The sequence below is a fragment of the Pelobates fuscus genome, chromosome 3, assembly GCF_036172605.1.
Source record: "Pelobates fuscus isolate aPelFus1 chromosome 3, aPelFus1.pri, whole genome shotgun sequence".
Classification (NCBI taxonomy): domain Eukaryota; kingdom Metazoa; phylum Chordata; class Amphibia; order Anura; family Pelobatidae; genus Pelobates; species Pelobates fuscus.
In genome coordinates, this window is record NC_086319.1 from 273,805,014 (window position 1) to 273,877,102 (window position 72,089).

The 72,089-nt window shown below is 42.8% G+C and overlaps 2 protein-coding genes across 2 annotated transcripts in view; both read right to left on the reverse strand.

Moving 5' to 3' along the window:
• Positions 1-812: 812 nt before the first annotated feature.
• VAMP5 (vesicle associated membrane protein 5) lies at positions 813-38,835 on the reverse strand. The gene is made up of 3 exons (XM_063445556.1): positions 38,446-38,835; positions 28,158-28,301; positions 813-1,911 (listed from the first exon to the last, which is right to left on the reverse strand). Exons 1-3 carry the CDS (start codon positions 38,446-38,448, stop codon positions 1,720-1,722), a joined length of 339 nt encoding a protein of 112 aa, XP_063301626.1. The 5' UTR covers positions 38,449-38,835; the 3' UTR covers positions 813-1,719.
• Positions 38,836-67,250: 28,415 nt separating this feature from the next.
• The window catches only part of VAMP8 (vesicle associated membrane protein 8), a 12,872-nt gene continuing 8,033 nt past the window's right edge, over positions 67,251-72,089 (reverse strand). The window contains exons 2-3 of the mRNA XM_063445558.1: positions 68,040-68,204; positions 67,251-67,532 (exon numbers count right to left, since the gene is read on the reverse strand). Of these exons, the coding sequence (XP_063301628.1) occupies positions 67,389-67,532; positions 68,040-68,204 (309 nt within the window). The 3' untranslated portion in view covers positions 67,251-67,388. The remainder of the gene's footprint in view (positions 67,533-68,039; positions 68,205-72,089) is intronic.

The following is a 72,089-nucleotide window of genomic DNA, read 5'->3' on the forward strand; positions in this document are numbered from 1 at the left end:
CAGACAGTGACACAGAAAGGACAAATGACGCAGAGTCTGCCAGTGATAATGTTGACAATTTGGAGTCAGGAAGCAACAAAACAGAGAGAAAGCCAACTACTGATACTTGAAGTTAAAGTATTTAAAAATCCCCATTCTGCCCTTTGTGACCTGGAGCGGAAACTTCACAAAACAGGATGTGTAACCATTTTAACGGTCACACCACAATGAAGTGTTGTATTCAGTCTTTATTTACATAATATTCTTATTTATAGTGCCCAGAGGGAACAGTTTACAGTAAGATTCACAGTACCAGGAAAGAGATTTACACCATCTGCTCTATTTAAGGCTGTTTTCATTTAATTTCCTTTTCCCATCACCCTTTTACCCTGACTTACGTTTTAGGTTTCACTTACCTTGCATGTTTTCCGTACACCTACATTTTAAAGGAAAATGCTCTTTCCGACAGAAAAAAAATTAATGTGTGTGTGTGTGTGTCAGAGCAGCTTCCTGGCTCAGGATTAGCGCTTTAAATGCTCTTAAAATAATTGCCTCAAACTTGAATGAACACATTGATTTGATCTCAAGTTAGTGATCTTCTGTCCACAAATAGTTTTTTGTTTTTTTACTGGTAACATGTTACAATATTAGAAAATGTGAAATTACAACTAAAACGCAATGTGAATAACACCAGGTTAAATCTGCTCAGGTTATTTTCCTTTAAGGAGTGAGCCAAAGTTGATCCTAGCAGCAGACATAAATTGTCATTGTTTAAATATAAGTTAGAGTCCGATTAATTATTTTATACCATAAATAATGACACCGCACAGCAATTTGCAACATAGAATGCTTTATATCAATTTATCATTTGAAATAAACTTCCAGTGCATTAAACGGGCCACTGAACTGGCAGTTGTCTTGACATCTGCATAGCTGAAGCAGATTCCTGCAGGATGGATGTGACTTTAAAAAGACATGCATCACTTGACTTTTTTTTTTTTTTTTTTTTAAACCAGCAGACAATTTTAAACAATTATACAAACTAAGATAAAGCAAGAAAAAAATTCACCCCCAGCAGGAGAGAGAAACTCAACACCAGAGCCCGCTATGCATGATCACAATGATCAGACTAACTCTCTTACCCTGTCAAGATTTTGCAAACTGATGGGATCTTCAAACTGTATATGTGTAAATCTGTCCATTATGCCCAGTGCACTTTTTCAGAATTCCTACGGGTAAGACACTGATGTGTCAAGCATAAGAAAAAAGATGCAGGAAAATATAAAAAAAAATAAAAACTGTTATACCTGCTTTTTTCAACCTGCAGAGAGAGGCAGCTGTCTCATTTAAAGCTAAAGCTTTTGAATAAGACAATTGTCTCAAAGTGATGAAAGCCCTTTTTTCCCTGTGTTACACTGCAGAAACTGTACAACTTGAGATTTTGTTTTTAATAGACTCTCTAATACCAAAATAAAAAGCATCTATAAGCTGCCCCTTGAAAATCACAGCCTTTAATGCAAGGTAAAAGAAGCAAAGTGTATACATATGTATAGGGAGAAGGATGAAGAGAAAACAGACTAAGTCCATATAGAAAATGTGGGAGATAATACATTTTCTGTAGTTGTCCAAACAATGACTGTTCAGTTCTCAGTACATCTCACATACTTCCTTGTCACTGGCTTCCCCACTTCTAGCAGAGATGTTGGGATATTTCATCCAATGTCCAATGCTGAGATTTTATCAATTGGCGTCATTTTTCTCTGTTGTCTCTTGTGCAGGTCTGTTCTCCCCACCACTCGTCATAACCAAGATGACAATAATGATTATAACCACAAACACAACAACAATGCCTCCACTGATTAAATACCACCGCCACTTCTGCCATCGTGTGTGGCGTTCCACTGTCTTGGCAGTCTTCTGGAAGTTGGAGGCCTAATAAAAAAATAAAAAAAAACTATTAATACCACTGTGATACAACATAAATATGAATAAATCTCATTTAAACTGTTAATGCTGGACTTGGTTGTGTAAATGTATTATTATTTTTTTTACTATTAGGTGCTATTTATTTCACAAATATGGGGCATGTTAAAAACAAAAGGGAATTGGGGGCACACCTGGAAGATGCCCCTTGCAGGAATGGTGCTGCCGTAGCGACCAAAATGTATACATAATACAGATTATGGAACATCGCATTCATAAAATATATTTTTAAATTGTACAAGGCCCACCACTACTATACAGTACCCCAATATTGGTGAGTCCTACACTAATTCCAACGTGGGAGACAATTAAATAGTGCTAAATAAGCTAAAGTGTAGTTTAATAATCTGTTGTAGAAACATTGTGAATATATAGTGCAAAATTAATGTGATAAAAACACTAAAAAATGCAGTGTCAAAACTAAACAATTAAAGTGATAGTGCTTTGATGTATATACTCACAATGCAAATTATATATCGGCTCTATACCAAATGAAAAGTATAATTAAAATAACATTTCTATTCAAACCTTCACTGACACACATAAAAATACAAACACTGACACAGATGCAGATACATAGACAGACTGATACACACACTGACATACATGCAGATACGCAGATACAGACACACTGATAGACACACTGATAGACACACTGATACACATGCAGTACAGAGACGCACTGATACACACACTGACACACAAATACACTGACACACAAATACACACACTGACACATACAAATGCACACACTGACACGCATACAGATGTAGAGACACACAGATAAAAACAAAAATTGACACACATGCAGATACACAGACACACAGATGCAAACACCATTTGATTTCTCTCCCACGTTGGAATTAGTGTAGGACCCAACAACAGGGCCGGATTAAGAGCCCAGTGGGCCTGGTGCTGATAATTATGATGGGCCTAATTACAAAATCTTATTGACCAAAAACACTAAAACAGTCCTACCTCCTAAGCGTCATGTATCTGATGGAGATGATGCTGTAGGGAAACTCATAGGATGCAACTATGAGAAAACACATACCCTTTGCTAATCTCATGCTTTCATCTTTCAAGTAAACCCATACCCCCTAACAGCAGTGTCCAGTAAAGCAGGAAGTCTATGGATGCGGTAAAAGGGTGGGCTACTGACACAAATCACATAACCAGAACGTCCGAAAGGGCGAACATACACAAAAAGGGGGAATGTCTGTGTCCCTATGTCTCCCAGTCCCTTAGTGTTTGTGTCCTCATGTCTCCCAGTGTCCCCATGTCACTAGGGGACATTGAGAGACATTGGGACACTGGGAGACATGGGGACACAGATACTAGGGAACACTGGGAGACCTGGAAAATCTGAGACTCTTGGGGACACTGGGTGACAGACACGAGGGGACACAGGGAGACATGGGGCACTGAGATACTGTGATATATAGGGGACACTGGAGACTTGATAAAAACCTGGGTACAGGTCAAAATGTTGTGGTGTCCAATAAACCTGCTTAATGCTATCACAGTGAGTGCCTGAGATTTTTTTCTTTTATACTAGGGGACACTGAGACACTACGGGCACAGAGACACTACGGGCACAGAGACACTACGGGCACAGAGACACTATGGGCACTTAGAGACATGGGGCACTGAGACACTGATACATAGGGGACACTGATACATAGGGGACATTGGAGACTTGATAAAGACCTGGGTACAGGTCGAAACGTTGCGGTGTCCAATAAACCTGCCTAAATCTATCACATTGAGTGCCTGAGATTTTTTCTTTTATACTAGGGGACACTGAGACACTAGGAGACATGGGGACACAGAGACATTGGGAGACTAGGGGACTTTGGGAGTCTAGGGAACACTGAGACACTAGGGACACTGGCACACTACAGACACTGAGAGACACCAGGGACACATGGCGATACTGAGATACTAGGGACACTGGCTGGGAGACATGGGAACACTGCCATGTCTCCTATGTCTCAGTCGCCCAGTGTCCCCATGTCTCCCTGTGTCTCCATGCCTCTCAGTGTCCCCATGTCGCCCAGTGTCCCCTAGTGTTTGTATCCCCATGTCTCCCAGTGTCCCTTAGAGTCTGTGTCCTCATGTCTCCATGTGTCCTGATGTCACTAGGACACTAGGGGACACTTAGAGACATGGGGACACTGGGAGACATGGGGACACTGAGACACTGGGGACAGTGGCTGGGAGACATGGGGACACAGACTAGGGGCCACTGGGAGACATGGGGCCACTGTGTCCCTAGTGTCTCAGGGTCATGGGCATCCGAATGGGGGGGTAAAGGGGGTACTTGGCCCCCCCGGATTTTTCAGCTTGTGCTGCTATTTTTCGTTTTAGTGTGAGAATACAGTGCAATACCAGCGCTGGCCAGTAGGTGGCGCTGTGAATGGAGAAAGGCAGGAAGCTACAGCTTATCCCTGCCTCTCTCTCATGACTGAAACCGCAGGGGAGCAGCACAGAGGCAGCCTACAGAGCAGATAAGTGAGGGATGGGGGGTGGGGGAGACCGCATAGAGGAAGGTAAAGTAGAAGGAGCAGAAAGGTTCTGCAAGGGGCAGGAGGGGCCAGCAAGGAATAGAAAGGGGCAGCAAGAAGCAGGAAGGGGTCGAAAGGTTTTCAAGGAGTAGGAGGGTAAAGTAGAAGGAGCAGCAAGGAGCAGGAGGGGTCAGCAAGGAGCAGAAAGGGTCTGCAAGAGGCAGGAGGGGTCAGCAAGGAATAGGAAGGGGCAGCAGGAAGGGGTAGGGACGGTCTACAAGGAGTAGGAAGGGTCTGCAAGGAGCAAGAGGGGTCAGCAAGGAGTAGGAAGAGGCAGCAAGGAGTAGGAAGAGGCAGCAAGGAGCAGGAAGGGGCAGCAAGGAGCAGGAAGGGGCAGCAAGGAGCAGGAAGGGGCAGCAAGGAGCAGGAAGGGGCAGCAAGGAGTAGGAAGAGGCAGCAAGGAGTAGGAAGAGGGAGCAGGGAGGGTCTGCAAGGTGCAGGAAGGGGCAGCAAGGAGCAGGAAGGGGCAGGAAGAATCAGAAGGAACAGAAAGGATCAGCAAGGGGCTGCAAGAAGCTGGAAGGGGCAGAAAGAAGCAGGAAGGGCAGTAAGAAGCAGGAAGGGCCATCAAGAAGCAGGAAGGGCCATCAAGGAGCAGAAAGGGATCAGAAAGAGAGCAGAAGGGCGCAAAATAAGCAGAAAGTAGCAGAAAGGTAAAGGAGCAGAAGGAGCCTCAGAAGGCAAAGAAGACTGTGTCAAATGAAGGAGAAGAAAATGAGATTGGAGCACTTCATTCTGGACACCACATCATTAGGCGTTGGTACCTGGGCCTGGCAGGGAAACTTTGGACCTTCTCATCTCCCCAGGTAAAAACAAACAATATCAGTGTTAATGTGTTCACTTTTATTTACTGAGTGTCAGGAAACACAGAGGGCCGCTGGGTAGGGGTGCCGCTGATTGGCTAGATGGGTCAGCTAGCACTCTAAGCCAATCAGTAGCTCCCCATTCATAAAAACGTAAAACATTTTTATGAATCGGGAACTAGCGATTGGCTTAGAGGGTCAGCTGACCACTCTAGCCAATCTGCAGCACCCATGCCTGACGTCAATCTGCACTTCCTGACACTCTGTTTCAGAAGTTGAATACCACTGAGCGACCTGGAGATCTGGAGCTGAAGGAAGCCTTTGGGGGTAAACCATTTGAGAGCGGTTTAACCCCTTTAAAGAAAGAGCACCCAGGGGCCTCCTTGCATCACATCATTTTCATTTAGATAAAGTTGTTATGGTGACCAGAATGTTCCTGTAATTTGATGAAAGGAACACTATAGTGTAAGGAATACAAACATATATTCCTGACACCATAGTTGTGAAAACGCTATTCACCCTGGCTTTATGTGAAAATGACTATGCTCCTTCCCTTTCATGACACTGTCAAAAAGGGGCCAAGCATGGATGTCATTACAATTATGTCCCCCCTCCCCCCCGGAAAAATTCCTGCGGACGTTCATGCTCAGGGTCCCCATGTTACCCAGTGTCCCAATGTCTCAGCGTCCCCATGTCTCGGAGCTGCTGTCTGGACTCTCTGTGCAGAACTGGTCCCCGCGGATCAGTGAGTAGAGAGAGGCAGGGAGGGAGATGCCGTAACTTCTTATCACTGCCTCTCTCCACACAAACAGCGACCCCTACTGGCCGGCGCTAGTATTGCAGAATAAACTATGTTTACATTTGTATTGCCGGTATTACTGCAATACCGGCACCGGCTAGGCAGCCTCAAATACCTGAGAAATACTTCTGAGAAATACCTGACAACCCTAAGAAATACATGAGAAATACCTGGCAACCCTAAGAGTAGTGTGTAAAAAAAAAAAAATAAAAATTTAAATTTTTTTTTTTTTTTTTTTAAAACCAATGGGCCTATTCCATGGGCCTGGGCCTGGAGCTGCAGCTCCATCAGCCCCTATGTTAATCCGGCCCTGCCCAACAATATTGGGGTACTGTAAAGTGGAACTGAATCCCCATATTTGTTTGCTGAGATAGGCGATTTTAAGTAGCCTTATAGAATTTAGAAATGTATTTTATGAGTGCACTGTTCCTTAATCTGTATTACATGTGGGGCCTATAGCAGCTATTAAAAGCATATGAAATTTGGATTCAGAGTGAGTGCAATCACATCTGTTCTTATTACAAAAATCTGCGCCACAAAAATCTACGAAATATTGTTTATGTAGATCAAAATGTAAATTACAAGCAAAGTGATTAATGTTTGACCCACACCCAGTCTTTATCATATAAGAAGTAGAATTGTGTGTTACATACCTCCTAAGTGTCCCTATTTAAGAGGGACAGTCCCTATTGTTGGCCTAAAACCCTCTGCCCCTCATTCTATCCTAATGTCACTCTTTTCTAGGAGCTCCATATTCTTGATGTGTCTGAGTGTATAACATAGCTACGCAGCAATAATACTTACAGTAATGTGTATTTTAACTACAATAGATGTGTTCAGAAAGCAGTCTGTGTAAATTAGATACACTGTCCTTGTTTTAAATTACATTTTAGTTGTATAACTTGTTATCAATAAGTCACCAAAATCTCCCAAAACAGTCCTACCCCGGATAGCCTTTGAGTTTGACATGCTTGCTCTAAGTCAATGGTGAGTTTAATATTGAACATTTCTGATTTAGTTTGGTTGATTCTTAAAAAAGATAGGGTACCCGAGATAGCAAATTCTTGTAAAATGGCTAGTGCGCGTGGATCTGCTGTAAGACTGTGAATAAGTGAACAATCACAAAGTATACAATGTGTGTTTTCTCTTCCCCACAAAGAAGCCCTCTTATTATATTGCTGTATTATCACATTTAAAAAGACTCAAGGGACAGGGTAACTGCAGTAAGAAAAACTCTAAGTTCATTTCAAGCAGTGTGTTTAATGCTAAAATGTAGGGGGAATTGCATTTTGTGTCCACAGAAGCAAAACAACAGAAATCAAATCCAGGATGGTATAAATTGAAATTATTGAAAAAGCATGTAATTACTTTCCATGTATGGAAGACAGTGTAGATAGTATTTAGAGGACATAACAATGACACACTGTCATATCTGACAATGACAACAGAATATAGAGGGGGAAGAACAAGACTGGGCTTCTCCAAGAATCTGCCTATTCACCTACTTACAGTAAACATATGTCTACATAGCATATGACAGCTACAAAAGGATCTTGAATAAGACACACATTAAAGGTGTATACGCCTCTATAGATTTATTGCATTGAAGTAATATTAGAAACAAGTTTTCAAAAGCATTCTGTTGAGAAGGAATTTTCCATATCATGTCTTCAGTTTATTACTTTTCTTATCTCTAACACACTGAAGAGTGATTAGTATCATATTATACTATTTAAAGGGACACTATAGTCACCAGAACAACAACAGCTTATTAAAATTGTTCTCGTGAGTAGAATCATTACCTTCAGGCTTTTTGCTGTAAACTTCACTGGCCACTCCTCAGATGGCTGCTATAGATCCTTCCTAAATTGCTGCCTAAAATGCATCCAAACATTCAGTGTCTCCACCCTCTGCATGCCGGTGTCCCCCCAGTCTCTCCCAGGTACCACCGTATAATGCCTGCTTAGTTTATTTGTTTTTAACCCCCCACACCCCAACACACAATCCTTCTAACATTTACACACAGCACTCTCACACACATCACACAGCACACTCACACACAGCATACAAAGCACCCTCACACAGCACACTCACACACATCACCCACACACACAGCACTCTCACACAAATCACACGCAGCACCCTCACACACATTACTCACATCACACAGCACCCTCACACACTTCACACACAGCACCCTCAAACACTTCACACACAGCACCCGCACACACAGCACCCAAACACACAGCACAGCACACCTTACACACACAACATCCATCACACACACATACTGCACCCCTCACATACACCACTTACACACAGAACCCCCTCCAACACACTGCACCACACACACACAATATTTCCAAACATGTTTATATAATATATATATATACACACACACACACACACACTGCACCCCTCACACACACACTGCACCCCTCACACACACTGCACCCCTAAACACATTACATTCCAGACACACACTAGATCCCTTATCCAACTCTGTATCATTTACACACATACACACTAGATTCCTATATACACTCTGAATCCGTTATATACGCACAATCACTAGATCTCCTATACACACACACACTGCACCACCTACGCACTCACTACACTTTTAACATACACACTCTGGATCCACTATACACACACACTAGATTCTTTGTAAGCAAACACATACTACACCCCTAAACACACACTCTACTAACACTAAATCACCTATACACACACACACACACACACACACTATAGCCTGTATGCACACACTTGCTACATCCCCTATACACACACATTCTCTACAGCCCCTACCCACATATGCATTACATTACACTACAAACACGACTAAAACCGACCTTATTACACAATACCACAACACAATCAGCTCACTCAACACATGCAATACCACAAGCTCCAAACACATGCACAATACTCTTTCCTGGCCCTTTTGTCTCCTGGTATCCATTTATAGAGACACCAGAGACAAATTGCAAGGAAACACAGTGCAAGCATGCTCTTAAATTTGCTTGCGCTGTTCAGAACAAGTAGAGGGCTTTTTTTCTCATGCTAGAGCTCTTCAGCAGAGCTCTGCGCATGGTCTGCCCTAGAAGAGCATTGAACCAACATGCTCACTTTGAGAGGGGGCGTGTTTGTCATTAGTGATGACAACACACCCTCTCTGCCCCGCCCCCTTCTTAGTGGATTGCTGTGATAACAAAATGCCCGTGCCGATTTTTTTTCCTATTCCGTCCCTGATAACCAAACCCTGCAACTTCCCTTAGATGTAGCAAATGCCTATAACAATTATTTTGTTAGATGCTCCACTACCCTGATTGCCAAGCTAAGAAATGACACACAACCTGAAACCACAAATGTGGATCAGGCCCCACTAAATTTGCAAAGACCCAATAGAGTCAATTTCAATTTTAGACCTGTACCTATTACTGTCATTAAGAAACACCTTAATAATCTAAAAATGAAAAACCAGTCTGGACCTGATCAAATCCCACCAGTGCTGTTGAAGCTCAGTGCGCCGGCAATTGCTAAACCTGTCACAACCCTAATTAACAAATCCTTGGTGTCTGGATACATACCCAAACTTTGGAAGACTGCAAGAGTAGTGCCTATCCATGAACGTGGTGACACTACTTTGGTTTCTAACTATGGCCCAATATCATTGCTCCCAGTATTTTATTTTTTTTTTTTTATTCTTTATTTTTGCGTGCATGAAAATATAACAAGTGGTCTCGTCAAGCCCCAACAGCTTGACCAGCATATAAACACAATATTTAACCATTGGGTAACATGTAGAATGTTCTGCACAATTTTTGTAAAGTAATATTTAGGCAAACGATAGTCAGCTCGTGTACATAGTAAAACAGGTTGATCACAGCTGTTGCTTTAAATCAGTTAACACATACTATAAGGCGTTTTTGTAAAATATAATTTCAACTAAGGCGATTAGTCATTTATAGTAGCATAAAGTGAACGGACAAATAATTAGCTAGGCATACTTTAACAACCCGCTTGGGCTACCACAACAACCTTTACAGGCAAAAGGAAAAACATTTAGGGACGCTTTGTGGCATGCAATGTCAGCTCACTTCACGCTAAAGGTTTCGCTTGGAACCCATTGTACATTTAAGCTATACACTATAGAGGTATCGTAGGTGGGCAACAAGCCTAGAATAAAACATGTGCGCCACATTTTGTATTCAGACATAAATAAAAAGTAATAGGAGGTATGGGGCGGTTGTCCTAACTGCAGATTAAGCAGGTAAGTAGGTAACTGCCGATTAAGCTGGTAATAACTATCCCTAGCTACACAGTATAAAAAATTACTTTAGCTGAGGGTTTGGCGAGGTCAAATACAAAAAATTACAAAATTAAAATGGCAATAACACTGATAAAGGTTATTCACGGAACCTGTGTGTGGGGTTTTATGCGTTAAAGGTTAACGTTAAGAGTGCTACGGGTCGTGGTCTCCTTGTGGCCTACGTGTGTGAGATTGTGTTATGGGGAAACCTGTAAACAAACTACCAGTTGTCAGCATAAAAAGTTAATGCCTAATAATGGGTATCCCACACTTTAGACCATGACTGTAAGCTTTTAGCAGATTGTCCCTTAGTTTACCAGCCAATGGGTCTTACAGTCCCGTTCAATGTTCAGACCGCTGTTCCTGGATCCGGGTTACGGCTGGTGAAAGTCCAGTAAATTGGCAGTCTGGGGGGACCCCACTCGAGGCGTCGGATGTTATGATTATCGTCCCAGGTTTGGCTCCCCTCTTGGAGGTGAGTCTCAGGATACATGAGTGTGTCCGGCGATCTAGGGATCTCCTTGGTAATGGCAATAAAAAGGTTGCTGCTGGTCAGTGCGGTATAGGTCTGTACGACCGACTGGAAAGGTGGGGTTGGTTTGGCCCTACTATGTGTGGGCCGTGCTGGTGCCTGCAGTAGCTGTGCCCTTTCCCTGTGGGATAAACGGGGTGATTCTGGCTGGATCCCATTTGTGTGTCCCCTGGTTCTGTGGTGCTGTCTGCTTTTCCAACTGCGGCAGACCCAGTGTGGTTAGCAGTGCTGACGCGCCCTGGAGGTCTGTGACTAGGTGGGCTGAGTCTCCATGCAGTACCTGTATCTTGCGTTGAGGCCGCCAGCGGTATGGTATTTTGTGCGTCCGGAACAGGCTGGTGAGCGGTTGCATGGACTTGCGCCATTGCATGGTGGCTCCCGACAGGTCGGCATAGAAAGATAAGTCCATATTTTCGAAGTTGTACGTAGTTGTCCCCTTCAGGGCTGCGAGAAGCGCCATTTTGTCTGTGATAGTTTTAAACCTCACCACGAGGTCTCGGGGCGCCTTTTCTGGTGCTCTCTGGGGCTTGGGTATGCGGAATGCCGCCTCTATGTTGATTGTCTTGGCCTGTTTGGGGGGTATCAAGGATCCCACTAGTCTCCTGGCGAAATGTGGGAGTTCCTCTGCAGGGACTCCCTCTGCTACCCCTCGGACCTTTAAATTCTTGTTGCGTCTGGAGTCTTCCAGTGCTGCAAAGTGGTGCTCTGTTTTCGCTTGTTGTAGCTTCAGGGTACATATCTCCTGCTTGAGCTCGGCTATCTCATGGGAGTGTTGGGTGGAGATTTGTTCCGCTGTGTCGATGCGGCCTACCAGGCCCGTTAGGTCAGCTCGCAGTTGTGCTACATCAGCCTGCAGGGCCCTCTGTAGCTCTCCCATCATCGTTTTTAGTAAGGATGCCGTTACCGGTTCCAAGTCGCCCGGATTCCTGCTTAGTTGCGGCGGTTGTGCGGTGGGTAGGCCACTGAAGGCTTCCTCTGGGTAGAAGTCCCCGGAGGAGTCTGAGAGCGCTTCTTGCTTGCTGGAACAAATCGCCTATTGTGGCCCCTGTTTTGGGTCGGTCCGGTTTCAGCTTTTTCGTCTTCCTACCCATTGTTATTGTGGGGGATAGGTCTCAGTTTTAGAGGTTAACGTCCCCTAAAACGGGTTGATTTCGTCGCTTAGTCACGGAGCCTCTCTAGCATGCGACCGCTTCACTCCACCATCAAGCTCCGCCCCCATTGCTCCCAGTATTGTCAAAAATCTTACGCAACTATGTGAGCATTACCAACAATCTAACTATCTGACCCCTGATCAATCGGGTTTTAGCCCGAATCACTCCACTACAACTGCCCTCTTAAAAGTTTGCAATGACATCCAAACTGGCATGGAACAAGGAGACCTAACTGGAGCTATATTTCTTGATTTTGTAAAGGCCTTTGACACAGTAGACCGCGACATTCTACTGCACACACTAAAAAACTCAGGTATTGGTGACTGTCCGCTAACCTGGTTTCAATCATATGTAATGGATCTCTCACAATATGTGTCCATTTCTGACAGCGACTCCCTCCCTCTCCCAGTCACGTGTGGTGTTCCCCAAGGTTCCATTCTCTGCTCCCTACTATTCACATTATTTATAAATGATCTGCCTAATGTCTGCAAATCCTCAAATGTACACATGTACGCAGACCACACAGTAATCTATGCAAGCATATCCAATCTACCGCAGCTTGAAGCTGTGCTCCAAGACCAGTTTACAGAGGTAGAAAAGTGGATCACAAAAAACAAACTCTTCCTAAACACTGACAACACTGTCACAATGATCTTTGGAACAATCTAGGAAGCATTTGAAGTCTTTAATAACCACATAATGACTTCATATTTAACCAATGTCATAAATCCTGAACTAAGCTCTACTGACATCAATGTATTTTCCCTAGATCCCCTAATTAGACAAAACTCTTTTGAAATTAATGAGAGTTTCTTTAGAATACAAAATTTATACAAACAACAAATTAGGGGACATTGGGAAATTATAAGTCTACGCAAGTATGTAGAAGACAATCTAGTCCCTCGAGGATTAAGATCAGATATCCCAAGACCAGACAAGGTGAAAACAGATACACAAATAAAGGAATGGAACAGTATCTTAATAGATAGTTCTATTAGCTTAATGGAATTCCTAATTAAACTTGAGGAATCTCATTTGGAAAGGGTCAATAAGGACCTTAAGGGCAAAATTGAGAATATTAAAACATTCCAAACACATTTAGATTTTAAATCAATGGAAATAAAACTGAATGAAAATCTAGAAAGTTACAAGAAACACATTAGGGAAAAAAAACACCTTAAATTTCAACGTGACCACAGAGATTTCAAGGAAGGTTTAATTTTTAGACAGAGAAATAATACTAGAAAAAGGTGGAATAGTAAACAGAATTCAACATCAGGGGACACTGATTGGTCTGATTCAGACTCTAGCTCTCAGAGACGTGGCAGGAGCATGACAAGAACTTTGAATCTCAGCCAACAGAAAAGAAAAGGGATCTTAAAACCAGTAGAGAAAAATGTTTCATTTCCCAGTGTACAACCACCTCTGACCCCCATCAATCTTATCACTCCATCAGAATCATTCCAACAAGGACCGTCTTCCTCCTCTTTTTTAGAACAGGAGTGGCCTCTGCCCCAGAGAGGCAAACTCAGGGACAGAACAAGATGGGGGTACAAAAACAACAAAGGGAATTACAAGAATCAATAAAGTATAACAAGATTGATGACAATTTAATGATAAACCTTTCAACCTTCAATCTTGAAAATAAACATAGATCGCTACTAAGTAAAGGTTTGTCATTTGTTCCTTCTCCAGCCACTAACAAATTTGAGTGGGTAAAAGACACGAACCTGTTTGGGCGAAAACTTGCCCTCAGTGTCACCCACAAAAGAAAAGAGAATAAACAGGCCAAAGAATTAGGATTAACCATGGATGATTATCAACATATGCAAACCATGGTTTCCCTAATGAACGAACAGGACAATATACAACCTCTCACGGATTGCAAACCTCCTAGCTGGTATACTCCAAGTTTTAGGGAGGTACCCAGCGTGGATTTATTCGTTCAAATGACGACCAAAGCCATTGAATCTCTTGCACCATCAGATAACTCTGAAGACAATCTAACAAGAGATGAACGTAAAGCACTCAGGGACCTTAGAGATAACAATGATATAGTCATAAAACCCTCGGACAAAGGAGGAAACATCGTAATAATGGATCAGGAACTCTACATTGAGATGTGTATGGAACACCTTAAGGACACCTCCCAATATAGCATTCTATCTCAAGATCCAACAACTTTATTCTTGGCCGAACTTAGATCTCTTCTAGTGAAGGCTCTCGAGAATAACATCATCAACAAGGATGAATATCACTTTATGATTCCCAATCAGAACCCCACTATTGCAACCTTTTACTGTTTTCTGAAAGTTCACAAATGCTTGAACAAACCCCCAGGAAGACCGATTATCTCTGGAAACAATTCCTTAAAGGGAAACTCCAGTGCCAGGAAAACGATCTGTTTTCCTGGCACTGGAGGGTCCCTCTCCCTCCCACCCCCCAATCCCCAGTCAGTGGCGGATCCAGAGCCTGATCTCGGGAGGGGCACTTATAGATTATTTTAAAAAAAAATAATCCTGGCACAATAACCACTACAGCTCAGTGTAGTAGTTATGGTGCCAGTAGTGCCAGGATCCCACCCCAGAGTAAGTAGTCATACCGTTTAAGAACAGTTTGACAACTTACCTGGGGTCTGCTGGGATATAGGGCATAGGAGAAGTGGTGTGTGTTAGGGGTGAAGTGTGTGTGAAAGGTGCAGTGTGTGTGAGGGCGTAAGGGCGGCAGTGTGTGTATGGGGGCACTGTATGTCTGTGTGGAGCAGTGTGTGTATGGGGGGCACTGTGTGTATAGGGGGGGTCGTGTGTGTGTGTGGGGCAATGTGTGTATGGGGGGGCAGCAGTGTGTGTAGGGCACTGTATGTGTCTGTGTGTGTGTATGGGTGTGCAGGGCAGTATGTGTATGGGGCAGTGTGTGTAGTGTGTGTATGGGGGCAGTGTTTGTGGGGCAGTGTGTGTATGGGGACAGTGTTTGTGGGACAGTATGTGTATGGGGACAGTGTTTGTGGGGCAGTGTGTGTATGGGGACAGTGTTTGTGGGGCAATGTGTGTATGGGGACAGTGTTTGTGGGACACTGTGTATGGGGGCAGTGTGTGTATGGGGGCAGTGTGTGTATGGGGGCAGTGTGTGTATGGGGGCAGTGTGTGTATGGGGGCAGTGTGTGTATGGGGGCAGTGTGTGTATGGGGGCAGTGTGTGTATGGGGGCAGTGTGTGTATGGGGGCAGTGTGTGTATGGGGGCAGTGTGTGTATGGGGGCAGTGTGTGTATGGGGCAGTGTGTGTATGGGGCAGTGTTTGTGGGGCAGTGTGTGTATGGGGGCAGTGTGTGTATGGGGGCAGTGTGTGTATGGGGGCAGTGTGTGTATGGGGCAGTGTGTGTATGGGGCAGTGTTTGTGGGGCAGTGTGTGTATGGGGACAGTGTTTGTGGGGCAGTGTGTGTATGGGGGCAGTGTGTGTATGGGGGCAGTGTGTGTATGGGGTCAGTGTTTGTGGGGCAGTGTGTGTATGGGGCAGTGTTTGTGGGGCAGTGTGTGTATGGGGGCAGTGTTTGTGGGGCAGTGTGTGTATGGGGGCAGTGTTTGTGGGGCAGTGTGTGTATGGGGACAGTGTTTGTGGGGCAGTGTGTATGGGGACAGTGTGTGTATGGGGACAGTGTTTGTATGGGGACAGTGTTTGTATGGGGACAGTGTTTGTATGGGGACAGTGTTTGTATGGGGACAGTGTGTGTATGGGGACAGTGTGTGTATGGGGGCAGTGTGTGTATGGGGACAGTGTGTGTATGGGGGCAGTGTGTGTATGGGGGCAGTGTGTGTATGGGGGCAGTGTGTGTATGGGGGCAGTGTGTGTATGGGGGCAGTGTGTGTATGGGGCAGTGTGTGTATGGGGGCAGTGTGTGTATGGGGACAGTGTTTGTGAGGCAATGTGTGTATGGTGACAGTGTTTGGGGGACAGTGTGTGTATGTGGGGGCAGTGTGTGTATGGGGACAGTTTGTGGGGCAGTGTTTGTGTATGGGGGCAGTGTTTGTGTATGCGGTCAGTGTGTGTATGGGGTCAGTGTGTGTAAGGGGGAAGTGTGTAGTGTGTGTATGGAGTCAGTGTGTGTAAGGGGGAAGTGTGTGTAGTGTGTGTATGGGGACAGTGTGTGTATGGGGGCAGTGTGTGTATGGGGGCAGTGTGTGTATGGGGGCAGTGTGTGTATGGGGGCAGTGTGTGTATGGGGGCAGTGTGTGTAGTGTGTGTATGGGGTCAGTGTGTGTATGGGGTCATTTTTTAATAAATAAAAAAAAATATTTAATAATATAAATATATTTATGTCCCCCCTCCCTTCTTATCTTTATTGAGGAGGGGGGACATTTCTGGATTCCTGGTGGTCCCAGTGGGGAATCCCCGGTGGTCCAGTGGTTACAGTGAACTCTAGCCCGCGCTCCAGGGCTAGAGTTCACTCTCGCGAGATTTGGAGCGTTGCCATGGTAACCGCGGCAACGCTCCAAATCTCGCGAGAGGAGGACCCGGAGGAGCTGCGGGCTGAGCTCCCGGGTCCTCTCTCCTCCCTCTCCCTCCCCTGCCGGCTGTCAGCACAGTGCCTGCGGACCGGGAGGGAGATCACCGATCACCCTCCCCGGTCCGCAGGCACATTGCAGGGCTGGCGCTTGGGCAATGCCAGCCCTGCACTAGCCGGCAGGGGGGAATCTCGGGGGGGGGGGCAATTGCCCCGTTGCCCCCCCTGGATCCGCCAATGTCCCACGTCGCCGCTTCCTCCTCCCCCGCCGCTCCTCCTTCTGCTTACGTCGGCCGGTGGGCGAGACTGATCCCGCCCACCGGCCGAGGAGACCTAATGCGCATGCGCAGCAATGCCGCGCATGCGCATTAGTGCACCCCATAGGAAAGCATTGAAAATTAATTTCAATGCTTCCCTATGGGGAATAGAGCGACGCTGGAGGTCCTCACACAGCGTGAGGACGTCCAGCGACGCTCTAGCACAGAAAACCTGTGCTATAGAGCAGGAAGTTCCCTCTAGTGGCTGTCTAATAGACAGCCACTAGGGGAGGACTTAACCCTGCAAGGTAATTATTGCAGTTTAAAAAAAAATGCAATAATTACACTTGCAGGGTTAAGGGTAGTGGGAGTTGGCACCCAGACCACTCCAATGAGCAGAAGTGGTCTGGGTGCCTGGAGTGTCCCTTTAACTGAAATGGCCAGCAAATTCTTAGAGAAATTACTTCATCCATTTGTGGAAAATTTAGAGTCTTATGTTCAGGATAGGAAACAAACGTTATCAACGCTTGAAAACCTTGTGGTTCCACCATATACTATGCTTGCAAGCTTAGATGTTGTTTCGTTGTATAACAACATCCCCCATGAAAAGGGGCTTAGTGCCACACTATATTTCCTTAACAAATCCACAAAGTACAACTTGGAAGAAACGGCTCTAATTGTATCTCTACTGGAATTTGTCCTTACTCAGAATTACTTTGTTTTTGATGGTACCTATTACCTTCAGGTACGGGCACAGCAATGGGCACGGCTTGTGCCCCTAGTTATGCCAACCTATATTTAGGTTGGTGGGAGGAAACTATCTTGAAAGAAACAATTTCAAATCAATATCAAAAGTACATCCATAAATGGTTAAGATATATGGACGATATCTTGATCTTTTGGACCAGTTCCAGTACCACCTTTCTGGATATGGTGATCTCAATCTCAATGACAACCAGATAGGACTCAAACTCACACATGTTATTCACGAATCCCAATTGGAATTCTTGGATCTCAGAATCCTTTTAAATATGGATGGTACTGTTGATACTGAATTATTTAGAAAAAGTATGGCATCAAATAGCCTACTACATTGGAACAGCTATCACCCATACCGCCTTAAAGCGGGAATACCATTTGGACAGTACTTAAGGGCAAGGAGGAATTGGTCCAATGAAGAAACTTTCAAGGAAGAGGCAAACAAATTACGAATTAGATTTAAAAACAAAGGGTATCCAAATAGGATCCTAAACAAAGCATATCAGAGAGCCCTAAATCAAGAGAGGGGCAACAGTCTTCGGTCATCCAGACCTACTCCCACCAACCAGATGATCAGATGTATTGGCACATATGACAAACAGTGGCAACCGATCAAAGATATTTTTTCTCAACACTGGCCTATTCTACAATATGACACAGATCTAAATCCCCAATCGATTGCGTATCCAAACATCACAGCACGTAGGTCCAAAAATCTTCGGGATCTTTTAGTGCATAGCCATTTGTAAAGAAAACCACCACCAAAGAGTTGGCTCACTGCACCCATAGGGATACATAGATGTGGACATTGTAAGGCCTGCCCATATATAAAAATCTCCAAAATGGTAAAATCTCCAAAATGATAAAAATCAACCATTTCATCAATTGCAGCACTATCCGAGTAATCTATGTTATTACCTGTACATGTGGCAAGCAGTATATTGGGAAGACGTATCAAGAATTCAGAAGACGCATCCTGCAACATATTAATTCTGTAAAGAACCTTAATCTCTCCACTCCTGTAGCTAACCATGTCCGTAATTTTCATGATGGGAATGCTAAACATTTGTTATTCCAAGCTCTGGAAAGGGTCATTCCCAATTCCATAAAAGGAAATTTCAATTGTATACTGCTACAAAAAGAATCTAGGTGGATCTGTGAATTTAAATCCTTAGCACCTAATGGCCTAAACGAGGAGTTTAATTTTACCCCTTTTATTCATTAACTCAAAGGATAGGAATAAATGTATCAAGATCCCAATGCCTCTCATGTTATTTCTAGCATAATTATTCTAAGGATACATTGTATAAGAATGCTAATGAAAATTTATTAGCATCTTTATAACAAATTTAATTGCTGTTGATGGGCAAGGTACTCACTCTTTATTATTATAAAAGGGAAGCATTTGTTATTTATGCTGTCAAAATAAATTATATTTTCACCTGAGTTATTATATCTCAATAAACAAAGTCTAAATAAACAATATAAGTAGCAACTTAGCCACCACAAACGGCTATTGAAAGTAGAAATTTCATTTTATCTTAATGATAAATGAATTATATTTCTAATTTGACAGTTATAATAATCAAAAACCGTTCAGAATTTATCTCTGAAAAAAGAACGTATTTTCGGAGAACCTGAACTCTATGTAATCAAAACCTTTTGTTCTGTTAACATCAAATTTTTCATTCATATAGGGAAATTCATCTCCCTTTTTATGTTCTCTCTTGCAGCCTTACCTTTTAAAACAATCAAATCTGGGATTACTAACGAAGAAACTGAAGGAACCATACAAACAAATTGGTAATTCCCCAGTTGCAATCGATGTTAGGATATCGGTAACAGAAAGATATATCTCCTCCGATATTTATTGATTTGAATCCATCAGCACTAACACAATAAATAGATTGAACGGATCGCTAGGTATCTGAATGTAATCCGGAATTCAAGCATAATTATATGCTGATGAAATAAACTATAAAAAGAACGTATGCATACATATTCGCCCTTTAGTGGACCAATTTATTATCTCTCGGAAGGATGTAGCCAACGGCTAATGCTTATTCTTTAGTCCATTTTTATGGAGACATATTTATCTATCCAAGACCTTAACCTCCCTGGCGGTATGATTATGTCAGGAATTTTGTACCAAAAGCGGTACCATTTTTTTGCATGGAAATTTGGTGTTATGTATTGTAGGCCAGTAATTACTTTCTTAAACCTGACCAGAAGTACTCTCAGATGTGATAAAGTTCGAAACATAAAATCATGAATTATAATCTAATAAATAATATACCGGTTCCCATTTTCTGTTCCTGGAAAACTTGCTATGCAGAGTAGCTGATTGCTGCTCGTTGTAGCGATTTGTCTCCGTGACAATCTTTTCAATGACGTCATCTGTGAGAAATAATTTTAGGTATGCCAAAGGATCATTGTGCTCAACGTCTACCTTCATCCCAGGTGATCCAGTAAACGGAAATCTTGGCGGCGGTACCTCATCCATACCGCAATCAATAAGGCACCAAGTGTGCACATCACTGAGCTCGGGTGCAGAATCGTCGCTGTCGACACTTCTCTGGTCACTGTCAGTCGGATGACGAATCTTGCCACGAATCGCTATCGCAGTCGCTCAATTCTGCGAGGGGCTCTGTGTCGCTGCCGCTGTCACTCATCTGATCCAAACCCGCTTTGGAGATGCTAAAGTGATGCTTTGATGCCATGGTAAAAAATTTATTTTATGGGCAGAAATTACAGCAAAAAGGGCAGGCAGGGCAGTGTAGGATGATCAAATTTCAAATCTGAGGTGATACTGTGTCAAATCTGAGGTGATACAATGTAATCTGACAGGATTTCACTGTATCACCTAACTTTATGTGTGTGTGTCACTTTTATGCTTGAAACATTTGAATTACCCGCCCAGTTCCGCCCCCATGAGCCTCTGCGGCTCACAGAGACGGAACCAGGAAGTCAGATGGAGGCATCCGCCGGGGCTCTCACCGGCAATCACAGCGCGGGGACATCGCTGGATCGCAAGGAGAAGGTAAGGAGACTCCGCTGCCAGCTCTGTTATCTACCCCGAGCGTGACTCGGGGTTACCGCTTCTGGCAGCGAAAATTAACCCCGAGTCACGCTCGGGAATACCGCTAGCCTGGTTAAATTAAAAATACTTAAATTCACCTTTGAAAATTAATTAATTTTTAATTTCTAACTTCTCAGTCTGTAAAGGATTAATAGTTCCTTTCAAAGATTTTGACACGGGCTAATTGTTCTGATAGACTCGGTCCATGAAGGGTTAAAACTCCCCATAAGGATTCAAACTATTTCAACGTCACCATCTGAGTGAATTCCTATTGGCACTCAGAGTGGTGACGATTTTTGAAATTTACCAATCAGAATGGTTATCCTCCCTTTAAAATCCCGGTCTTTTCCCACACATCAGTTCCCCTCTGATGAGTTGTGGGCGAAACGCGCGTCAGGGGCACTCAGGGACAAGAAATTTACTAAACATGAATCATCTGTACTTTTGGAACCATGCCTAGCTTCTGCCCTGAGTTATATCTTTTGCAACCGTCATTGCCATTTAAACGATGAGGGCTTTTTTCTTTATATATTTCTAGTTATCTTGCTAGTCTCATTACTTATTAAAATAGAAAGCACTTTTTCGTTCCCACAGCAATCACGGTTTTCTCTCCAAGGTGGTATTATTGAAAATCTCTGTACTTTGAAACATTGTATTTGATATACCCTTATTTGTAACCACACGTAGGGATATCAATTTTCACCTAGTAAGTTCAGAATGGTTACATTGTATCGGTTTTGCCAACGGGCAACGATTTAACTTTGTTAACTATTCTTGCACGATCTATTCAGTAACCACACTTATTCTGACCACAGTGGATTGCAAAACTTTCGTTTTGCATATGTATTAGGGGAAAGGTTCTGAAAACTTTAGAACAGAACCTCCCCATTTGATGCACATTTATTTACTGTTTAAGCTGTTTTGAAAAGGATTCTGAATAATTCTCTGAATAATCCTTGGAATTCTCCTAGAAAACAGTCAGTCAATCTCAGTACATTGGTGCAAAACATTTGGTTGCATTCAATTGTACCGGTTGAACTGATTAGAAAAGGCTTCTGAATATTGGATTTGAGGTTATCCACCCCTTCATTTAGAATTTGTCATCCCTTTTCAATTACAGCACCAGTACCTCCAAAACCTGATAATAGAGATATGTTAGTTGCATGTTTATTTACTTTTTCGTTTGAGCTGACCTAAAAAGGATTTAGAACACAATTCTGGGACTTACTTACTAAATATTTTAATCTCAGCATATTGGTATGCAATAGGGATTTGAGGTTATTTAACCCTTTTATTTAGAATCCTTTATTCCCTTTCAAATACAGCATCTGTACTTCCAGGATCTCATATATAAAATTCAACAATAGATGGATCCTGGCTGCATATTTATTTAATTTTCGTTTTTGAGCTGATTTAAAAGGATTTAGAATCATTTCTGGGACTTATCTACTAAACAGTTAATCTCAGTACATTGGTATTAAATACTTATTTATATAACACCAATATTGAAGCAGAATAAAGATCCAACTCTGGTGGACAACTACAGACCTATTTCCCTCATAAATACTGACGTTAAGATCTTTGCCACAATATTAGCAAATAGGATGAAAACCATACTACCTGATATAATAGATCCAGACCAAATAGGCTTTGTACCAAATAGAGTCTCTTCTGATAACACAAGATGTATTATTGACATTATAGACCTGGCTAATAGAACAGGCTAATAGAACAGGCAAAAATCTTGCTATAATAACGGTGGACGCTGAGAAAGCGTTTGATAGAGTGGAATGGGTTTTTATGAGTAAGACCTTGGAAAAATTTGGAATCCAAGGTTGCATACACCGAGCCATAATGTCCCTATATAGTGATCCTTCTGCGAGGACAGTGGGCTCTAATATCTGCGCGGACTGGTTCAATTTGTATAATGGAACGAGACAAGGCTGCCCACTATCCCCCATTCTTTATATAATCACTATGGAAATTTTGGCCAATAAAATAAGATCCAATAAACATATAAGTGGGATAACCATAAAACAAAGAGAATGGAAACTGAAACTCTATGCGGATGACCTAATTTTGACCTTGACCGATCCTATTAATTCTATCAGGACCTTTATGGAGATAGCAAAGGAGTATAGCGAAATTTCAAACTATAAATTAAACGAAGACAAAACTATTATATTAGATATTAATTTAAATATAGCCACCAGGAACCACCTACAAGATTTATACGACTTCAAATGGGCTAAAAATAATATCCCATATTTAGGGATACTTTTGACAAGAGATCTTACAGATTTAATGCAGATTAATTTCTTGAGTAATTTTAGAGACATGACAAAAGCCCTAAATAGATGGAAAAAAATAGAAATTTCTTGGTGGGGTAGAATGATCTTAATAAAGGCATATCTTTTCCCTAAATGGGCATATATGTTTCGAATGCTTCCCATAAAGATACCTAGACCATGGCTTGAACTGGTGCAGAATTCGGTCACCAATTTTATATGGAAAAATAAGAGACCCAGACTAAACAAGTTACTTTTGGCACAAAAAATCAAAGAAGGAGGCCTGGGCTTCCCAACCATTAATGATATATATCTGGCAAACGGGTTTTTTCATGTATACCGAACCCAGCTGGAATGTGTTAAGAATGAGGGTTGGTATAATTTAGAAAGAGAGATCTGCCAGGTCCAAGATCTAAGTTCTTTGTTATGGTATAGCTCTGTTGATCCCAAAGTTCGATCTATAAGAAAATTAAATACATGTATAGACTCAATATTAGAAATTTGGCATATTATAAAAAGGAAATGCAATTTGGAAATCAAAATTCCCATAACTCTTAAAACTGAACTAATTCCATATTATGTAACAGATCTGAATTTAAAGTGCTGGGTTATGAGTGGTATTGTCCAGACAGATCAGTTGTTTGTAAATGATAAAATTAAACCTTTCCCACAATTGAAGCAGGAATTCAAGCTCCCTAATAAAGAACGATTTACATACTTGAGATTAAAACATTTTTTAAATCAAAGAATTGAACATAATTTACAAGCTGGGGCTAAGATGATATGTCTATTTTTAAACAACAAAAGAGTTAATAGAGTCTCTGCTTTAGCAATGAAAGCTATTCTAAAACTTGATGCACCTCCTGTTATTACCTCAGTTCAAAAATGGGAGAAAGAACTAAAAATAAGAATTAAAAGGGAAGATTGGTGTACGATTATATCTAAAACAGCCAAAAATATTCATTGCTTAAATTTACTGGAAACACTATATAAAGTAATAAACAGATGGTATTTTGTCCCCACCAGATTAGCTAATATGTATAGTTCGACCTCACCCCTATGTTGGAGATGTAACCGACAAGTGGGCTCTTACTTACATATTTGGTGGGACTGTGAGAATGTAAGAAACTTTTGGCAGGAAACTTTTGTTATTATTGAAAAATTGATTTTTAAGCCTATACCCAAATGCCCAGAAAATGCTATTCTACACTTAAATATTGATTCTCTATCTCAGAAAGATTCTACTGTCTACATTCATTTCATGATAGCTGTAAAAATTATAATAGCTAGGAATTGGAAAAACTCACTTCCCTTCTCTGTAGATAAACTTCTATCTCAAGTAAAGTTCCAACTGGGGATGGAATCCCAACTAGATAAGTTTTATGGCAAAGACTTGAAAGCCAAAGATTATAGCACTTTTTGGAGAGAAAAACTACAAAATGATAGCGGTAATTAGGTTTGTCCCTGAGTGATACCCAGGTCACACTTGCTAAACATAGAGGCTGATAACCGGCAAAGGACCCTGGTGTGACTCTGAGACTATGTGATGAACCAGCAGATCTCCCCTGCTCTCTTTTCGGCATGCAAGGTGATGTAATGTATATGTGATGTAATGTATGTATATGTATGTATGTATATGTATTTATTGTACTTTTTTGTGACTAAACCTCGAAGACTAAGTAGTATGTAACCAAGCATAATGAATGTTTTTATTTTTGTATGTAAAGAAAGAAACTAATTATAACGACAATAAAAATTATATAAAAAAAAAAAAAAAAAAATACTTATTTATATATATTTGATAACCGGATTTTCAATCCTTGTTAATTTAACAATCTTAACTGAACTATTAAAAGTTATATTTTAAAGATAGGACACTCTCCCCTTTTTCGTTTGTTTTGGAACAGTACCTAAATTACACAAATTACACAATTCCCACCTATCCATCAAAACAAAATCAAATAGCACACTGACCGCAGTCCAGTCTTTCAAATACTTGGGTATGTTGTTAGACCCCAATCTATGTTTTGGCCTTCACATAGAAAAACTTGCATCTAAACTTTATCCAAAACTAGGTGCCCTGTACAGAAACAAATCCTGCCTAAGCCCTACAGTAAAGGAACAGATTGTACAGCAAATGCTGATGTCAATAATTGATTATGGGGATGTAGTATTTGCACCTGCACTGCAAACCCACCTTAATACATTGTATAACTCGTTCTGCCGATTTGTGCTACAATGTAATTACAGGACCCACCATTGTGACATGCTAAAAGAACTAAACTGGCTGTCGCTGGAATCCAGGTGCACCCTTCATCTTTCCAGCCTTGTGTTTAAGAGCTTTTCTGGGAAGCTCCCACCCTACCTGAGTAGAATGCTCTCCCCGGCTGTTCCCACCTCCGATAACCTCCGATCCAGTACCAGCACTTTATTTAGTCTACCTCAATACAAAAAGAAAGCAGCCGGATCCTCCTTTTCTTACAGAGCACCGCAATTATGGAACGACCTCCTGCACACTTTCAAATCTTCACCAAGCCTAAAGTCCTTTTAGGAGATCCCTCTCTACATACCTCAAAACAGAATGCATGTGTCATGGTTGATTATATATTTCCTACCTTTTCTATGTTAAATATTGTATATATTGGCTATTAATATTGTTTTTGTATTTTATTATACCCTATTGCAGGCCTAGGCAACCTTCGGCACTGCAAATGTTTTGGACTACACCTCCCATGATGCTTTGCCAGCATTATCTGTGTAAGAGCATTATGGGGAATGTAGTCCACAACATCTGGAGTGCAGAAGGTTGCCTATCCCTGCCTTATTGCATCAATGCAATGTTTTGTGGACCAAGAACATACTTGAAAATTAGAGATATTTCAAAGTATCTTTCCTGGTAAAATATTTTATAAATAAATAAATACCCCTCTAATAAAACACTGACTTGTTTAAAACGCTTTACAACCCCCCCATCGAGTTATAGACATGTACTGTATATCCTGAACAGCTGTTGGCAACATAATAATGCATTTAGTAAGTAATGCACACTATTAAACTGCTAACAAGTTTCATAAAATGTGTATTGTTCAATGAATGAAACGCATTGAGTGGTTCTATTTATTCATGCAAGCTATGTCCTGCTATTTAGCTCCACATAGAAACCTGATGTAGAGCTGTACCTTTTCACCACCTCTTCCTGGAAATTGCATTTTAAAACTTTTTTTTTGCAAGAATCTTAAATATGACATCAGATCAAACAGAGAAACAGAATGCCCGGAGGATACCCCTAAATATTTTAACACATATTTTGAAAACGAAATGACACTGTATGAATGTTTTAAACACATTAACAATGATAAAAGCTAACAATAACTATAACGAGTACTTACTTTATAATGCAATGTATAAAAAGATAATGAAAAATACTTAATGTAACCTTTCCCACACTCTCAGGCTCAGTTATTCCAGCAACTGGAAAACATTTGTTGCTATTACCCAGCTTAAATAAACACTATAAGGTCAGGAACACAAGCATGTATTCCTGACCCTACAGTGTTAAAAACACCATCTAGCCCCCCCTGCTCCCCCTTGCCCTCCTAAGTATATCATCAGAAGTGATTCTCTCAGCCAATCACAATGCATACCCATGTGAAAGCATTGATTTGGCTTAGACTGTCGAGAAGAGAGATCAGGAGCAGAGCCAGCAGAAGCCAAACACAGCCCTGGCCAAAAAGCATCTATTTATAGAGGTACATTGCACATCTATGAGGAAAATTCAGTGTCTCCGTGCAAAGGGTGGAGACACGGAATCGCAGTGCTGCACATTGTGCAGGAATCACCTCTAGTAGCCATATGAGGAATGGCCAGTGGAGATATCCCTATGCTGTAATGTAAACACTGCATTTTATCTGGGAAAAAAAACTGTTTACTGCAAAAAAGCCTGCAGGGAATGCTTCTACTCTCAACAGAACAAATGCAATAAGTTGTAGTTGTTCTAGTGACTATAGCGTCCCTTTAAAGACACTGATTTTTGTTATGTTTAATTTTTCCAATTCTCCAATTTTGACCTTAAATTTGAAAATAATTTCAGTTTTGCCTTGAATTCTCACTTTAGCTAATAAAACTGTTAGCTTCCTCATTCACACGAGTCAACTTTTTCTGTAAAAATCTGCACACTGCACTGTATTTATGGGAAAGTGTAATATAACAAATGTATGTATATCAGAGCCTCTAGTAACAGGATGTGATAGAGTGTAAACAGATAGGGAGCCACAAAAAGGCAGACAGCAGTGACAGGCTCCTCCCTCCTCTCAGGCAGTTGATATGATGTACAGTTGTGTGCCATGCCACTGACGTATGCTCTTTAATGGGTCACCTGAATGGATTACACAGGACACGTAGTGTTTGGTAAGGCACTATAAGGACTGGCAGGTGCAACTACGAAACCATTACAACATAAGACCAATTAATATGCAGTTGAAACAATGTTCTGTCTACTCTGACCAGTTGTTTCCATTTATTTCTTATTTACAAATAATTTATAGAAAAAGGATAATTTAGATCTCATTCAGTTGCATTGAATTGTAACAAAATAAATAAAGAAGTATTTATTTGTATTCTTTCTTATTACAGAGTACTTAGTACAGAGTAAATATTGTAGTAAACGTTTTATATCTCAACTTGGGCATGGAGCTGAGTAGTCAAGTTAAAATAACATTCTAAGCATCAAAACAACTTCAGTATAATTAAGCAGTTTTGGTGTATAGAGAATGGCCCCAGAGTCTCATTGCTCAATTCCTGCTATTTAGAACTAAAATCCCCTTGTTGATGTAGCCTTAGCCACACCTGCCCTGCACGTGACTAACAAAGTCTCCCTACCCACTTTCTGAATCTAATTCTAAGTTTCCTTTACTGCACAGTCTGTTTAATTTAGAATTTCTCCCTTATTTATCTCTTGCTCTAGTAATTGCTTCTAGAGCCTACAACAACCTTGTATGTGTGGTAAAATATACATTAACAGAGCAGGAGATAAATACTTCTCAAGGGAAACCTTTAAAATGAACATGATCATATACACTAAAACAGCTTCATTAAGCTAAAGTTGTTTGGTGCTTAGAGTGTCCATTTAACAACTTAAACATACCATATCAAGTAGTTTATCAGATCGATCTTCTAGCTCAGAGAGTTTTCCTTCCCTTTCGATGACTTTCTCTACGTTATCTTTCATCAATACTTTCACCTCTTCGGCCTCCTGTCGACACATCTCGATGTTCTGGTTCTGCTTGGACTACAGAGGAAAAGATTAAGTTGAGTGAATACAAATGCCACTTAAAGGAACACTCAAAACCAATAGAGCACTTCAGTTTGCTCAAGTGCTTTAGGTGTTAACTGTGTCTCCTCTTTCACATTTTATAAAAGTGCTGATTTCAAGAGAACCACTACAGCGTGCTTAGGGTGCCCCTTTAACATGGCTGTTGATTCTATGGTTTCAAAGGCTTTTAAAGGAGCACTCCAGGCCCAAACACACATATTCTCCTTCTATGTAATAGTGCATTTTAAAACAAATAATCCAAAATAACAAAAGTTTAAAAAAGCATACATTTGAAGTTGCTACATTTGCAATAAAACTTCAGGATTTGAATTCCTGCAGTGAGCCCTGCCAAGAACAGTAGTATGTGAACCAGTTCCTATTTTCATGTAATTTTATATCGACAAACGTATCACAGAAATCTCAGCATGGCAAGGGAGAATGGGCAGAACATCATTTTCTGGAACTTGTAGTTCAGTTATCAGTTTTCAACTTTTATCTGAACTACAATACCCTGAAACATTTTCTGTGCTTACTGACAAGGGTTTTCGGCTACACAAGCAAAGATGCACTTCCTTCCACCGAAAAAATGCATCTTCACCTGTGCGTCCTGTAATCCCCCTATTGAATTCTTACCCCCTTTTGCGTATCTCTTTCTCCCCTTCCCCATCCCCTCTGTGTCTCCCCCCCAGCCCTTGTCTGTCTCTTTTGCTCCTTCCCCAGACCCCCTTTGTCTTTTTGCACCTCCAACACCTCTGTTTCTCTTTCTCCTCTTCCCAGCCCCCCTGTGTGTCTCTTTCCACCAGCACATTCTTTTCCACCCCTAGCCTATGTTTCTTTGTGTCACTCCGCCAGCCCCTCATTCCATGTGTCTCATTACCCCCAGCCACTCCATTCCATGTGTCTCATTACCCCCAGCCACTCCATTCCATGTGTCTCATTCCCCCAGTGTTTCCATTCTATGTGTCTTATTTTCTCAGCCAGTCCCTCCTTGTGTCTTATTTCCTCCCCATGGCCCCCGTGTCTCATTCCCACAGACCCTCCCCAAAGTGTCTTATTCCCACAGTCTACTCCTCATGTGTCTCATTCCCACAGTCCCCCCCAAAGTGTTTCATTCCCACAGTCACCCCTAGCGTCTCTCATTTTCACAGTCTATTCCCTATTGTATCTCATTTTCACAGTCTCATTCCCACACCCCCGTGTGTCTCATTCCCAAAGTCTACCTCCCCATGTGTCTCATTCCCTCGCTCTACCTCCCCAATGTGTCTCATTCCCTCCCCATAAACTTTAATCACACGCAGGAGGTTCCTGCCTGCTCTAGGAGCTTATTAACAGATTGGGAGATTTAAAAAAAATAAATTAAACAGACTGTGCAATAAAGGTTAAAACATTAGATGTCTCTTTACATTAAGAGTATAGTAAGGTTGTGTAAGTCACATGCAGGGAGGTGTGAATAGTGTTGCTAAACAAAGTGATTTAACTCCTAAATGGCAGAGAACTGAACAGTTAGACTGCAAGGGCATGATCAATACATTAAAACTGCTTCAGCAAGCTAAAGTTAGTTTGTCTATAATATCCCTTTTTACGCTAAAGTTGTTTTGGTGCTAAGTGGATCCCTTTAAACAGAGCACACCAAAACAAGAACTCGTCAAAGTAATGAAAAATACAATTATTGCCACTTACAGGAAAGGTACAATGCACAGCAAGAAAAGGGAACCAAGCCACAACCTTACACGTATCAGACCTTCCAGGCCTTCATTCCTATGATTAAGGACTAGAATATTTGAAATGTTTACGTTTTTGGATTGGCTTCCTCTGTGTTCCTGTGCATTGTGCGTTTCCTGTAAATGCACAAAAAGTTTTTTATTACTATGTTGGGCACTTATTTGTCATGCACTGTTTATTCTATTTTACCTGGGACCGGTAACCACCTGGTGTTCCCTAAGGATTAACTGGTATGCAGTGCACTACATTACTTTAGTCTTAGTATTATATTTCTGAAGCGTTTTGAATGCCTGGTCTCCTTTTATTCTTTTTCTTTCTACTGTAGAAATCAGGTAGATTAGAAGAATGAGACGGGAAGAGTAGGTTTATGGAGCTGTGACATCATATACTACAATACAATAACCAGCCAAAATGAAGAATTTTAGAGTAGGAAAGTGAAATGAAAGAGGCAGATTTAATGAAACACTCAAAACACCATAACCACTACAGACCACTGAGTTGTTAAGTTGGCAGGAGTGGCCTGGCCCCATCCACAGTAAGTAGTTAAAACCATTTTGGGTAAGTTTTCAAAGCGTTCTAAAACGTTTTGACACTTTTTCGTGAGAGGACGACAAGGCATCTCTGGCACCATAAATAGTACGGTGGGCTATAGTGATTATGGTACTTGGAGTCTTCCTGCTAAGTGTTGACTGTGTGCCTCGCTAGCAATTATTGTTAATGTTAATATTATGATCAGGTTCCTTCTCTTTTCTGCGAATAAAAACAATGTTTCCCTTGTTGCACCATGTTTTTCATCATGTAAGTGTTGAAGCAAGTGTTTTGGTATTTTATTTCCTGTTTACATTTTCTGTATGTTATGACTGTGTGGTTATATAGTTATTAGTTCTGAATTTATATCACTGGCACCTGTAGGTAGAGAAGTATCATGAATCCCCAACTCTTCCAAACTTCTAAAAAAAAAATTGATTATTGGTATTCTATGGAGTGACACAGGCAAGACTATAGAGACTAAAACTGTCGGTTTCAAACACTGTCTGGCCCAAGGTGCATGTAAATGGCTGATGGATCATGTCATATACTAAAGGTAGTACGCTTTTCTCATTTTGTTTACATATACTTCATAAAAAAAAAAAAAAAAAGCTATATATATATATATTTCTTTAACACAGTGATCCCAGAGTCCTGCAACCACAGTTTGGGTCTTACCAAGGGCGACCCACATTTTTTGAATGAATTATTATAGATAATGAATTAAAAGTAAATAATTAAAATAAAAAAAGATGCATGTCTCTGAACTTCCTTTATTTATTGCAAATCCTCAAGCTTTTACTTACCTCATCGTCCCTTGGTGCTGGCTCGGGCTCCACCTCGGGCTGATGTCAGTAGGGAGACCTAATGCGCATGCGCAGCAATGGTTACACTTGCATTAGTACTTCCCCCACAGAAAAGCATTATACAATGCTTTCTTATCGGGTTTTGGGTGTCACTGGATGTCCTCATGCAGAGGTGGAGTTAAAATAGCGGGACAGCAGGGAAACTAAGTTGGGACAGCCAGACAGTACCGGAAAATTGTAACTGTCTCGCTGAAATCTGGACTATTGGGAGGTATGCAACGATATGAAGCTTTTAGACAGAAATGTGACATTAAAATGGAAAAAAGGGACAGAGGGATTTGGACCAAAAATAGCAAAAATAGGATCTGCCCCTCCTAAATAGGGATACTTGGGCGGTATGCAAATATATAAATGAGCGGGAAGTGAAGACAGATTCTTCCTGTGACAATTTATTTTTGCAAATTGGGATATCTGTCACCACAGTATTGCAGGAGTAAAGTTGAAAGCTGCAATGGTGCAAGACCTATGTTAGCGGAGCACTGTGTGGGGTATGCCACTGGGATTGCAATATTTTGAGCTGATCAAGCTAGAACAGCAATTCTTTTACCAGTCCTCAAAGCTCCCCTACCAGTCCAGGATTTAGGGATTACCCAGTTACTAGGGTGTTTTAGAAGGGGGGGGGGGGGGAAACACATTACAAACAATCCTTAAATCCTGGACTGGTAAGGGAGCCTTGTGGACTGGTTTGGGAGCCACTGAGCTAGAACACCATGATAGGTATATATGATGTGGAGGTTTTTGCAAGTTGAAAGGTATTGGTGTCATTAGAGAGACATGTAAACAAAATCAATCCATTGGCATGCACATATATCTGTGAATGCTACTGCTAAAAAAAAACAACAACAGCAATCTTTCTTCTAAGAAAAAGTTTCTAAGTAAGCCCTGCAAGGGGTCCATGGAGAATGAGCTCACAAACTGGGAAAAGCCTCCGTAAGAGCTTTCCCATTTCATTCAGAATGCTATCATTTATTAGTTTGTTATCTGACAGGTACATCCCTATACTCCTTCCACAGTCGCAGAGAGTGTTGTAAAGCCTGGCTAAGGTGTAACTGGATGAGGGCAGGGTTAGGATAAAAAGGATGGTATGCAGTGGATCAATAGAAACTCTTCCAGAGAGACTCACCTGGCCCTATTTGAGAGTAGACCAACCTGGGTAACATAGCCCACCTTGTAGTAAGCAAATAATTGTGGTACACAGGCCCGATCCTAGGGTCACTGATGCCTGGCCGCACAAACAGTTTTGATGTCCCTTGGGTGGGTGTGGCTATATTGCTAACTCCTCCCCTTCACAAACATAACACTTTTAGCCACACCCATTTTCTATGTAAACCACTCAACCTCTTTGGGCCCCAACGTCACCAGGTAACGTCACCCACTTCCTAAAGGTAGAAAATTGATGGAAGTGCACTCCACCCCTTGCCAAGGAATCCAGGGTGCTTCACTGGATATGTCCCAGTACCAAAATGGACCAAATATAATAGTAAAAATAGAAAATGAATCCAGGCACTCCAAATGAATTCCAAGAAAAAGGCAATTAATTGGAACCAGCAGCTACAAAGCGACGTTTCAACCCCTAAGGGTCTTTATCAAGCTTTGTAGCTGCTGGTTCCAATAAATTGCCTTTTTCTTTGAATTCATTTGGAGTGCCTGGATTAATTTTCTATTTTTACTATTATATTTGGTCCACTTCCTAAAGGGACAGCTTTATCCTCAAAAAGCTTTGTCAGAACCTTCTTAGTGCTCAGCTTCCAAGTAACATCCTTTTCCCCACACAGCTGGTCAGGGCCATCTCTCTCCCCTGGGGTCTCATTGTTAGCTGAATAGATGAGTAATTCAAGGACAACCATTAGTGCCATATATGGCTCCCTGAGTATGGAATAATTCGTTCTCCAGGCGAGGCCAAGAAGGAGAGGTCAACCTGGAAAATGTGTCTTCACTATTGCATGGTCTGACCAGGTGATCTTGTGAATGTGTGCATATACAATCTCATTTGCTAAGTCCTGGGAGCAAAAAATACAATCCAGGAGGGGGGGTGGAGCCTGACCTTCATCCTGACAAGACGCCATCTCTGTAAGCTCCTCCAAAAAACGAACAAATCGGCGCAAAATGATAGAATAACAGCCCATCCACCCGCAAAAAGTGGGTAAAAATACTCCTCAACCCACCCCGAGGCGATTGATGCCATTCCTCGCGGCTTCTCACCAGCCCAAGCGGAGGCGTGAAACAGGGACCTACTCCACGCTAGCACACACGAGCCTCGAGGCAGGTCTGGGAAAGGGCATCCGACACGGCAACAGCTCAGGCTGACTGCATGGGACGCCGCTCACAGCGACCGCAACACCAGGCGGACAACAGAGACATCGGGGCCATGCTCCAACGGCCAATGCAGGCCAAAACAGGCCCGGTCGACTCCCCGCGCCCAGTAACACACACTCACCGCCAAGAACAAACGGGGCTGACCACATCCAGGGAATCACCGTCAGAACGGCCGGTAAGCCCAGACGAATCTGCTGATATGACTCCAACCACCAGGCATGAATTAAAAATACTACTAACGGACTTTCATAAAATTTTAGCAGCAGAACTTGCCCCCATCAAACAGGACATCAAGGCAATCACGGAAAGAGTACAGATGTCCGAAAGAAACAAACATAGTCAGCCTACAAGAACACCAGTCCGAGATTCAGGACTCACTACAACAAATGTGGACCCAACAAAGGGCAATGGCTGCACAGCTAACAGTATTGGAAGAACGGCAAAGACGTACCAACATTAAAATCAGGGGCATCCCAGCAGAGACCCCGCAAGAGGAATTACCACACTATTCCAGGCGCTTACTAGCCACAATCCTGCCTCCAGCCACGGCAAAGAAACTTGCCGCGGTGGAAATATACCGCCTACCTGTCACAGCAAGGGCCCCACAAAACACGTCCCGGGATGTCATCCTCAAAATGTCCAACACTACAGGACAAAATACAGATAATGTCGGCACTTAAAGGCAAAACACCCCTGGAGTTCGAGGGCGCGAACCTGAATTTCTTCCAAGACCTCACAAAAGCCACGCTCGCCTGGCGCAAAACCTTCCACCCGCTCGCCAGCGACCTGAGAGCTGCGGGCATTACTTACAGGTGGGGAAGCAGCGGCTCCCTGGTAGTACACCAGAACGAAAACCAGCACACAGTCCCCTCGATGGAGGACGCACCCAAGCTACTGGAGGCACTGGGACTGGCAACCCCAATTGCAACTAATCCACCACAGAGGCCAACGACGGACAACTGGGACCCGAAACGAGTTGTCCCATTTGTACCAAGGGCCAAGAGCGCTCAAAGAAGGAATATGGACACTGAACAACCCCTAGAGACCAGTCCACAGCAAGACACCTGAACCCACCGGAGGACATACATACAAGATACGGGCAAGACCCCCATACAAGATACAGCACGGTTATACCACCCTTGTTCATTCTATATGTTCTTTTGATCACCTGTTTATACACGTATAACCCTACGCAGCCTTTCTGGCTCTCTCACTATCAGCATGCAAAGCTACACAACCTAATATATCAATGCATGCACAGCATAGGTTCAACCCGACTAGCCTGCGCACGAGACAAAACACACACACACGGCACAGAATACCCACCCTACAATGAAGAGAGGCGACACTCACACTCTCCTACCCCCCCGCAGCTCCCATGGTCAGGAGCAAGCACACCATAGGTAAAGGGCACACCCACCACCACCACACTCAGGGACACAAGGTAGCCAGAGCTCTCTATGCCCACTCGGTCTCCAATCCCCACCTACACACCCTAGGTACTAGGGAAACACACTCCAAGAAACGCAGACTCAACAACCAGAATAGGGACGCTCGACACAAGAGATTACCAAGTGATAGCCCTTACCTACCCGCACCTACCTACAACCCAAAGCATACCTTACACCAAGCTTGAAACACACAGCACGAACACACAGGTCAAGCGCACAAACCCAACCTGCACACAGATTGCTTAAAAACGTATAAAAAAGTGCTCACTCCAGGATGTCAGACAACTACTTGTTTCTACTTGTATACCTTTTTTATTGATGACTATTGTTGCTGCATCGCAAATGTATTCTTGTAATAACATGCACGCAAAAATAAAGAATTAAAAAAAAAAATACAATCCAGGCTCAAAAACATGTCAAGTGGCGGAGAATAAGAGGTATAGTCTTTTAGGATGTCTAAGCCTCCAGGAACCAAACAGGTTATGACAATCTCAAAGAAATTTCCAGAAACTGGACCTAGAGTGTTGTATGAAAATGTCCATGTAGGGGGCAAAGGTACTGAACAATACTGTAAGTGCTTTATTTTAAGAAGTTATGATGTTAATTAGAAAAGGAATAACAATTTGGAGGCAGTGGAAATGGGAATATGGCAGGCAACAAGAGAGGATAGATGGGGTAGATAAAGGAACCTGCCAAGAAGGAACAGTCTCATTGACAGCCACTAGAGGCGCTTCCGCGCTTCTCACTGTGATTTTCACAGTGAGAAGACACCAACGTCTATAGGAAAGCATTGAGAATGCTTTCCTATGTGACTGGCTGAATGTGCGCGCTGAGGGAGCCCTGCGCTGGAAAAAAGGAAAGGGATTAACTCCTTCCTCACCCTAAAGCCTGGCGGAGGGGGGCCCAGAGGGTGAGGGGGACCCAAGGACCCTATAGAGCCAGGAAAACGAGTATGTTTTCCTGGCACTATAGTGGTCCTTTAACCCCTTAAGGACACATGACATGTGTGACATGTCATGATTCCCTTTTATTCCAGAAGTTTGGTCCTTAAGGGGTTAAAGGAAGCCTCCAAGCATAACAACAAGACTACAGTAGTGGTTATGGTGTCAGGAGTGGCTGTATAGCTTAGCTATATAGGCTACATTCACATCAGGGATGCAAGAGCTTAGCACAGCTGTTTTTTTCTTTCTATGTCTCACCACTTCCTCTTAAAATTGAGTGACAACAGGATGGAGCTAAAGTGTAGGTGTGTTTGCATTATATTTGCCTGGCTGAATGGAGCAGAATAAATTAAAAGTTTGCAGCTGCATTTTGTAACTAAATTGGAAAACGTGCCAAAATACATAAATAAGAAAATCTTCCCAAATCAAGACTATCTTTGCCTTGATTTTATCATTTAAATCATGTTCACCATCTCACTGTTTAGTATTTACACCTCAAAAGGCTGTTAGAAAGGTTCTGGGAGTCAAGGCTGGATATGATCCCAATTTAAACAAAAACAGGGTTATTCACTAAAGTGAGAACTGTTGGGAATTCAAAGTTCATTTTACATTTAAGGCCAAAATAGTCAAATTGGAAACAATTTCCAAATCAGCATTGTTGCCAATTCGGTTACTTTGACCTTAAATTCGAATATTACTTTGAACAACAATTCTTGCTCTAGTGAAACTCTGCAAGTGGGGAATTACATATTGAGAGATTCGAGCATTGAAGGATTTTTCTGCTGTAATATTCTAGACACTTCCTGTACTCCCGGACTAGACCTCTTCTTCCAATTTAATTGCACAGCTATCAGTTTGGGTTATAATTTGAGTCATTTGATGGATTAAGTAATGATAGGTTACTGTACAGTGATCAAGTTTCACTGGGTGACTCCTAGTTGTTTATCTGCACTATCTTATTTGACATCATTCTAGATAGATGCAGACTAGCTAAAGCACGATTTAAACCTGAGTGGATGGAGGCTATGAAACTGTTTGTGTAAGTTACATTAAAAAAATAAGAGAGTGAAAGTTTCTCCTATTACGACCATGCAAAATGTTCCTTTAGGAGATACTCATAAAAAAAAAAAAAAAAAAACTTTATTTAAAGGGACACTATAATCACCAAGACCACTTCAGCTCAATGAATTGGTCTGGGTGCCAGGTTCCTCAGATTATCCTGCAACCAGAACAGTAAACTTGCAATGGAACATTTTCATGGTCAGCCCCAACACAAAACACATTAGATAAGTAAAGGTCACACACGTGTCCTTAAATACCAACGTTGATAAACAGTACTGAAAGTGCTTTATTTTAAGAAGTTATGATGTTAATTAGAAAAGGAATAACAATTTGGAGGCAGTGGAAATGGGAATATGGCAGGCAACAGGAGAGGATAGATGGGGTAGATAAAGGGAGACTGGGGGCAGGGGCATAACCTGCCAAGAAGGAACAGTTTTAGGGGCATAATAACTGGAAAAGGAATATATGAAGAACTGTTAGAGCAAATAAAAATGTGAATATCTATATTTAAATGTGTTATGGCAACAGCAGAAGATGAAATCAGCTGATGGGCAATTCATGAGATGGTGTCAAGGAGAGTTGATGAAATGGGAATTTTGATATTTGTGTAAGAGTCTGAAAACTGTTGGGAAACCAAGCAGCACAAAGTCTTAGACCAGCCCATGATGTGAGTGACAAAATCTTATTGTCTCAGGATGAGCAGACTTCTGAAAAAATAACTAAAATCTTAATATTAAAGAGAATGTGTAAAGCACCAGAGATCCTATCACACAACTATTTAGACATTAACTCCTATCTAGAGTATTTAAATATTAGATAAACTCTCAAAAACAACTAAATCATGTAAACAAATACAGACTAATAGGTTATCATTTTGTGCAAACACCTGATACGTTTCATATTTATAAAATATGTAAATAGGTCGAGCAGTACTTAAATGAGTGGATTTACATTCATTAAAAAATATCTTTTTGAAAGTTCGCTGTGCACTACTCTGTCTCTAATGAAACATTATCTAACCACATATGAAAGTGAAACAAGTAGGAAATAAAATGCAAGCTGTGGAGAAGGGGAGACAGAAGGTGGCTTTATTTCACCTGTGACTGATTAGGGTGATGGGAGTAGTTGTTACAGAAAAGAAGGTGAGGCTGAAGGGGGTGGTGGTGGTAGGAATGCAGGGTAGCTAGAGGGAGCCTACCCCTGGTTTTATTATGAAACACAGGCTTGCACTTACCATGGTGGCAGTCTGGCAGGCTACTAGGATTCAGTGTGTGCTTGATATGTTGTGTTTCGGGCTTTGCCTGTGTCCTCCTGGAACTTTGTGTGTTAATGTGTCCAATGGAGATACATTGTGACTCCCCTCCACCTTGTGTGTTTTCACCCGGTGTTTAGTTCTCTGTACTGTCTCTGGAGTTCTGTTCTGTGTTTGGTTTCAAAGTTCTTTCTGTGTCTGTTGTAGGAGGAGTCGAACAGCTGCTGTAAATAGCCTGCAGATCCCAGCACTCAGCAGCGGTCAGCAGGGAAATCGCTCTGCCTGGGTGAGAATAAGGAAAGAGCCTGGGAGTGACACATTGTCCCCAAATCAGTGCCGGAGACAAACATGACATTCAGGTCTCAGCCTGGTTACCACGCCTATATATTATAAGGAGCCAGCGTGCAATTCACACCCACAGTGCCCCACTCATACCATTGGTGGGGGTTACCCAGCAGGAACTAGCCAAGGTAAACAAGTCTTAACTCGTCCACAGTCTGGCTGAGCGTGATAGGAAACGGATTAATGGTTTGTTTTCAAAATTGTGATGATGAGACTTTTGGTTCTTTTTCTAAAACTGCTGTCTTGTGATTATGTGGTGGTGTTTTTTTTTATTACCCCACCACCACACAGTCTCAACACATTCTCATAACCCCCAACATTTCAAAGAGGGACATTTTAATTTTAGTGGTGTGGTTATGTGTGTGGCCAGGGGGGCAGGGCTGTTTTAAAGGGATTTTAGGGACTTATTAATGACAATGTATGTAAATAAACTGTAATTCCTGGCTAATCATGGCAGCATCACTTATGGGTAGCTCCTCCCTTAGCAGTCACAGGACAGGAATTAATTAGATGAATTAATTAATTAGACCTATGGTATAAAGAGTCCCTCCTCCCCTTACACCACAGTCTTTTTTCCTGTCCTTAGCAAGTTCTACAGGACTTTTTACATTTTATGGCCACCTTCCTGTGTTTGTCGTGGGTTCGTTCCAAATGAAGTTCAGCCTCTCTTCATTTGAAGGACCCAGTAAACAGCCTGCATGAGCAGGACTAACTGGGTCAGGTTCAGAGTAAGTACTGAACTGCTGCGTGGGATATATGTCTAGTGTTCTGAGGGAGACACTGTTCTAAGCTTCATGGGGTTGGTTATCCTTAAAAATTCCCCCTGGTTATTGGAAGTGCCCCTAGTAATTGGGGTCGAAACCCCCCCCCCCCCCCCCCTTACCTTGTTGGCAGTGCTTTAGAATCCATGCTGCAGTCATCCTGATGGATGGTTCTGTGTGCTCAGTTGGGAGTTTGTTTTCCTGTCTGCATGCCCTGTATTGCCTCCTGGGGGCTTGCTGGGAGTAGCTGTCCCTGTGGGGGGGCTGTATTTTGGCCTTTCTCGGCGGTTCTGGGGGTCCAGCGTTGCTGTTGTCTGCGGTGTGCGTTCCAGCCGCGGAATTGGCGAACCCGGAAGTGCCTCGCGTCGACCGTGAGGTTTGGAACGCATGGCGTGCGTTCCAGTGCTCTGCGCATGCGCGGACTGGACGCAGCGATATTTAAACAGGGGAAGGCTGACACTTGCCTGTGCGCTGTGTCAGCTGTTCAGGGCGTCTGATTTGCGGTCTGAGTGCTCGCCGGTTCTCCTGTTCTGCTGTGTTTTTCTGCAGTTATGAGGTAGGATTGCCTGTTTTTTATGTTTTTATTGCTGGGAGCTTTGGGTTTGCTTGTCAGTTTGGTTTTGAATTCTTGGGAATTGTATTTTTTTTTTATTTTTCCTTTGTTCCTTTTGTAGTATGGATTCTCCCTCTGCCTCTGCTAGATCCCTCTCTAGAAAACATAGGTGAGCCATTTGTTTTTGTTTTTTTAAAGGGGGGTTGTTAAAAAGAGTGCCATACTGAGCCTGTAATATATGTTATATATGGCTTTCTTTCAGCCCCAGCAAACAATTGGATTCTCCAACAAAAAAATCCAGGGACAAGACCAATAAATGCATCAATTGTTCGTCACCGTCTCCACATGGAAGGAACCTTTGCAGGGAATGCTTGTCGGAAGCGGCTAATGTCCCCAGTAGGGGTTCTCCGCAGGACGACCTTAAACTTTGGATTTCCCGTGCTATTGCTGAGGGCTTTAAGTCTACCACGGGATATGGTGGTCCACCTAAGAGACACAGAGTGGAACCTCAGTCTTCCAGCTCTGGAGATGATCCTGACCTGTGTGAGGTCTCGGATGAGGGGGAGGAGGAAGTTGAATATGCCTCCAGGTCTCTGGACTCAAAGTCTATCGATAGACTTATTACCCTCCTCAGAGACACTCTTAGTCTCACGGAAGAAAAATCTGAATTGAGAGAGGCTGACAGTTTTTTTGAGGACCTGAAACCTACTAGACCAACGTTTCCGGTACATTCCTCAATTAGGGACATGATCCTTCAGGAATGGAATAAGCCAGAAAGGAAGTCCACCTTGAAAAACAAATTCCCGAGGATTTATCCTTATTCTGCCATGGACTGCTGCCTATGGAATTCGGTTCCCAAGGTTGATGCTGCAGTGATCCATATGGCTAAGAAGACTGCGCTTCCTATAGACTCCATGGCGTACTTAAGGGAGCCTATGGAAAAGCGTATGGATGGAGATCTGTTTAAAGCCTATTTGGTGCTGGGCTCCGCCCTTCGTCCGGCAGTAGCACTGACCACTCTCTCCAGGGCCTTGAGAGTTTGGCTTGCTAATTTGGAGGAGGACATTGGTCAAGGTGTCCGCAGAGAACATCTCCTGGAGAGTCTCAAGGACTTGAGCCTTGCTACTAAATTCTGCTCAGAAGCCTCCCTGGACATCACTCGCATGATTGCCAAAAGTATGGCCCTGTCCGTGGCCTCCAGAAGGGCCTTATGGCTTCATTCCTGGGGGGCGGACTATGTCTCCAAGGCGTCCTTGTGTGGTCTTCCGTTCCAGGGGGATCTCCTGTTTGGTAAGATTCTGGAAGATGCTATTCAAAAAGCTGCCGATGGGGAAAAAAGCGTTTTTGCCACAAGTAAGCAGAAAGAGCTTTTCCTCCTCCTGGAAAACTAAGCGATTCAAGGATCGGTCCTTTCGGGACAGCAGAAGCTACAAACCGGGAAGGGAGTATTCCAGAAATTCTTTGTGGAAGTCCTTCTCTCACTCTTCATCCAATAAGGCTTCCAGAGGTAGAGGTGCCAGAACCTCCGGGAAGACCTTCTGAAGGCCCTCGGGCCCATCCGGGTATGGTGGGAGGAAGACTGAAGTTCTTTTACCCGGTATGGGCCGCAAATGTCACAGACGTGTGGGTCACTTCCATCATAAAAGAGGGCTACAGGATGGAATTTTCTTCTCGCCCAAATACTGCTCTCTTCAAAAAATCAAGTGTGTCAGCAGGTGTCAAACGAAGGGCCATGAGGACATGCATTTCCACTCTTCTGGAACAGAAGGTGTTAGAGGAAGTCCCTACACACGAAAGGTTCCGGGGGATTTATTCCACGGTGTTTTTGGCCCCAAAACCCCATGGAAAGTGGCGTCTCATCCTGAACCTGAAAGGAGTGAACTCCATGCTAGATGTAAGGACTTTCAAAATGGAATCCTTACAGACCATCCTAAAGAGCGTAAAAACGGGAGATTGGATGACCTCAATAGACTTAAGGGACGCCTACTACCAAATCCCTATAAACCACAATCACATGCAGTTCCCTCGGTTCTGGGCTTTGGGAAGACACTTTCAGTTCCGAGGACTACCGTTTGGCCTCAGCTTGGCGCCGAGAACTTTCTCGAAGGTCCTTGTCTCTTTGATTGCTGTCATAAGGATGAGAGGTATCGAGATATTCCATTACCTGGACGACATCCTCATCATAGGGCCATCACGAAGGATAGTAGAGAATCATACATTGGTGGCAATGAACATCCTTCAAGACCATAGGTGGCTTCTGAATGTAGAAAAAAGCTCCCTGATTCCGTCTCAGACTATCGTGTTCCTCGGAGCAGTGATAAATACCATTTCTGCCAGTGTGTTCCTGTCTCCAGAGATGGTCATAAAGATCAAAAACAAAGTCGAGAAGCTTCAAGGTCTCGAAATGGCCTCGGCAAGGGAAGTCATGAGTCTCCTGGGTTCTTTAACGTCTACAATAGGTTTGGTGAAGTGGGCCCAATGGAAGTTTCGCCCTGTCCAGAGTTGCTTCCTTCTCCAGTTCGCCAGAGGGAAAACGGATTGGGAACAGATATCTCTGCCCCTGCCAGTGAGAAACGAGTTGGACTGGTGGAAGAACAGGAAGAATCTAGCGAAGGGCTTCCCGTTGGAAGAGCCTCCATGGAACATTATTACGACAGATGCCAGTTCTTCTGGATGGGGTGCCCACTTCAATTCCTCGTGGACTCAGGGAAGGTGGACCCAAGAAGAGAGTCGGCTTCACTCGAACCTAAGAGAACTATGAGCTATTTCCAAGGCTGTCTTGGTGTTCCTTCCAAGGATCAGAGATTCCTGGGTGTTGATCAAAACAGACAACCGAGCGGTTGCCTCATATGTAAACAACCAGGGAGGCACGAGGAGCAAACTGCTCTTGAAGGAACTAGCTCCTTTAATGAAGATGGCTATGACCTATCTCCAGGGACTAAAGGCTATCTATCTCCCGGGTTCAGAGAACGTAACGGCGGACTTTCTCAGCAGAACAGAAATTCTCCCGGGAGAATGGAAACTTCACCAGTCAGTTTTTGCTTGGATTGCCCATCGGTGGGGCATGCCCCAGATCGACCTGATGGCATCATTCCAGAATCGTCAGGTGGAGAATTACTACTCCCTCCACCCGGAGAGTCAGGCATTGGGCCAGGATGCTCTCTCTCTTCCTTGGTCGTTCGATCTGGGGTATGCGTTCCCTCCCCTACCCATGATAACCAGGTTCCTGCGGAAAGTTTGGTCGGAAGGGAAGAAGGTTATTGCCGTAAATCCCAATTTGGCCTCGAAGGCGGTGGTTCCCCCTATTGTCTATGTTGAGCCGGGAACAGCCTTGGCCCCTTCCTGTTCTGGAGGATCTGCTAACGCAGGGCCCAGTATTCCATCCTCATCCAGAACGCCTCAAATTGGGGGTATGGGTCTTGAAAAGGAAATACTTCGACGATTAGGTCTTTCAGAAGCAGTGGTCAATACCCTCTTGCACTCAAGGAAAGCTTCTACTTCCTCATGCTACCATAGGATCTGGGATGTGTTTCAAGAATGGGCTTCGGCCAAGAAGGTTGACTTCATACATCCTCGCAACACTGAGATCTTGGAGTTCCTGCAAGAAGGTCTGGATAAGGGCCTTAGTCTCAGCACTATTAAAGTTCAGTCGTCGGCTCTTTAGGCTTTGTGCAACACCTCTTGGTCCTCAGACCCATTGATCTCCAGGTTCTTCAAGGCGGCTTCCAAGTTGAGACCTCCTTCGAGATCCACTACCCCTCCTTGGGACCTTCCGCTAGTTCTCGACTACCTGACTGAGGATCTATTTGTCCCTCTTGAGAATTTGGATGCTGCCCTCCTGACTTACAAAACATTGTTTTTAGTGGCAATTACTTCCACTAGGAGAATTTCGGAGATCAAGGCCTTTTCTACCTTACCTTCTTGTCTACAATTCTATCACGATGGGGTATGCCTGAAACCTAAACCTGCATTTCTTCCTAAAGTGGTCTCTCGCTTTCATCTATCTCAAGGAGTGGTCCTTCCATCTTTCTACCCCAATCCTTCTTCACAAGAGGAGATCAAGTGGCAACGTTTGGATGTCATGAACTGCCTGTCTATGTACCTTAAACGTTCTGATTCTTACAGGAAAACTGACCAGCTTTTCATTTCCCTTCGGGGGCCAGGAGAGGATTGCACTAGTGATCAGGAAGGCATATATCGCTAAAGATTGTTCTCCTCCACTGAAGATAAAAGCTCATTCTACCAGAGCATTGTCGACTTCATGGGCTAATTGGGCAGAGGTTCCATACGATGATATTTGCAGGGCAGCCACCTGGTCTTCCCCGATGACGTTCATGAAACACTACAAGCTAGATGTGGATTCTCCTTCCACCTCATTTGGGAAGAGTGTCTTGTCTACGGTTTCTTTGTCCCGTTGATATTAAATTCAGTTGCAGCATACGAATCTGTTCAGTGTATTTTATCAAAATTTTATTCCCACCCTATGTTCTGTGAGCTTGGGTATTACCCATAAGTGATGCTGCCATGATTAGCCAGGAATAGAGAAAATTGATGACAAACTTACCGTAATTTTCTTTTCCTGGCTATTTCTCATGGCAGCATCAGGGTTCCCGCCCATTCTTTTATTTTCAGCTTTATAATTGGACTGTGGTGTAAGGGGAGGAGGGACTCTTTATACCATAGGTCTAATTCCTGTCGTGTGACTGCTAAGGGAGGAGCTACCCATAAGTGATGCTGCCATGAGAAATAGCCAGGAAAAGAGAATTACGGTAAGTTTGTCATCAATTTTCTCTATTTAGAACAAGAACAATGTATCTTATTTACACAGACTGATTCATAACACATTTATTGTAGTTTAACCCATTCCTGACGTTAGGGCGTGCTATGCTGTGCTACAAAATGAGGGCTTTAACAACTTTAGGGCAAAAATCAGCCTCTCCCTCCAGCACAAATGCTCACTATAGACACCAGACCTGATCAGGGGGTGCAGGTTGGCTGACAATAGCCAGAAAAAGTAAATAAACAGAGGAGAGTTATTTACCTTTTCTGGATATTCTCAGCCAACCTGCACCTTTCACTTTCAGGCATATCTTCTGCTACAACCCCCCCCCCCCCCCCCCCCCCCCCACCCGATGAAGAGAGGAAACTCTCGAAAGCTTGTCTATGAAATATGATGTTAGTCTGATTAAAAAAAAAAAAAAAGGGTATAATTGCATACTGCAATACTCTGGTATTTTGGCATCTTGTCTACTGGACTAAGACATCAAATCCAATTTTATATATATATATATATATATATATATAATGAAAGCTTGGCACTCTCCTTGTAAAGAAATAAAGGTTTCCTGCCTGGGTGCTAAATCCTGACATCCAATATATAGGAAAATAGGGAGTGTGTGTGTGTGTGTGTGTGTGTGTGTGTGTGTGTGTGTGTGTGTGTGTGTATATATATATATAATTTGATAGAGAGCACCCTGAGGTCTTAATAAGGTAATAACATCTGCTTTATTGTGAGAAGCAGGTAAAGAGTCAACAATAAGGTCAATGTTTCAGTCCTGAAAAAAAAAACATAACCAGAATGTGACAAGTATCTATGAAGTATGAAGCGATACACTGAACAGTTATTGTAGCCAAATGATAAAATACTGTGATAAAGTGTCTTTATTACAATGTAATGAGAAACAAACTAAACTAATGAATAGATTATACACAGCAATAAAATCGATGTACTATGTCTCTAGTTTTCAAAATGACAAAAAAAATAATGTAAATAATGCTGGCAAAAAAAGTAAATATATAGTAAAATTCCAGGGATCTCAAATACATCGAGATAAGAGAAAATAATTCAAAATTAGCCATTCAAATATATGGGTAGCCTGGCCATGAATTAATCAAACGCTATGCAAAAGAAATGTTAGGTGTTTTTTTTTTTTTCTATTCAGATCCCGAGATGCAACAATGTCAAGGATATAGATCTAGTATGCTTCCTGGCGCATGAGTTTGGTGTCTCTATCGCCCTCATGTGGGGATATAGGGATATAATCAATCCCAATGAATTTAAGCGATGGCAAAAAATGTACCATCTGAAGAAAATAGCACGCAACAGGTTTGTCCGAAGCTCTATTACATATTGCAGTCCTGATGGAGGATCTGTGGCCCCTGATTCTCTCCCTCCGTTTATTTGTGATTTTACCCACATAGGATAGGCTGCAAAGGGAAGTGACTTTATAAATGACATAATCCATTGTGCAGGTAATTCTATATCAGAAATAAATAATTCTACGAAAGCATCAGTAGCTCCCCATTGATAAAAAATGAAGGTGTTTTTTTTTTTTTTTTATAAGAACGATACAATAACATGTCCACCCCCATTATCACATTTAATTCCCCCACCCGAAGTCCCTGTCTGTATTAGTAGACAATAGAATGTCCACCATCTATTGCCTCATATGTGAAATTCCCTTTTGAAATTCCAAACTAAAATAGGAGTTCCGGATAATTCACTGTTCAGTGAATAATACTGATGTTACTGATGAGTACTATAGGCACCCAGACTACTTCAGCTCATTTAAGTAGTCTGGGTGCAAACTCCCATCACTCTTAACCCTATAATGGTAATTATTGTAGTTTTTGATAATGATAGTGGTAATTATTGTAGTTTTTCTCTTTACTCCCACCCCTCCTCCTCCCTGTGTTCTGTCTCTCTCCTCACCTCTCCTTCCCTGTAGCGTGGCCGAGCACCTCTCCGGTCCGCGGTACAGGAGTTTGTTTCCTGTACCCAGCCGGACTGACAGGAAGTGCACAATGAGCATGCACTTCCTTTCAGTCCGTCCGGGTACAGGAAACGGATGTTCCTGTACCGCAGACCGGAGAGGAGCTCGGCCACGCTACAGGGAAGGGGAGGTGAGGAGAGAGGCAGTGCTGCAGCCGCCTGAGGCTCTTTACAGAGCGCTCAGGCGGCTGCAGCATTAGGGCCGGCAATGGGGCGCAGGGCACCCCCTCCTATATGGCGCCCTAGGCAGCTGCCTAGTTCGCCTTATAGGAAGCGCCACTTACATATACACAATGTATACATGTAACCATACCCTGCAGTTGTGTATAAACGATTACCATAATTGCTGATTACATTAATTTATTGCAAATTAAGTGTGCACTTTATGTCAAAACTTTAGTCTCTGACCTCACACCACCAGGGCCAGATTAAGAGCCCAGTGGGCCTGGTGCTGACAATTATGACGGGCCTAATTACGGAATCTTATCAACTAAAAAACACTAAAACACCCCCAAGCATCATGTATCTGATGGAGATGGTGCTGGAGGGAAATAAAACAGCAGCTATAAGAAAACACAAACCCTATGCTAATTTCTCTCTAATTTATGTTTTCATCTTTCAACAGTGTCCAGTGAAGCAGGAAGTCAATGGGCGCGGTAAAAGGGTGTGCCACTGACGCAAATCACGTAACCTGCCAAAAGGGTCGAACATGCCCAAAAAGGGAGCATGTCTGCTCAAAGAATTGGAAGGCCAGCCTAGAATAAATGCATGTCAGGCTGCCTGCCTACCATGCAAGCTGGCCAACTAAGGGCATAATATGCAGGCAGCACCCTGAGCCTGGCATAAATGTGTCTAATGATGCGCTTGATATGTGAAAAGTAGATAGGGTTGCCACCTTTCTTGGAAAAACATACCGGCCTTACTAATTTGCATAATTAATTATGTTTGGGTGATATCACATGATGTAAATCATAAGTCGTGACAAAAGAAAATGCTGTAAAATTACCAAAAAACTACTTGGTTTGATTCTGCTGTATAGATGGATTGCTCCCAGTTTCTCAAGTCTCCCAGTGTCCCCATGTCTCACCGTGTCCTCATGACTCAGTGTCCCCATGTGTCGATTACCCCAGGTCTCAGTGCCCCATGTCTCCCAGTGTCCCTATGTATCACAGCGTCTCATTGCCCCATCTCTCCCTGTGTCCCCCAGTATTCCCATGTGTCTATGTCCCCATGTTTTCCAGGGTCCCCATGTCACTGGGGACACGGAGATACCAGGGACACTGGGAGACTAGGGGACACTGGCTAAGACATAGGGAAACACTGGGAGAAATGGGGACACAGATACTAGGGACACTGGCTGGGAAACATGGGGACATTGAGACACTTGGAGGCTAGGGGGCACTGGGAGACATGGGGACACTGAGACACCAGAAACACTGGCTGGGAGACATGGGGACACTGTGTCTCTGTGTCCCCAAGTGTCTGTGTCATAATGTCTCCCAATGTCCCAGAGTGTCTGTCATAATGTTTCCCAATTTCCCTTAGTGTTTCAGTGTATGTCTCCTTACAGCCTTTCCCTCCATCCCTCACTTTTCTGAGCTGTAGGCTGTCTCTGCAGGGTGGGAGTTGCTGTCTGGACTCTCTGTAGCTGCTCCCCTATGGATCAGTGAGTAGAGATATGCTGGAACTTCCTATCCCTGCCTCTCTCCACACACAGTGACCCCTACTGGCTAGTGCTGGTATTGCATAGTAATCCCTGTTTATACTGAGAAAAATACCAGCATTTGTATTGCCAGTATGACTGCAATATCGGCACCGGCCAAGCAGCCTCAAATACTGGCTGTGCCAATAAAATACCAGCCAGGTGGAAACCCTAAGAGGTTTATTTTATTTTAAATCAATGGGCCTATTCCATGGGCCTGGGCCTGGAGCTGCAGCTCCATCAGCCCCTATGTTAATACAGCCCTGCACATCACGGTAAAGGGAGCCGCAACACTGCAGGCCTCTGAACAATGAATACACAGACTAGCTCTCTGTGTGCAGCGCTGCAAGCCCATCCTTCAATATAACTACAGCACCTTAGACAGACAATGCAACCCCTATTTATGTTGTCTCTTTGGGTCTTAGTGTGGGCCTCATGTTTGAGTTTTGCCTAAGGCCTCAACAAGTCTAGAGCTGCCACTGACCAGTGTACACTCTACTACGGACAACACAAAACACACGCCTGTACAAGAAAGGCTCTTGGGAAACTGATACAGACACAGATACCGCAACAGTTGAGTAATTACTAAGGTAATCCTGTATCACCATAATGTGAAGTGTCACTGTTACATTATCTACTACATGAACTGTATAACGTCCCTATACTGTATGGTGAAACCTGTATAAATGTCTTTTGTATTTCACTGTACATTTTTGAAAATAAATAAAACTTTTTAACACCCTGTTCCAAATTATTATGCAAATTATATTTTTCTCATTTACCAAAATAATTGATGTAAATAACAGCATAATTCTCATGTTATCAACTATTAAGTGTACAATTCAAATTTTATTGAACAAACCTCCTAATGATAACAGTATTTTTTTTTAAACATAAAAATCTTACAATGCACTGTTCCAAATTATTACGCACAGTAAGTTTCAAAACACTTTATAGGTTGTAAAGAACCTAAAATTGTAATTTGTTGTGTTTGCAGCATATTTACTGAAATCAAAAGCTATTTCAGTCAAACTTATAACAACATTTTAACTTTTTAAACATTTTAACAGGTCACATTACATTTTAACATAGGACCCCTTATTTGATAGCAGCTTCACAAGTCTTGCATCCATTGAACTTGTGAGTTTTTGGACAGTTTCTGCTTGAATTTGTTTGCAAGATGTCAGAATAGCATCCCAGAGCTGCTGTTTGGATGTAAACTGCCTCCCACCCTCATAGATCTTAGAAACATAGAATGTGACGGCAGATAAGAACCATTCGGCCCATCTAGTCTGCCCAGTTTTCTAAATACTTTAATTAGTCCCTGGCCTTATCTTATAGTTAGGATAGCCTTATGCCTATCTCACGCATGCTTTACTGTGTTAACCTCTACCACTTCAGCTGGAAGGCTATTCCATGCATCCACTACCCTCTCAGTAAAGTAATACTTCCTGATATTATTTTTAAACCTTTGTCCCTTTTGCTTGAGGATGCTCCAAAGGTTTTCAATAGGATTGAGGTCAGGGGAGGATGGAGGCCACACCATGACTTTCTCTCCTTTTATCCCCATAGCAGCTATTGATGCAGAGATATTCCTTGCAGCATGAGATGGTGCATTGTCATGCATGAAGATGATTTTATTACTGAAAGCATAGTTCTTCCTTATGTACCAGGGAAGAAAGTGATCAGTCAGAAACTCCACATACTTTGCAGAGGTCATCTTTACACCTTCGGGGACCCTAAAGGGGCCGAGCAGCTCACTCCCCATGATTCCGGCCCAAAACATGACTCCACCACTGCCTTGTTGGAACAGGGTGGCCATCCACCAACCATCAATTACTCCATCCAGGGTTGCACGGCACTCATCAGTGAACAGGACGGTTTGAAAACTAGTCTTCATGTATTTTTCTGCCCAATGCAGCCGTTTCTGCTTGTGAGCATTGGTTAGTGGTGGCCGAATAGAAGGTTTATGCACAGTTGCAAGACTCTGGAGGACTCTACACCTTGATGTCCGTGGGACTCCAGAGGCACCAGCAGCTTCAAATATCTGTTTGCTGCTATGTAATGGTATTTTAGCAGCTGCTCTCTTGATCCGATGCATGGATCTGGCAGAAATCTTCCTCAATGTGCCTTTATCTGCACGAACCCGTCTGTGCTCTGAATCAGCCACAAATCTCGTAATAGTGCGATGATCACGCTTAAGTTTTCGTGAAATATCTAATGTTTTCATACCTCGTCCAAGGCAGTGAACTATTTCACTCTTTTCTGCAACAGAGAGATCCTTTTTCTTCCCCATAGTGCATGAATATGGTGCTCTGCGTAATAATGTGGAACACCCTCCTTTAGTAGTTTTTCCTTAAATTGGGCTCACCTGGCAATCTAATTATCACAGGTGTCCGAGATTGTTTTCAGTGATCAAAAGAGCCCTGAGACACAATGCCATCCATGAGTTAAACTGAAAAACAAAATATTTAATCTTTGTAACACTTAAATAGAATTTGCATAATAATTTGGAACAGGGTGTAATGCAGATTGTACGTTGAACAACAATAAGATGGAATGGTGGTGAAGTAGGAACACTCACATTTGAAGGAGCCTGTGTATGAATACTTGCTTCGTAATAAAGCATTTATGCTTTTAAGGCAGCATCACACCCTAAATCTGTGGTATGGAGTATCTCAAAGAGAAAAACATGAACAGAAAGGAATGTGCAATCTGTTTGAAGTGATGTAAAAAGGGGAAGTAGGTACAGTAATAACATATAACATATAGTAAAATAAAAAATATATATATAAATAAGGGAGTCCTGAAGTTGACGAAACGCAGTTCACTCTTGTAGAGCTTCCTCAGTCAACTGTGGATCTGGTGGGGGGCAGGACGACGCGACATGTGACTCACAGCTTTGTTCCCAGCCTCCCCCGAGCATTGATGATGGACGGACTCCCCTCCCAAGTAGACATACGCCTGCATGTTAGATGTAGGGTGGTTTAAGCTGGATCGTGATGCCGCGTGGTTGAAGGAGGGTGATGCTCGCAGACACCCGCAACATCATTTCCATCAACCACAGCGGGCGAGTCACGTACTTCCACCAACCATCACTGACCACCAATGAGATTGAAAGAAAAAAATGGCACCAAATTCGCCCACTAATCCACACTACTACCCCACCTGCAATTTATTAATACAATTATAGACATCTCCAGGATTCTGCTATTGGATAATTACACACCCATGTGACTAAAGGGGGAAGGACTTTAAGACATTTAAAAACTAAAGATTCACAGGACCAGACCAGATGCACAGCTGACTGAGGAAGCTCTACAAGAGTGAAACGCGTTCCTGCAACTTCAGGACTACCTCATTTATATATTTTTTTCATTTTACTATATGTTATATGGTATCACTGTATAAATAAATTCTAATATATTTTAAGAAATCTGCTGGAACCTATTAAATCTACACGGGGTAGTGCCTTCCCCTCATATATTGGCACCAAGCTTTTATACCTCAGAGCCAGGATTACAAGAAAAAGGTGAACATTTTACCTCCTTCACCTTTTTACATCACTTCAAACAGACTGCACATTGGTTCCTTTCTGTTAATGTTTTTCTCTTTGAGATACTCCATACCGCGGATTGAGGGTGTGATGCTGCCTTAAAAGCATACATGCTTTATGACAGAGCCAGTATTCATACACAGGTTGCTTCACATGGGAGTGTTCCTACTTCACCACCATTCCATCTTATTGTTGTTTAACGTACCATCTGCAATATATTGTATTTTTATTTATTTTACATACACTGCTCAAAAAAATAAAGGGAACACTTAAGCAACACAATGTAACTCCAAGTCAATCACACTTCTGTGAAATCAAACTGTCCACTTAGGAAGCAACAATGAGTGACAATCAATTTCACATGCTGTTGTGCAAATGGGATAGACAACAGGTGGAAATTATAGGCAATTAGCAAAACACCCCCAATAAAGGAGTGGTTCTGCAGGTGGTGACCACAGACCACTTCTCAGTTCCTATGCTTCCTGGCTGATGTTTTGGTCACTTTTGAATGCTGGCGGTGCTTTCACTCTAGTGGTAGCATGAGACGGAGTCTACAACCCACACATGTGGCTCAGGTAGTGAAACTCATCCAGGATGGCACATCAATGCGAGCTGTGGCAATAAGGTTTGCTGTGTCTGTCAGCGTAGTGTCCAGAGCATGGAGGCGCTAGTGTCGTGTCCAGAGCAGGAGACAGGCCAGTACATCAGGAGACGTGGAGGAGGCCGTAGGAGGGCAACAACCCAGCAGCCGGATCTCTACCTCTGCCTTTGTGCAAGGAGGAACAGGAGGAGCACTGCCAGAGCCCTGCAAAATGACCTCCAGTCGGCCACAAATGTGCATGTGTCTGCTCAAATGGTCAGAAACAGACTCCATGAGGGTGGTTCAGGGCCTGACGTCCACAGGTGGGGGTTGTGCTTATAGCCCAACTCCGTGCAGGACGTTTGGCATTTGCTCTGTGCTCTTCATAGATGAAAGCAGGTTCACACTGAGCACATGTGACAGACGTGACAGAGTCTGGAGACGCCATGGAGAACGTTCTGCTGCCTTCAACATCCTCCAGCATGACCGGTTTGGCAGTGGGTCAGTAATGGTGTGTGGTGGCATTTCTTTGGGGGGCCCTCCAGCCCTCCATGTGCTCACCATAGGTAGCCTGACTGCAATTAGGTACCGAGATGAGATCCTCAGACCCCTTGTGAGACCATATGCTGGTGCGGTTTGCCCTGGGTTCCTCCTAATGCAAGACAATGCTAGACCTCATGTGGCTGGAGTGTGTCGGCAGTTCCTGCAAGACAAAGACATTGATGCTATGGACTGGCCCAGAGCTGAATCCAATTGAGCACATCTGGGACATCATGTCTCGCTCCATCCACCAACGTCACGTTGCACCACAGACTGTCCAGGAGTTAGCAGATGCTTTAGTCCAGGTCCAGGGCCAGACTGGCCTACCGGGACACCGGGAAATATCCCGGTGGGCCGGCACACTAGGGGGCCGGTGTGCGGCCGCCTAGTGTGCACCAGCCCGGGCCGCACTTACAGGGTGACCGGCAGGAGGGGATGTGATCATGTGCTCCCTTCCTGCCAGTCACAGAATGTAGCGTGGCCGAGCAGGCAGACCGGGTAGGGGAGCTTCTGTTCCCCTACCCGGTCTGACAGGAACCTGCAAGCGAGAATGCTCCTCCCGCGAGCAGGCAGGTTGGAGCGTTGCCGTGCGTTACCATGGCAACGCTCCGACCTACCTGCTGTTCTCGCGGGAGGAGCTGCAGGCTGAACAGCACGCGCCACCACTGGACCACCAGGGATTGAAGAGTAGCTGTTCCCCCTCTCCTCTGGGCCCTGACCAAAGGTAAGGGGGGAGGGGAGTAATATAAAGTTTTTTTTTTTTTTTTTAATATAAATATATCAATGCTATACCCCCCCCCATACACACACTACACTCCTTCCCCCCCACCAACAGCACCCCTCGACACACACAGAACCCCCCCCACACACACACAGAACCCCCCCCCACACACACACAGAATCCCCCCACACACAGAATCCCTCCACACACAGAACCTCCCCCCACACACACAGAACACCCCCACACACAGAACCTCCCCACACACAGATCCCCCCCAAACACACAGAACCCCTTCATGCACACAGAACCCCTCCACACACACAGAACCCCTTCATGCACACATAACCCCTCCACACAAACAGCACCCCTCCACACACACAGAACCCCTCCACACACACAGAACCCCCCCCCCACACAGAACCCCTTCACACCTTCATACACACAGAACCCCTTCACACACACAGAACCCCTTCACACACACAGAACCCCCCACGCACACAGAACCCCTTCATGCACACAGAACCCCTCCACACATAAACAGCACCCCTCCACACATACAGAACCCCTTCACACACACAGAACCCCTTCACCCACACAGAACCCCTCCACACACACAGAACCCCTTCATGCACACAGAACCCCTTCATGCACACAGAACCCCTCCACACATAAACAGCACCCCTCCACACACACAGAACCCCCCCCACACACAGAACCCCTTCACGCACACAGAACCCCTCCACACACAGAACCCCTTCACACACACAGAACCCCTCCATGCACACAGAACCCTTCCACGCACACAGAACCCCTCCACACATAAACAGCACCCCTCCACATACACACAACCCCTCCACGCACACAGAACCCCTCCCCACACACAGAACCCCTCCACACACACAGAACCCCTTCACACACACAGAACCCCCCCCACACACAGAACTCCTTCACGCACACAGAACCCCTCCACACACACACAGAACCCCAACACGCACACAGCACCCTTTCACGCACACAGCACCCCTTCACGCACACAGCATCCCTTCACGCACACAGCATCCCTCCACGCACACAGCACCCCTCCACGCACATGCCAATCTCTCCATGCACAAACGGCACTCTCTCCACGCACAAACGATTTCTTTCATGTTTGAGTGATCGTTTTCAGTTCTTTTCCCGCTTCCATATCTGCGCACTATGCTGGCGCGATGCATTACGGGGCTGGTATGGAATTTTTTTCCAGGGCTGCTTTTCATTCCCAGTCCGGCCCTGTCCAGGTCTGGGAGGAGATCCCTCAGGAGACAATCCACCACCTCATCAGGAGCATGCAGAGGCATGTAGGGAGGTCATACAGGCACGTGGAGGCCACACACACTACTGAGCCTCATTTTGACTTGTTTTAAGGACATTACATCAAAGTTGGATCAGCCTGTAGTGTGTTTTTCCACTTTAATTTTGAGTGTGACTCCAAATCCAGAACTCCATGGGTATGAAAAATTTGATTTCCATTTTTTACTTTTTGTGTGATTTTGTTGTCAGCACATTCAACTATGTAAAGAACAAAGTATTTAAGAAGAATATTTAATTCATTCAGATCTAGGATGTGTTATTTTTGGGTTCCCTTTTGTTTGAGCAGTGTATATTACTAACCACAGTTGTTACCAAGCCAAGTCTACCCCGTACATATTTCAGCGCTCCACTTATAGGTGTAGGCTCTCACTTATACCACTTTATAACAAGTGTTAAAAAGTGGGTTCCGATCTTTTATACAATAAAAAAATATAAAAATATATTTTATTGTATAAAAGATCGAGACCCAATTGTTCCGATAGCTATATAAGACTATCTATGTACTATGTTTAGAAATTGATCTATGGTACATCGACCTGTGTTTTAACTGTGTAAATCTAAACTGGTTAATTGCAAGCTGCTATGAAGAAGTATTAATAATTGCAGAACACAGAGATATATAGAAGATTCATATGCATTAGACAATTTCTTGATTTCTAATTGAATGATTTTTTAATTGAATGATGTTTATATGGAACCACAATCCCCCAGAACACTATCTTGAGAAAGCTCGTTGGAACGAGCGAAACGCGTAGATCGTGTTTCTGGCGGGATTTTTGAATTTGGAGTGTTTGCAGCAGTATCGGTTGGTTGGCGTTTCCGTGAGGACTGATCCGAGTGCACAGGACCGGTCTGGAATCGAAAATCAACGGAGCGGTAACCATCTACCTACCAACTAACACTCTGTATCACTAAACGTTTATTGTGAACCTTAGAAATAAGTTTCACCATTTTACACTGTAAGAGTTCTTCTTATGGGGGGTTTTTCGTATGGGAAATAAAATATTGTAACTATATTACGCTATGTCAGTATCTTTTCTATTGAAGGTCGGATACATATAAAGACAAAGTTTACTGTTACAACTATCAAATCCCTACGGACATTTGAAAGCACCCACATTAAGATTGGAATTGGGACTCTTTTTTGTTTTTTGTCAATCTTTGTTTTTATTGAGGCATAAGATGGTTCAGTACAGAAAGAAAAACAAGTGGTGAATGCATGAAAAACGTATGACATGTATAACTGATTGTACAATGGGTACATGCAATCCCTAGTATGACGGCCTCATTTTATAAACGTTACAACAGTAGTACTATACAAGCTAGACAGGTTGTTTGTTATTTAAAGTTTTGTCGTTGGCCTGAAGTTTGAAAGTACAAGATATGGATCATATGATCCGAATGGTAGCATGCAAACTAATCACCATAGCAAAGAGTAGGCGCATCGTTGAAGTCAAATAAAGGTAATTGTGGTCTCACATTTTTTTTTTTTTTTACGAAATAGCTAGGGCATAGCATAGGCATGCACGTCCTATACATATAATAATACATATTAAGCGGTCAGTGTGGATCACTTAAACTTGTGTGACCATACGAGAACGTTGAAACTTAGATTAAAGAAAACATCAAGTCAGTTAAGTCAATTAGCTAACAGGCTTATTCATATGTGTGAGTAGCTTGGCAGGGTATGTTGCATGTGTCTATAAGCACACAGTGAAACACCATTTCACCCAAGAGCTGTGCGTGTGTTCCATGGTGTTCCACATATGAGTGCTGACTAAAGTAAAGTAGAGCAATATAAATAGCATTATGCTGGACACTTTAGGACACGCTGAAGGAGTTGTGGGTGAGATTGACAGCATATGTACGGGGGTGTGAATGCCTATGTGTGAGGAAGTGTGGCATAGACCTGCGGTTAAGTGCACGGGGATAAATATACAGGAGTTGCAGCAAGATAAGAGTTTACAGACATGCCTGCTCAGGTGTAGGAAGGCAAATTATCACGTTAGGAGGTATATCAAGGAGCAAGTATTGCATAGATACTCAGGGTGCACAATGCTATCGGTTAAGTAGAGTTTAGATGCTAGGCCTGCCGAGCCGTTGCGTCTTGGTTACCAAGAGGCGTGCAGCATTGGGAGTGAGTCCTAACAGGTACAATTGAAGTCGCTAAGGCAGGCTGGTGACATAGTATATATCTATCTGTTATGCGGTAGTCGTAGAGTATTAACTGTAAAAAGAAAAAATTAAACATTACGGAGCATGTAAAAAGAATCCTTATGGGCAAAACCCCCAGGGTATAACAGAGTGTCTCTTTCGGTTACTTGGAACAGTCCAAGGCCTCGAGTATAGCAAGTGTCCATGCTGTTATTCAGCCCACCCCACTTGGAGGAGTCGTGCTGAAGTACGCGCGGTCTGGTACACTTGGTTGTGGGGGGCTGCCTCCTTGATCCGTCGCTCTATTGAGGCCTGGGTCTGCTTCTCCATAGTGGGAGTTTTGACCCGCTGGGTGCTTGGCCCTCTGAGTTGTGGTGCCCCTGGTGCGACCCCTAGTGCATTGCCGCTTGAGTGTCCCGTGTCTTCGGCCCGAGGCCTTAGCGGGGCCCTTGCCACAAGTCCATTGACCCCATCTCCTGGGTCGTGGGCCCAAGGCTTTGCCGGAGTCCGGTTGGTCCCTTGGGTGTATGGGTGGCGATGAGGAGTTACCCTCAGGTGGGCACCCTGCTCGGAAGAAGAGTGGGGAGAACTCTTGGGTGCATGGGGGGTCCCCCGCGTTCTGCTGCTGTGCTCCGATGCTTGTTTCCTCTTTATGATTATGCCTGCAGGCAGAGGATCTCTCCTCCTGCGGCGCCATCTTGGGGCCCCGTGCCGTTTAGGAGTGAGACGTCGGCAGTTATGTTGCTGAAGTTGCTCCTGGCTCTGGCATGTGCTCTGTTTGTTCCGCCATGCCCGGCTCTCCAGCTGTGCCCAGAAGGCATCGAAGAGAGCGGTGAGTCTGGCTTCGTAGTCTGGTATGATTGTGTGGCGTTCATGCATCTCGCCCAGTGCTTTTACTGTCGCCATTTTAGTTGCGCCTCGTGTGCGCCTGTCCTGTTGCTGTGTTGCCCCATATGGTAGGCTCAGCTTGTTGCCGCTTGTCCAGTCGCTTGTTGCGGACCGAGATGACCCCCATCGGTCCAGAGGGGGGGGGGGGGTAGGAGGTGGTGTCCCCGAGGTATGTCCGACCAGGTCAGTCCGCGCGGGAAGCGGCCGTCTCCCCAGCGCTCGATCTCCGGTAGGCCTCAGGGCTCTCTTGTGGGTTCCCAGTGTGGTAGAGTCTTGTATTTGGTGTCGGGCGATTCTCCCGGGTGGCCCCGACATGATTTCTCATCTCAGTTGGGCGACTGTGCCGTGTTTTTGGGGTTTACCCCCTCGAAGTTCAGTAAGTAGCAGGAGCTGAAGTGAGACACAGCTGCTCAGCCTGAGTGCCAGGCTCCGCCCCCGGGACTCTTGTTTTATGTATTTTTACAGTTGATCCCTATGTGTAATATAGGGGTATATTAACTAAGCGCTGATACTGTTTTTTTTTTTTATTTATGTCATATATGATGTTTTAAAACTTGGGAAGGTTTTTAAAGTATTTAGCAGCTGTATGTATTAATTCTTTCTTGTGGATGAATTTTATTTGGAGCATTTGCTGAGAAAATCCACTATACTATAGATATCCACTTGCGCTCTCTATAAACTTGCTTTTTTTAAATTTTACATTAAAAACCATTTAATTCCCTTGGTCCCTTAAAGAAACACTCCAAGAACAATAACCACTACAGAATGCTGTAGTTGTTATGGTGTCCGCAGTGTGCTATTCCCCCCACCATTGAAAGTAGTCAATTTAGAACAGTTTGACTTCTTACTTGGGGTCTGGTTGGAGTCACTCACTGTCTTCAATACTGGCAATGGAGAACTGTAAGCTTCTAAGCAGATGCTTATGTTAGCTCTCTTAAACTTAACCCAATTGAGTTATCTGTTGCTGTCATTTGGTGAGTTAAGCCCTGCACCACCGGACAAAAAGCTTCTGTCTCTTTCTGAAGTAGTGCTGGTGCATTGCAAATCCCAGGCAAGTATATATTATTCTAAAGTGTATACAGATCTATGTAGTCATTGACCTGATGGCATTGATCTGTTTGTTCTGGCCATTACTCTCCTGTTAAATTTTGATTTTGCAATTCTCCTTAACCTCTGTCGGACACTGTGATGGGACTACAAATACAATTACCCAATGGGGGTGATTGAAAGATCAAAGAATTGTTTGCACTCCCAGTATTTAAATAAACACCATTTAATGTTAGCAAGTAAGTGTTTTTTAGTCTGTTAATTATAGCAGTGTACATTTTAGTATAATTGTAATTCTATCCTTAAAAACTAGTTTGTGAATATTTGATGTGATGACTTTCATGAAGACACATGTTTCTTTGTAATTCTTTATTTTTGTAGTGCATACGGTTGTAACAAATGCTTAAGAGGTACCCCAAAGGCATTCCTCTAGCGTGATTTACACAGTTAAAACATAAGGGTAAACATTAGAACTTGCAAATTTATTTTTTTTGGTAAGGAAATATACAGTATTGGTTTACGTTGTTTAGGTTCAAAAAAAGCAGATTATATTGTGATAAGCTGTTTTAACATTATAGCTGTAACATTATAGCTTCATCTGTACGTGTACAACTATGCTGTATACATGCTTGGTCAGAGTGTGGATTATGTTAGTATCACACGTTTTATAGGGATTTACAGTGTTAGGCTGATGCTGTGGATGTCTATATCTGTATCATGAAGTGAGGCGCTTACGCATTTCTTTGCTGGTGATCTGGCTTATACTTCCACGTTTGTAAAAAACAGTGGACTATGCAGGCGTGTAACCTCAACGAAGGAGTTTTATGCTGGTTAAGTGTCTGTGTGAGTTCCTGATCTATCTGTAGTGCGAGTTATGCTAGGCTTACAGGTGATACACAACATTGCTAACAGGTGTATTCATAGTGGGTATGAAATTCAACATGGCATTTCAACATGGATATAAACTAGAGTGTGGGCTCGCTCGGCCAAAGTTGTCAATTACGCTTCTTACAGGGAGGTGATGCTGAATAATAGCACGACCCCCAGGCCAAGAAAGTCCCGCTCTCATTAAGTCGGTAGGTATGAGTGTATGCCCCCAAGGTCGTGAGTTCCTGCTATAGCTTTGGGCACTGTTTTAGTGTCAATTATTGTCGGGTCGTCCCTTGACATGGCAGGTAGTCGGTATCCGGTAGGCATGCTGTTCCCCACTCGGGGATTGTTCACCCTACTCCCTGTTTGGGCATTGCGTCAAAGCGGCTAGTAAGTCCTCCATGGGGAGATCTGTATTGTCTCGTGCATGAGGTGCCCCTTGGCTCACCAGTCGCCACTCGATGTCCTGTAAGCGGTTGCCTCCCCCCTCTTGGAGTTGTGGTCACCCGTGGAGGTATGTTGTGCCCAGGTGCTGCTCCCAGTTGGGTTAGCGAGTTATAGCTGTTGCTGGTTTGGTGCAGCCTGGTAATCCCATATGCTGTTGCACGGCGCTCGGTGGTTAGCCGGTCAGGCTTGCTGTGCTCTGGGATGCTACTGGGGCTTTGGGGTTGGCCGGCGTGCTTCTTGCTGCTTGTGTGGGTGCAGAGCCGTGCGCCCGGGTTGGCACGGTCATCCTCCCGCCTAGTCACTTGCCGGTGCTTGCATGGGTGGGTGCCCGCCTGGAATACCTGTAGTGGGGTACTATAGTGGCGTCTGCTGGTCGTCGGTCGGATCCACCCGGCCACTGCCCATGCTGCTTGAAGGTTGGGCATACCCCTGCTGCACTGCAGTTCATACATGGCTGAGCATAGTCGGTCGAGGGCCTCTAGGAAGAAATGCTGCGTGTGGCTACTCGTGGCTCCCCTCTGTGAGCTGCGACGGGCAGCCATCTTGGACACGCTCCGCCTAACTCGTAAGTCTTTTGAGTTTCTTTGCTGTTTGGTGCCAGGGTATAGGCTAAGGAGGACCGGGATAACCCCCGCCGGTCCAGAGGGGGGGGGAACAGGGCTGTGTTGCAAACTTGGGAGGGCACTAGGTCGCACAGAGCGGGGGATCGGCCGCCTCACCCGTCCGGCGATACTGCTAGGCCGCACTCCCAACACCCTCGATGAACGCTCCTCGTATCCGCGGGCGGCAGACCCGGGGCACTTCGGCTGGTACCCAAGGTGGGTAAGTCCTCGTTTAGGTGCGTTTGTGGGTCCTGGCTGGCTGGCGGGCAAGTTAACAGGCGATTTGGGTAGATTGAGCTCGGAGCTCACACGAGGCACGTCCAGCCGCCATGGAATCCAGGCCCCGCCCCTGAAGGCACATGTTTCTATTTTGAGAACATTGCTGTCCTGTCACTGAACTCTCCTGGGAAATGTTAACTCTCACTGTACTTCGGAACATTTAACACTCACAACCAGAATGAAGTATACTTCAATTATAAATCTGGATAAAGTGCTAACTGGTAATAAAAAAAACCAATTACATTTTAGGAGAAATGCTAGTACAAATACTCCATTAGCAACATGGTAGCAGGGCACGGGTTAATACTGGATCAGGTGGATGGATGGGAAACTATTCTTTAACCACTTAAATAGTTACACCAACCCCTAATAACACTTATGCTTTTAGAAGTGGCCATGGTGGTAGAAGTCTGTATGTGCAGCATTTCTGATTGAAAATGCTGCGCATACTGAGAGCTGTTTGCACTTTTGTGCCGGAGGTTATTTACACCCCAAGCACACTCGACTTAGGCAACCTGGAACTCTGTTTAAAGCTGCCCAATATCAATTCTGTGCAACAAATCCATCATGAGCACACACTACATGCTAGCAACAGATAGTATTTAAGTCTTTATTTGCAGGCAGTGCTGGACACGATAAAAATCCTTTCAACCAGCCTCCTGTCCTCAGTGATAGGGTGGAGGGCAGGCTTTAGTAGCAAAAGAGCTATCAGCTCATCACGCTGCTCCTAAACATGAATGTTTTTTTTTTATGAGAAGCATTTGATTGGACCAAGAACAAGAAGATTCGGATTTGGCGTGAAGGCAGATTGTTGTGGACTATACCCATTGCTGGATTTCAAGTGTTATCTTCTTACTTTACATATCACCCCATCTCTAAGCACTTACTCCAGAGCCTAAAAATCCATCTCAAACAGAAAACACTCAGCAGGACAACTTAAATATGATAATCATCATACACAGTGCAGTTCAGGATCAAAATACCAGACAGGTCCTCTCTGCCTAAGAGAAATAACACTCCCAGATGATCAGTTCGGCCATGGACCTGGTCAGTGAATTGATTGATACTGCTCTGGAACAATATAGAAGGATACACTTCTGCCTAACACTATTGTCTTAGGCCAGGAGTGCCCAATACGTAGATCCCCACATATTGTAGAACTACAACTCCTATGATGCTTTGTATGCCTCTAGACTTGCAACGCTTCATGGGAACTCTAGTTTTAAAACATCTGGAGAGCTACCTTTTGGGCCTTACACCAGTGGTAGGCAACCTTCAGCACAGTGCTTTCCATCGTGCAAGCTATATGCAAAATGCAATATTACATAGTCAACATGATTATCATATTTTGGGCATGTTCATAGGCAAATAGATAGTTTAAGGGTCAAAACCTGGGTTTGTCGTATGGTGTAGCAGAAAAGATTGAGCTATATGATTAAGATAAAATGCAAGTTTTAATTGCAGGGCTTAGACAGCCTCTAGTGACTGTCTAATAGACAGCCACCAGAGGTGCTGCATGTTGTCTCACAGTGAAATAATGCTAGATGTCCTCACCCTTTGAATAAGGACATCCAGAATCTTGGAAAACCCTATAGGAAAGCAGTGATTCAATACTTTTGTATGGGAGTAGGCCTAATGCACGCATGGTTATTGCTGGGCACATGCATTAGGTTCCCCTTTGCCTTGATGTCAGAGAAGGCAGACACTAAGCCAGCTCTGAGGGAATTTGGCATTGTAAATGGTGTTTTAAAGGGGTTTTTAACCATTCAATTGGAATAGGGCAGAGGGACACTAGTGTTAGGAATACAGCTTTGTATTCCTAACACTGAAAGTGTTCTTTTAAAATAAATTAAAGAGAAAACCAATGTTAAAGAGTTAGATTATTTTTAATATGACTGTTCCTCTTTACTAACCAAATTAAACATTGCATTTAGAGAAATGACATGCAAATACAAAAAAAAAAAAAAAGACAGTATGCGAGGCAAATGTAAACCAAAAATAAAGAATGCCTGTCATCAAGTGAATGTCACCACAGCCATGGTTCTGCGTGAAGAGCATATAGTATAAGTGGCTCCATGCAAAAAGGCATGTTTGCTTCTGAGAGAAAAGTGTAATATATATATATATATATATACACACACACACACACACATCAGTGCCTACAAGCCTGGCTTTAAAAGGTTAAGCGCCACTGCTAGCCTGGAGGCATCATAGAACATACAGGAAGAATGAATTAGAACTCATAAGAAACATTTTCACTTGCCTTTGGCTGTTGGAAATTGTAAACCATGTCATATGATCTTAAAGACTGGCATGGGAAATTTTTTAATTTTTTTTTTAAATTAAATAAAAAATAGCAGACACTGAGCAACATGCATCAGCCATGCTGACCGAATTTACCTGCTGGTTCCAGGATTTGTCCAGACTGGTCATGTTTTACAGCAATCCTGACTTACTTAGGGGGCAGAATACTTCTTTGGTTACAATGTTTAGGGCGAGAATAGTGTAATGTAATAAAACCTACTTGTACACAAAGAAGAACATTTGAAGATTGCGCCTTCTTTAAAATAATTCACAAGTGAAGTAATAAAAAATACAAAACACCTAAAAAACAAAAAACAATTAAATGTTTTTAATAATGATATGTATAAATAAATCCTGTAGATATCACCAATTTGAAGACAGAAAACAGCAACTGCTATCTTTAGAGGAACAAGTAAAAGATTTGCAACTAAGTCAGTTGTGCGGTAGCAATTTCTTAATAAAATTAAGGTATATTAAGAAAAGGGTGGTATTGCTGCTCCGAAATCACAGTTGAAATGAATAAAATATTACAGCGAACACTTAATACTCGCTGATTAATTTAGGTTAAAAAGTGTATAAGGCCACAAATTAAGAGCACTTGTATAGACATAATCTTTCAGTATGAGGTTTCTTGCAAAAACAGTTTGAAACCTACTGAAAGGAAGCAGATTAGCCTGCATTGCTTGTTACGCAAACAAGCAGTAACGAAATATGTGGGGAAAATAACTGGAGCAATCACGAACAAGGAACCTTGCAAAACTCTGCTCTTTGCAGCTACAAAACAGATATTGCACACATTTTAAAAATGTATAACAGTAGTGATGCTGACTCTCAGGGGTCACAATCAAAAATCACACCCAAGTAGCTATACAGACTTGAAATGGAACATAGTCATTAAAAATATATAAATATCTTTTTTTTTTTTTTTTAAATCCATGTATATTGACATTGTTCAGAAAATCCTTTGCTCACTTTCCCACTACCCCTTTTTAAAAGTGAGCAATGGGACTGATAATTTGGACCTAGGTGCACAACCATCCTTTACTTTCCAAAATCATGTCGCCTTTGTGCCGGCAGCATTTTCTATTTGATGTTTTAAAAAGTAATGGACAGTTGAAAATAGTGAACACTGGGTCAGGCAGCCAACAATCCAAACAAAAAAATGCCATCAGTCAAAAGGGGTGAGTGAAAAGGAAGACAAGGGATTTCTTCGAAAAAGGTCAATATACATGAATTGAAAAATAATGAGATCGCATGACAGAGACATTAAATAAAATAAAAGTGATGAGGACAGTTCCTCTTACAGCTTGATCCACATGGATAGTTTATTAAACCAGTGGTACCCGTCTGCTGGCACACCACCAGCTTAAAGACAGAAGCAGAAATGCACCCAGTCTGCCATATTCATGATATGCTAAACATACTTCCTTCAATTAAAATCAAGTGTACATAAACAATGAGCTTCATATTATTTCTAATTAAATTAAAAATATTCTCTACTTTATACAAGTGAGATTTTCCTTTTAACCATCAGGTTACCACCACTGTCCCATTTGTATTCAACATCTCCTGCCTTAGAATAAAGTGTTTCTCCAACAAAAACCCACACAAATATTATATATATATATATATATATATATATATATATATATATATATAAATATATAAAACCAAGAGGGCTGCAGTCACCTGAACATGCATACATTATAGGGTGCTGCTGGGGCCAAAATATACAAAATACAGAATCCAGCGCACTCTTATTCACTAAACAATGATTTCAAATCTTAGCGATTGTATTAGTTTTATTTAAAAACACCTCACCTAGGCAAAAAATAATGGGGGGTTTAGTTACATAATATGATCATATATTGTATAAGCCTGCCACAATGTCAATGTATCCCATTCTTGGCAGGTCCTAATCTAGCAGCCTAATGCTTGCTCTTCTGAAATTAATCCACTTACTTGGGAAATACTTCCTTACTGGGACTCTCTGCAAGGACCCTATTTAGCCTTGACTTGCAGAGAGTCCCAGTAAGGAAGTATTTCCTAAGTAAGTGGATATATAGATATATATATTTTCTCTATACAAGTGTGGGAGGGAGGGTGGGCAGGCAGACAACTGCTTGCCCTTGCAGACTCTGAAGACATATGTAATTTATGCACAGAATTGACCTTGAGTAGCTCGGTACAGAGTTCAGGGCTGCCCAAGTCAGAAGAACTGTGGGTGCAACTTGATGGGCAGACTAGATGGGCCGAATGGTTCTTATCTGCCGTCACATTCTATGTTTCTATGTGAAGTGTTTCAAGCTGAAACACTGCATATTTGGACTCCAACCACCATGACCACTTCAAAAAAATCAATAGTGGTCATTGTGGCTGAAGTAACCCTTTAAGAGGACGACAGTCAAACCTGGGGTGTCTGATCCAGGACCTTCAGATTTTAAAATATCCTGAAAAGCTGAAGGGTTAATTTTGTACAAACGTACAACCCAATGTTATACAAACTTCCCATAAGCTGAATGCTTAGCTATTTTATATTTTTCCCCACTAGTTGTCACCAGCAAGGTTTCAAGAATAGGTATCCAATTATCATGTGCTGCATTCTCCTCCCTACTTAATTTGTTTGTACATCCAACATGGCACTAGGGGTATGATAAAAATATACTGGGTTATTTAATAAAGTTAGAAGTCAAGGAAAATTCAAGCTGAATTTCAAATTTAAGTCCAAACTGAAAGCATAGTTGACATAAAGCTTGGCTTTTTTTACCTTAAATTTGAATTTACCTTGAATGCTCTCTTTAGTAAATAACCCTGATAGACATAAAGCATTGAGTTTAGTTTTTTTGGTGGGAGGAATGGGGGGTGGGGGAGAGGAGGGAGGATGAGGGAAACAATGTAATAAATGTCAGTTATAGATATGAGATCTATTCCAAAATAGAAGACTTGACAACAAGTTGAATAGAGAGAATATAGTTCCTTTAAATATTATCATCTTAGATTATGATATTTATTCAATATAATCAAACCATTTTTATGGAATTTCAAACTTCAGGGATTATACTCAAGGTAAAGTGGACATTAAAAATTTTTTTTTTTATATATATATATATATATATATATATATATATTTTTTTTTTTTTTTGTTTAAGGGGGTTTATAAACAGATATCCCACCTCAGTAGCCAAGATTCAGCATTGAGCAAATACACCTTCGGAATATATTTATACACAGATACATACTCAAACAAGAATTAGTAGTTGTGTGCGGGTTGTTTTGCGGGGATATTGCACATAAAATATGGATACAGAAACATAATTTATCAAAGCAAAATTGTTAAAGCAATCAGTTTCAGGGAATCTTTGGATGTTCAGTGGAGTTGGCCAGCTGGAGTCACCAGTTAAAGGTCAGAGAATCTTCAGTGGGGGAGTGGTAGATTAAAAGGGTTGAAAAGTAGTCTTTATGTTGGTATGACTTTAGTGGCAAGAAGAATGATGAGAAGGAGAATGATTCCAACCACAATACAAATGATCACGATCATCTTCACATTCTTCCACCAGTACTTTCGTGAAACTTTTTGAGATGTTGTCTTAAAATGCTCTGACTAAAAGAGGAAATACAATTAGACGTGTAAAATAAAAAGATATACAAGAAAAAAATATATCAAGTATACAGATAAAGGAATCAAGACTAGGGTTAGTAGCACACCAAGCACCCCCCTTCATGTAAGGAGACAAATTGTTTTAGAATGGTTTAAATTCTTACCCGGGGTCCATCCGGTACCACTGCCCACCTCCTATACATCTCAGTGAGAGCCTTTTTGCATCTGCTCATCCTTTAGCTCTCCTGAGTAAATCTATGCACTGCATGACTTAGCTCAGAGAAGAGTGCTTCCATCTCACTCAGCTATAGAGGTGGCAGGAAGTAGCACCCAGGTAAGAAATCAAACTGTTCCTAAACAGTTTTACTCCTTCGTATGAAAAGGTGCAAGGGCAGTTTTGTAGTGGTTATGGTGCTCTAAGTGTTCCTTTAATGTTTTATGAAGTAGTATGGAGGCAGAATGCAAAGAAAAATTCAGGGACGGGGTGTGTATATGTTTAGGCATACTTACACTGGCTTCCAAGTCCTCAGTTTTATTTCTCAGTTGGTCCAAGTTCTCACCTCGAGCCAGAATTCGATCCACATTTTGGGACATTATGTTCTTTACACCCTCCACCTCACTTTGCAGGTCCCTTACACGGTCACCGCCACCCACAGTGGAGGGCTCCCCCATTTCCTGAAGACAAAACAAGATGGTAAATTAGGAATTCCAAAGACACAGATGGTGACTTTGTATAGAGGAACAATATGACCTAAAGTAACACAAATCATCCTGTCTGCCTGTCAAATGGACCTTAGAATTTGGTTTGAAGTATTCAATCTACATTTTGGGACATTATGTTCTTTACACCCTCCACCTCACTTTGTAGGTCCCTCACACTGTTTTTACATTTCTGCGGTGTGTGTGTTTAGCTGTATGATAAAATATGATGAAAAAAACAAAAACAAACAAACACTTTTACAAACTTTGACTCCCCAAATCTGTTTTGCATCTACAACCGCCAAAAATCCCCAGTGCTAAACAGTTTCTAAATTTTGTCCTGAGTTTAGAAATACCCAATGTTAACATGTTCTTACCTTTTTTTCGAGTTATAGGGCAATAAGTACAAGAAGCATTTTGCCATTTCCAAACCATTTTTTTTCTAAATTGTAACACTGATATCTGTCACGAAACCCTTCACATGTATATATATTTTTTTAAAATCAAGACAACCCAAGGTATTAAACTTGGGGTATTTTGACTCTTTTCATGCAACCATTTTACCACCAATCTATGCCAAATTTAAATAAATAAAAATAGGTGCTTTTTTTGACACGCATAGAAATTTAAGAATACATGTACTGAGAACTTTAAGGGTTACTGGCAAAGAACACCCCAATATGCGTTCAGCAACATCTCCTGAGTACAGTAATACCACCCATGTATAGGTGTGTCGAGTTCTCTGGGGCTAAAAAGACCTTATTTGGAGGGTGCGCATTCCAGTTTTCCCAACTTGGAATTTTCACAGATGGTCATCATGCACCCATGTCCTCTTTGGGACATTTTTGAAGCTGGCCAATGTATTTTACCCCCATGAAACCATATATTTTTGAAAAGTATACAACCTAGGGTATTTCAAATGCTGGTATTTAAACACTATCCATGCACTAGTTCAACCACCAGTCGTTGTCAACCTTTTGGGTAGGAATGTTGTGTTTTATCCCTACACACATTGGACTTTAGGCATGGATTCTCAGCTCCTGTTATGTGTTACTGCCAAAAAACACTCCAATATGTGTTCAGCAACATCTCGAGTACAGTGATACCACCAATGTACCGACAGAGGAATGAAAATGAACCCCATCATGGCATACCATTTGTAAAAGTAGACAACCCATGGTATTCAAAATGGGGTATGCCCAGTCTTTTTTTTTTAGTAGTCACAAACCCTGGCCAAAATTAGCATCTATATTTTTTTTTGGCATTTTGCACACGATCACGATCGCTTCCATAGCTCAAATTAGCCACAGACGTATGAGGTACGTTCGTAAGGGGTTAAAGGGATACTGTAGTCACCAAAACAATTTTAGCTTAATCAATGTTGATGTACAGATTACTGATTATCAGCACCCTCCTATGTGTGATTAAAGTGAAATATACAGAGCAGGAGACAAAAATGGTCTAAAACAAGTTAACAGCTGATTGAAAATGAAACCATTTTGTTTTCACGAAGAGTGTGTGAATCAGTCAGGGGAAGTGTGGTCCCCCCCACCCTTAGGGCCCCCCCTTCAGCTCCCCCTCAGCCACTTACCTTTCTCCAGCGCCGGGGAACTCTCCACCCCCTGCCGACGTCAGATCCAAATGCGCATGTGCGTGCATTCAAACAGCCCATAGGAAAGCATTATTCAATGTTTTCCTATGGACGTCCATCTTCTTTTCACTGTGATTTTCAAAGTGAGAATCGCGGAAGTGCCTCTAGCGGCTGTCAGTGAGACAGCCACTAGAGGCTGGATTAACCCTCAGTGAAACATAGTTTCTCTGAAACTATGTTTTCAGCTGCAGGGTTAAAACTAGAGGGACCTGGCACTCAGACCACTTCATTGAACTTAAGTGGTCTGGATGCCTATAGTGGTCCTTTAAGTGCTGTATAAATCTAGTAGAGGTTTGTAGCCATACTAGCTTTTAAAGGAACACTCTAGTCACCTAAATTACTTTAGCTAAATAAAGCAGTTTTAGTGTATAGATCATTCCCCTGCAATGTCACTGCTCAATTCACTGTCATTTAGGAGTTAAATCACTTTGTTTCTGTTTATGCAGCCCTAGCCACACCTCCCCTGGCTATGATTGACAGAGCCTGCATGAAAAAAAAAACTGGTTTCACTTTCAAACAGATGTAATTTACCTTACATAATTGTATCTCAATCTCAAAATTGAACTTTAATCACATACAGGAGGCTCTTGCAGGGTCTAGCAAGCTATTAACATAGCAGGGGATATGAAAATCTTAATTAAACAGAACTTGAAATAAAGAAAGCCTAAATAGGGCTCTCTTTACAGGAAGTGTTGCAGGGAGGTGTGACTAGGGTTCATAAACAAAGGGATTTCACTCCTAAATGGCAGAGGATTGAGCATGTTCTATACACCAAGTTGTTCAGGTGACTATAGTGTCCCTTTAAGTATTAAGTCAATGAATATCTCGCATTGGTCAACACTAATTACAAATGTAGTAAATTTTGACACAGCGTTTATTCACAAAATTATGAAACTGAAAGACAAAATTGCAATTTACATTTTCCCCACTCCTTCCTGTCCAGGCCGCACTTTGACTGACAGACGCACACTCTCATATACACTGACAAACAATGACATACACACACACACACATACTATTACTTGGACACTTACTTACAGACACACACACACACACACACACACATATTTCCCCCAACACTCACACATTTTTATTATTGTTTTTTTATTATTTTAAATCCACCCAGCCTCCCTGGGAGAGCTAAGGTGGATTACTTATCTGTCCAGTAGGGCTGCAGGGCGGGCAGGATGAGTAGGCGTCATAAGTGATGGTGGGAGCCGGAGTGACGTAATATTCTGGCTCCATTAAGCGGCGTGGAGGGAGCTGAGCAGGAAGAGCTCAGGTGAGCATGCTCCCTCGCTACCCGCAGGAGGGGGGTGAGGGGGGGGGAGGGGGGGAGAGGCTCAAAATTGGCCTGCCTGCCAACTCAATCCCCCCAGGACACGAGGCAAGCAAGGGATCTGCCTGGGCGTTTGGGGGCGGCTTTTTTGCCGCCCCACTGCAGATGCCTTGTTTGCCTCGCGGAAGACACGTCCCTGGGTAGAATGATTTTATTTTGGAAACTGGTGTGTAGGTGATAAAATAAGGTGATTTTAGTAGTGATGAAATAAAGACCAAAAAAAAAAAGTTATATATAGTTAGATTTGAGCTTTTTACGCATTTATTTTTTATCATCTGCTGAACCATGCTGCCATTAACACACCATCAAAGCTTGACGCTGCTCAGTGTAATGACACAGATAAGTGTCATTTGGACAAGGTATGTGTTTCTGATATGTCCCTATACTTGCCCATAAATATTTGGGTTTTGATGTACTCTGGATGTAGCTGAATATTAATTAGGGTAGTACGTCAGTTTTAACAATACTGGGAAAATGTGCGCGCGCAAACATTAAGTTATAAACAATGCAAACTTTAGTGGTGGTTACAGAGTCACACTTAGCTTAGGGAAGACTTTCTATCAATGCATAGTTTTAAAGGGATACTATAAGTGCCAGGACTACAAATCTGTATTCCAGGCACAATAACTCCCTCTGCCTCCCCTCTCCCTTGCTACCCCCTCCCCCCTACAGTAAATAAAAGGGTAAAAAAAAAAAAAAAAAAACCTCCCCATAGGAAAGCGTTGAATCAACACTTTCCTACGGGGAAATATCTGACGCTGGATACAGGAAGCACCTCAAGTGGCTGTCTGGGACAACTGCTGGCACCATAACTACTACAGCAAGCTGTAAGTTGCAAGTTATAGTGCTTTGAGGGCTCATTAAAGTGAGA

Excerpts from the sequence above, each read along its gene's own strand:
- VAMP5 (XM_063445556.1), bottom strand. Across the intron at positions 1,912-28,157 it reads CTGATAAACTACTTGATATG|GCCTCCAACTTCCAGAAGAC; the intron begins GTATGTTTAAGT and ends TTTTTTTATTAG.